This window comes from Rhinopithecus roxellana, chromosome 6 (genome assembly GCF_007565055.1).
Source record: "Rhinopithecus roxellana isolate Shanxi Qingling chromosome 6, ASM756505v1, whole genome shotgun sequence".
Classification (NCBI taxonomy): domain Eukaryota; kingdom Metazoa; phylum Chordata; class Mammalia; order Primates; family Cercopithecidae; genus Rhinopithecus; species Rhinopithecus roxellana.
In genome coordinates, this window is record NC_044554.1 from 133,815,450 (window position 1) to 133,887,538 (window position 72,089).

Below are 72,089 nucleotides of genomic sequence, written 5' to 3' on the forward strand. Positions count from 1 at the left end.
TCTTATCTGTGAGAAGGTGAAGGAGGGAGGAGCTGCTCCTGTCCTGTTCTGTCCTCCTCCATGCTACAAAAATCACAGCCTCAAGGCAGAAGGAGTACAGATGTCTACTGGGGTGAAATCAAGGTATACTCAGAGCCCTGCTGAAGAGAGGACAGGCATAAAATGTATAAGAAAAAATAAAGAGCCAAGAATAGTTAAGGCATTTTCAAAGAAGAAAAACAAAGGACATGTGCTCTACCAGATATTAGAATTTGTTAGGAAGGGGCAATAATTCATCGGTATAGCACTGATACAGGGATAGACAAATTGATCAATAACATAGAACAGAGCACCCAAAAATGGGATTCTTACATATACAGAAATTTGATGGATAATAGAGGTGGCTTTGCAGACCAGTGGGAAGTGTAGCAAATGACTGTTTAATAAGTGGATCTGGGAGGAGTGGTCATCCACATGGAAAAACAAATGAAATATAACCCTTTCTTCACACCATATCAAAAAATCAGTTCACGTAGATTCAGTGCTTAATGTTAAAAGCGAAGTTTTAAACTCAGTAGATAAGGTAAGTAGGTAAGCAGAGAAGACATGGCCTCAAAATAGGAAAGAACACACACAAAAGTACCATGAAGAAATCGACTGATAAATTTGATTATATTAAAATTAGAAATACTCATTTAGCAATATATACCTTCATGAAAGTGAAAATACAAATTACAGACTATATATAAGCAATCTAAAGGCCCATCAACAGGAGAGTAGATACGTAAAGTATGAAATATTCACATAATAGAATATTATATATCTGCCAACATGAATAAACTGTACCAGTAAGCAACAATATGGATGAATCTTAGGAACACAACTGGAGTGAAAAAAGAAAATCCTAGAAAATTAAGTAATTATGTTACCCTTTCCTGGCCTTACAATCTGTGCTCAATTATTTGCAATTTGACAAAAACTCCATTCCAAATATATCTCAATTCCTTCCTGACCCTTTCACTTAAGCCAGTTGAATTAAGTACTTGTAGCACCAGGTTCTTAATAAAGAGGCCTATTTCTCAGTTTCTTGGAAAGTATTGGTGCCACTCATCTGTCTGTTATACTCCCTCCCTTGGGTCCAGGCTTTCTTGCTGGCACAGAAATGGTGGTAGGGACACTTCCTGGGTCATGACAGCATCCCACTTCAAGAGCTTATTTGGAGAAAGCTAAAATGTCAAGACAAACCAAACATCCACCTTTTTCCTGCTCTCTTTGATTTTGCTGCGTCAGAAGTGAACCTCACTTCTCCAGGGCTTTATTTTTGCCTAGGGCTGGTTACTTGTATGAGGACCCCAGGGCTTCATTGATTTAGTGTAGCAAAATGTAGCAAGCTAGAAAACATTCATTTTGGCAGTCAGCAATTATAGGTGAGTACAAAGTGACCTTTGCTTTTACCTTTCCAAAGTGCCTTTAGTACAACAATCCTGCTCAGCCCTTGATCTCTTTCTTTACTTCCCTGTGACTGCACCATGCTCTTCCTGCAGGCTTTGCATTTGCTGTTCCCCTGCCTAAAACAGTCTTCCTCCCTGTTTCCTTGTTACCTGGCCAACTCCTACTTGATTTTCAGTTTTCAGATTAGACATTCCTTTCCTGGGGGAGTCTTTCCTTGACTCCTCACGGCTGAGTTAGGAAACTGCTTGGTGTTCCTCCATACCCTCTACTTATTAACATCCTAACACTGTTCTACAGTTCTGCATCCTCACCTGCATGGCACAGTAGACTGAAAGATCCTTGAGGGCTGGAACTGCCCTCAAGATGTCGCCTTTCTTCACATCACCAATGCCTAGCACAGAGCTGGGTGCAGAGGAGGGACACAGTAAATCTTTGTTGAAAAAAAAATGGTATGAATCCAGTATTACTCACAATATACCGAAGTAGATGCCTGCTGAGTTTAAAGACTTCAGCAATTAAGAATGAAAATAAAATTGGAGAAAGCATATGGAATCTCTGTAGAGAGGAGAAACTCTTCTACATACTGAAAATATTGAAGTTGCCATCAGAGAAAAGATGGATATTTGTATAAATATAAAAAATGAAAACAAAATATGGTAAAATCTATTTAAATAAGTAGAAATGCAACAGAATGGGGGAAATGTGATAAATGTAACTAAGGTTTTGCATTCAGTATACATAATTGGTACATATATGTAAGGCCTTATTCTATAATCAGAAAAGGGAAATACATGCAAAAAAATTGCAAGCTATAAAAAATGCACTGCCTCAGTAACAATTCAAGAATGCACATTTTAAAAGCTTAGAGGTGACATTAAATTCCCGTTAAAAGAAATAAAAATAATAAGCCCCAGTGTTCACCATGCTGTGGAAAAATACAATGATTACTGTTGACATTATAAGTTGCTTCAATCTGGAGAGCAATCCAGCAATATGAAAAAAAGAACCAGGAGATGTTTACACGCAACACTTTACAGTTTTACTTTGGGGGGTACATCATGAGGAGTTAACCTAAAAGACAGCTCAAGGTAAATTGTGTAAAGAAGTTCCTAGCAGGGCTGTTTATAGATTCTGAAAACTGGAAACAATCCGAGTGCCAATTGATAAAATTAGGGGATATAAATGTAATCGGGATCTATCAGGGTCGCATTAATCTGATAAGCTTAGGGACTGTGTAAGGAAAAAAGAAAAGGACAAAATCCGAAACATGTACATACTAGATTGCAGCCTCATAAAGGTCAGAAGGTCATTCAGAGCTATTACATTCTGTTGAGCTTTTCATCTTCCCTGATTCCTTTGTGAATAAAATTTCTTCCCCTTTCGTCCCCCTTTTATAAAGAAAGTTAAAAAAAATCTGACTATACAAGCATTTTAATTGGTATGTAATGTACATACAGTTTATCACTGGCTATTATGATTACAATCGTTACTATTTAATGCACCAAAGCCAAAACTGTTTTATTAAGTAAAAGTCAACTAATTAAAAGAAAGGGCACAAAGTGACTGCAAAAACACACATTTCAGCTTCCGTGTACCAGAAAATTCTCTCCCAGCCACACGGCACACACAGATCCTAGGGGGCGCCCTTCTCCTGCAACCTCCTCTTGCTCTTCATTTCTGCTGCTCGTTTATAATTACCCAAGATTAGTTCAAATTGGTATGGATTATGCCTTGATGTCTTTAAAGATACTTTAAAAGCCTAAAAAGACAAAGCCAAGAATAATTCAGAGTAAGAGGGAGAACTGCACAGACTCACTAAGGAAGCAAAGGGGTATGAGGAAAATGGCTGCCCCAGAGTCTGGTTCACCTCTAGAACCAGCTTAGTCCTAAGGGTTCCTCACCTCAGACAAGCTCCTCAGTCTCTCTGGACTTTAGTTTCCTCGGGTTTCATAATGTCCGGTTGGACTACATGACTTCTCTGGTCTTTTCCTTAAATTTTATCCTTCTCAGAGAATGCGGGAAGTGTGGTCTGTCATTTGCTTGACTCATGGTCAAGGAAACATCATTTCTCTAAACTTTGTTCCTACCTTTTTATCCTTTTTGCAATTCATGAGGTGATTTTTAAACTTGTTGTCTCCATTTCCTCCTGAATCTGTTGATATGACATTATTTTTGGCCATCGTGTTTTCTTTTGTTCGAGTCCTCTGAACCATTTTTTAAAAATAAGCTTTATTTTTAGAATAATTTTAGATTTACAGATTATGAAGCACTTTGTGACAATAGTTATTTTAATACTTATGTCAAACATACAAAATACTCATAGTTTTGACTAAAATAATTACTTTGTAAAAGCTAAAATATTTCTACATTTTCTTTTACTAGAAAAATAATGGAGATAAAACAGCTGCTAATTAGAAATATACCATCTTGATTCATAACCAGTTTCTGGGCATAGTTAAGCAGCTAAAATGTTTCTTTTCTTTTCTTTTCTTTTCTGTTTCAATAGCATTTCTCTCCTTTTATGACACAGGAAAATGGCATAAAATTAAGCTGTTAGAAATCCCATTATGTATAAATTTAATGTCAAATATTTAAATAGAAACAAATATTAAAATGTAAGTGATGAAATTAATTCTTAAAAAAATGTTAACTTCTGTGAAAGAAGAGCAAATTATTCACCAGTCATATTTCTATTAGATGTTCTCATAGGCTCTTGTTGCATTATAGGAATTTCTGGAGCCAGCCATTTTGCATAGATCATATTTCTTAGAACTATTAGGGAGTGACACCTTAAAGAAATAGCTTAAAACTTAGGGACTGACACTGGAGACATAAAGGTAAAAAAAAAAAAAAAAGAAATCAATGACATTTTACATACCTTCAATTAATAACAGTGAGTCTGCATTACTAATTTCCATGTACTATTCCTCACTCACTAAAAACTTTCTTGCTTATTTTTCCTAGCATTTCAATAGGATGTTTATAAATTCATTTTTCTTTGTTGTAGAAATTTGCACAATAATGGGCCTTATGACTCAGAGTTCCTAAATCCTGCTTCTGGGAAATTGCCATGTTCCCAAGGGCCCAGAATAACTTGGCTATTTTATAAGAAAAAAAGTTTTAAATAACCTCTATTCAGCCTACTTGTTGGATATCTCTAAATTCCCTCTTCAACAACGTACATTAACTTCATCTATCATAAGTTCATATCAAAGCATCTACTGCCCCATCTCCCTTCCTTTTACACACAGCTCACCCCTATCTCTCCTCGATGTCTCCTGTGCAATTCCAAGGTCTGTGTCCATTTTTCCTTGACTTATTCCAAGGCTTCACTAAATTAACTTCCACCCCTTCTCTGCTGTCTCCTTTTACCAACTTTTTATATTCCTCAGTTTACTCTTTTTCTAATTATCCCCAATAAGAACATATCAGCTTCCTGCTTGCCTTTCTATCTTCCTGCTTGCCTTTCTATCTTCCTGCTTTTCCTGACTGCCTTTCCAGACACTCCAATCCAAAAGCCATTATGTGAGCCAAGCAAGGCAGGCATCTGAAGCATCTGTGTGGAGGGCAGGGTGTGGCCATAGCCAACCGCAGGTGTTGGAGCCTAAATGGGATGAACGGGGCTCCTCCATTGAGGAGGAAGATGAACGGGTTGGGGGTCTTGAGGTGGTTTGATGAGGAGCACTGGAGCCTGAGCTGAGTAAGGTGGGGGCCCACATGGTGAAGGGGGTCAGTAGCAGCCCAGAGTTGGAGTTTGGAGCAGGAGAAAGGTCAGGACCACATCTGCATGGGGCAAGAGTGGGAGAAAGTGATGTCTACAGGAGATGGAGTACATACCAGGTTGGTTGATCCAACAACGAAATATATTATGGATAAATGGAGCCAAGTTTCTTGTTAAATAACGTGGTTACAAATGTGGTGTTGGATTGGAATTGGAAGTATTAGTATAAATGGATGGGTCTTGGTATGGAGAGATATAGGAACAAATATAGATGTGTGTGCGTGTGTACGTGTGTGTGTCTGTGTGCAGCAATGGGCAGGCCCAGTGTGCACATCTTGTTTTCCAAATACCATTCCCATTAAAAGGAACCAGTGGTACTTGAAGAGATGTCTGATTCCGGGGCTGGGCCAGGAGGCCAGGGAAAGAACAGGATGGGTCTGGAAAATTAAATTATGTCAGAAAGTAAGGAAGAACTCAAAGAATAATGGGTATGTGTCAAAGGGATACAGGAGCCAGATTGAAAGAGCTCCCACTGGCCAACTCTAGAACTGTGTAGAGCACCAAAATAAATAAGTAATATGAGTAGATTACAATTCATTGAATACAAGAGGACCCTGATAAATGAATGAATGAATGAGAAAGCTATTTCTTACAACAATATAATGCCAACTGATAACTGTAGAAATACTGATAGGATTAGAAAATCATTATATGATAATTATCATAGTAATAGTTGAGCCAAGAAACATATTGTTGCTGAAACTGATGAATACAAATTTAATGAGAAACAAGATATTTACATAATTTTAAAATTGCCCTATAATCTTCCAGAGTGTCAAGGTCATGATAGCCAAGAAAGACTAGAAATTGTCCTGGACTGAAGGAGATGAAAGAGACATGACAATTAACACAAAACATGATCTTGGGCTGGATTATTTACTATGAAGGATGCTGTTAGGATAATTGGTGAAACTTCCATAGGTCTGAAGATTCAATGATATTAATGAATCAATATTAATTTCTTGATTTTGATGGTTGTATTATGTCTATGTGGAAAAATGTTCTAGTACATAGCAAATATATGCTAAAATATTCCAAAGTCCTGGTATCAGGTCTGCAACTTACAAATGATTCAAGGGGAAAATGTTCTCCATATGCTTCTTGCAAGATTTCTGTAGGTTTGAAATGACTTCAAAATTAAAAGAGAAAATATGAAGAAGAATATGCTGATTGGGGATCTTTGGTTGAAAGCAAGGAAACTGATAGGGAGCAACTTGAAAAATAAAGAAGTATTTTTACTAGCAGGAGACTGGATAGCCAGAAGGAAGACCTGAATAAAAAGAGAGCCTCGGGAAGGACAGGCAGCAGGCAGCTCTGGGAATCTCAGCCACAGGCAGGCTGGGTCCATCCCATCCTGAGGGCCTCCTCTCAACACCTCCACCTGGGTAGGCTTGAGCTTCAACCTTGGCTTGCCTCCTGAAGTTCAGGTTTGCAAGATGAGAAGTTCCACCGCTCTATTTGCCTCTCCCAGTTCCTGTTTCCCCTTGGTTTCACTATCTTGTCAGCCTTTCCATACTTTCAAGAAGCTTTTGTTTTCAGCAGGAGGGCTTGTCCAAATAATCTAGCTGACTGTATTCGCAAAAAGAGAAATCACTGCTTTCTTCTCCTCACAGCACTACCCACTTTCTAAAAATTCTGTATATTTGTTTCCTTTCTGTCTCCCCCAGTGGACTGACAACTTGCAGCCTCCAAAGACTGACCCAGGTGCTTCCTCTTCACATTTCCCGAGACAGTAAGAATGCATCCATTCTTCCACACATCCCTCTTGAAACCATATTCAAGAACTGGCTTCCCTAGGCTGGGCTCACTGCCCCAGCTACTGCCTTTCAGTTTCCATGCACTTCTATCTCCACCCAATACATGCTGGGAATGGCTCTTCTTTCTTTGGAAAATTCCACTTTATCTTTAATACCCTGGTCAAACATTACCTGGTCTGCGAAGCTTTCCCCATCATCCTTAGCCAAGGCTCTCTACTATTGTATTTAAAGTCTTCATTTATTTTTCTGGTCCCTCACTGTAATGTCATATTCATCATTGTATTCCCAATACATAGAAGACTTGCAAATGTTCACAACATCCTAGAGCTTCAGAGCAGATTGGTGCTCTCTGGGCAACCTCGTCTCGAGTAGTATTGACTCTCAAATTACCTAGGGGATTTACTAAAAATGCAGTTCCTGGCTTTGGCCCCAGGATATTGCAATTAATCCATTTTAAGTGAGGGCCCCAAAACCTGTATGTTGAACAAACATCCCTGGTGATTCTGGAAGAAATTTTGAGACGTGCCATTCTAGACTATTTTAAACCTACAGCCCATTTATCATCCACTCCGGCCTGGGTGGGCCACTCTGCAGGATGTGAGCCTCCGTTAAGCCAGGCAGATGTCCCTCACAGTTTCTCTTTGTTGTACTGATGTTTTGATGCCTGTTGCCACTTTCTTAGTCAGATTTCCACAGCGGCTTACTAGAGGCTTCAATTTTGCTGAACTCAGCTTTAGGTGATTTTACATCCTGAATCAACTCATATTTGCTTTGACTTTTAGTTTCCAAACTTCATGGTTTATATTACCAGGTCCAGATAAATCTGAGACTCCCCACTCTGCCCCCACTCCCCTTTGCGTGTAATTTCCTATCATAACCCATTAGACCTCCTGGGCCCTGCTAGCCACTCTGCCCAAAGTTTCCAAAGGCCCCTACCTAAACTTTTCCTCACATCTACAGTTCTTCCTCCTAAAACACTGTGACAGAAGTCAAGATAAATGGAAAATGGAAACTTTGAAGAAAAATCCACTTCTTTTTCAGTTGTAAAACTGGCTTTTTACATTTCACTGGAAATTTAAATTTCGCTGGTTGAAGGAACTGAAATATCTGAGTTCTCAGGCTTCATTAAGCAGTGTCCCTGTCATGTCCAGGGGAAAATCCTAAGGCTCTTCTGCTTCCTGGGCTGTGACACTTTTTATCTTCATCCCCCCATGAACCCCACTAAATTTGTTTTCTTATCTGCTTTCCTCAGGAACATAAGCAAGCTAGATCTGGTATGGTTAACCAGTATCAAGATAGTGCCAGCAGCACTTCATTCTCAGGCAGTTATTCTCAGGGCCCAGTGAATGTCATAAGTGATATGATCTGATCTAAGTCATCATGTCTGGGCTACAGGATGCTAAGAAATTCTACTGATTATCATATGGGGATAATAAATGAGATTTTCCAACTTGCAAAAACTTGGTTTGTATTGTTCCCAGAAACAAGCTGAAATGTCCCCAGAAGCCAGAAGGATAAGATAAATGTGTGAATTCTGTAGAACTAAGAAAATAAGACTTAGTATGGATTGTGGGGAAATGAGAGTAAATCTCTCCAAAAGGTATTCAGATTAGAGAAAAAACTGTGCTAGAAGTTCCTACAAAATAAAGTCTGCTGACCTGCCATCCTGCCATATTCATCTATATCCTTAAAAAATATATTTGATATGTTTTTAGTTAGGAATTTTAGTTAGATTCTAGGTTAAGCTACAAATGAAAAGACTTTAAAATTCAGTGGGTCAAATATGACAGACATTTATTTTTATAACAGACTAGAAGTAAGTGGACAGTCCAGAGCTGTAGGCAGCTCTGCTCCATGAGTACTCTCAGATATCAAAGCTGGTGGCACAGCTCAACCATCCTCCACACAGGCTTCCACCTCTATCAGGGTTCATTCCAGCTGCCAAAGGCAAGAGAAAGGCATGTCCCAGAAGTTGTACACAATACTTCCACCTAATTACATGGGTTGTACTGGAACACTACTAAAACCCATAGAGGGAGTTGTAATACTAACAGACAGAAAGGAATAACAGATACTAAGGGGTGGCAACAATTTCTGCCATCCTGTTTTTGAGTAAAAGCCAAGTGAATCCCAGGGACTTGCTGGCAAGATGACTGAATAGGAGCAGCTCCCATCTGCAGCACCCAGTGAGATCGACACAGAAGCTCAGGTACCCGGTTCATCTCAATGGGACTGGTTCGACAGTGGATGCAGCCCATAGAAGGCGAACTGAAGCAGGATGGGGTGTCACCTCACCCGGGAAGTGCAAGGGGTCAGGGAATTTCCCGTTCCTAGCCAAGGGAAGCCTTGACAGACTGTACCAGGAAGAACAGTACACTCTGGCCCAGATACCGTGCTTTTCTCATGGTCTTTGCAACCAGCAGACCAGGAAATTCTCTCTGGTCCCTGGCTCGGTGGGTCCCACCCCCATGGAACCCAGCAAGTTAAGATCCACTGGCTTGAAATTCCCCCTGCTGGCACAGCAGTCTGAGATCAACCTGGAATGCTCAAGCTTGGTGTGGGGAGTAGGTGGTTTTACCCTCACAGTGTAAACAAAGTCACCAGGAAGTTCTAACTGAGCAGAGCCCACTGCAGCTCAGCAAGGCTGCTGCGGCCAGACTGCCTCTCTAGGCAGGGCACCTCTGAAAAGAAGGCAGCAGTCCCAGTCAGGAAATTATAGATAAAACCCCCATCTCCCTGGGACAGAGCACCTGGGGGAAGGGGAAGCTGTGGGTGCAGCTTCAGCAGACTTAAATGTCCCTGCCTGACAGCTCTTAAGAGAGCAACAGATCTCCCACACAGTGTTCAAGCTCTGATTAGGGACAGACTGCCTCCTTAAGCAAGTCCCTGATCCCCGTGTATCCTCACTAGGAAATATCTCCCAGTAGGGGCCGACAGACACCTCATACAGGAGAGCTCTGGCCGGCATCTGGTGGGTGCCCTTCCATGACAAAGCTTCCAGAGGAAGGAACAGGCAGCAATCTTTGCTGTTCTGCAGCCTCCGCTGGTGACACCCAGGCAAACAGCATCTGGAATGGACCTCCAGCAAACTCCAGCAGACCTGCAGAACAGTCAGGGACCTGACTGTTAGAAGGAAAACTAACAAACAGAAAGGAATAGCATCAACATCAACAAAAAGGACGTCCACTCAGAGACCCCATCTGAAGGTCACCAACATCAAAGACCAATGGTAGATAAATCCACAAAGATAGGGAGAAAACAGCACAAAAAGGCTGAAAACTCCAAAAACCAAAACACCTCTTCTCCTCCAAAGGATCACAACTCCTTGCCAGCAAGGGAACAAAACTGGATGGAGAATGAGTGTGATGAATTGACAGAAGTAGGCTTCAGAAGTTGGGTAATAACAAACTCCTCCGAGCTAAAGGAGCATGTTCTAACTCAATGCAAGGAAGCTAAGAACCTTGAAAAAAGGTTAGACGAATTGCTAACTAGAATAACCAGTTTAGAGAAGAACATAAATGACCTCATGGAGCTGAAAAACACAAGAACTTCGTGAAGCATACACAAGTATCAATAGCTAAATCCATCAAGCAGAAGAAAGGATATCGGAGATTGAAGATCAACTCAATGAAATAGAGTGAGAAGACAAGATTAGAGAAAAAAGAGTGAAAAGAAACAAACAAAGCCTCCAATAAATACAGGGCTATGTTAAAAGACCAAATCTACATTTGATTGGTGTACCTGAAAGTGACGGGGAGAACGGAACCAAGTTGGAAAACCTAAGTCTATCTCCAGTCTTAAAAATGCATTTATTGCTGGGCGCGGTGGCTCACGCCTGTAATCCCAGCACTTTGGGAGGCCGAGGTGGGTGGATCACGAGGTCAGGAGATCGAGACCATCCTGGCTAACACAGTGAAACCCCATCTCTACTAAAAATACAAAAAAACTAGCCGGGCGAGGTGGCGGGCGCCTGTAGTCCCAGCTACTCGGGAGGCTGAGGCAGGAGAATGGCGTGAACCCGGGAGGTGGAGCTTCCAGTGAGCCGAGATCGTGCCACTGTGCTCCAGCCTGGGGGCAGAGAGAGACTCCGTCTCAAAAAAAAAAAATGCATTTATTGATAAATAAATTCTGAATCAATCAGCTTTTGATTCTTGGCATTTAATTTTAACTCTATGTGAATGAAGAGAACTACTCACAAATTTACCTGAACACCAGGAAAGGCAAGAATAATGTAAGGAAGGCTGGATAGTAATGAGCCTTAAGAGCCTCATTTGATAGGTGTAATAAAAGCAATCAATTACACTTATTACTAGTACATAACACACTGTGACAATAACTGCACAAAAAAAGGGTGCAATTCAAGGCAAATGCAAGAGGCAGAAATCTTATTCTTTATTATTAAAGCACTGTTCTTTTTAACCCATCTTATGATAGAAACCTAATGGATATACTTAAACCACAGAAGGCAACAAATTAGACCTCGATAAGAAATTTTTTAAAACAATGGCATGGTATAATGATATGGAAACAAAAGTGACTCCATCTTGGATGCTGATTCATTATGTTGGCTTCTCATTAGCCCCAGTCCCATGCATGCCTCCTGATTCCTACTTTATTTACTGTCCTTAGTATAAGAACATGTCAACCTTGATGTTACGGCACGAATCATAGTCTATGATGCACACAGCATTCTTGCCTGTTCTGAAGGGTCACCTTTAATTGTCCCTAAGAGAGCACATCCCCCTTTCCCTACAGCATATAAGCCCTGGGTCGGGGGAGTAACAGTACCAGGGTCTACTTGTCTTGCTGCTCATGAACTTCCATCCATAAGTTCCCCAAATAAATAACCCTTTAGTAACAAGCTGGATTTCTCTGCCTTATCCTTTGTTTCTCAGCTCTTTCAGCATTTGGGAGCCACTTTGCCACTTTCACGGAACAGATGGGTCTAAGAATGAACTGGAACAACTTTGATAGTGAGTTTTAGTGGTGGCTGTGGTTTCAATGGTTCCTGTGGTTCCTAGACCACAGGAAAGGTTGATAGGCTACAAAACCACAGCATTCCTAAGATTCTTTTTATTTAATTTCTATTCCCTGGATTTACCTCCCTGGACATGTCTTTCATTTTCACGCACCCATGATTATCCATGCTGTTGTCGCTGCCTGCAGAACCTCTGCTATATCTACTTCCTTCCCATAAGCTTCCATGTCCCAGTCCTGGTAGTTTCTTCTTCTGGGGTTTTCCCAGATTTTCCCTAGCAATTAGTCACATTTTCTTCACTGTTCCCACAGTCATACTTATAGTAGATAGGATCAGAACTTACACTGGATTCCATTGATTTTGTGTTAGTATTCCCTTCAACAGTGTCCACTCATTAAGGGCAAGGCCTGTGTTTCCTTTACTCACCTCAGTGTTTCCCTCTTCCTAGGATAGTGCCCCATCCATAGTAGGTGCTTAACAATGTTACCAAGTTTGCAAACAGAAGTTTACATTTCTAGCTGCCAACGCTACTGAAAAATGTTTCTAGCTGCCCATTCGAACCCATCATCCACTGAACTTCCCATACCTACCCAGGGAGCCAGGTATAAGGAGGTTCACTGCAGCATTGCTTATTGTTGTGAAAAGCTAACAAAACTTAATTTATCTATTACAAAGGTCCTGTTGACATGGACTGTTTAATTCATTCCCTAGAATACTCTATAGCAGTTAAAATGAATAAATTGATCTGCATTTATCAATCAACAAGAATAAATCTCAAAAAAACCATTAAGTTTTAAAAATCAAGTTCTTGAACAATATGTAAGTATGATACCATTTGTGTAAATTACATGCATTATCTTTTCAATAAAACAGGTATTTTTTTTAAAATAAATTTTGAAAATAAGAACATTTCCCTCAATACCATTTTCCCTCCAGCTTCTGTGCTTTTCATAATTCACACCAGTATGAAGTTCAAGAATTGGAAGCAAAATTCCATAAGCAGGAGGGACCAGAGCCCAGGAGGCTCTGTCCCACACAATTCTTAAATTTCTATCAAATAAGGGAGTTTAAATCTTAATCTAGATACCCCCAAGGAATCTCTAATTCTTCTTTGACTACATGTGAGATGAAGAAAAAAAAAATTGAAAAGGATACCAATAGCTTTGGCCTTCAAAGAAAATTTAGAGTGCTCAAAGAAATGAAATTTAAATGTATGGATTTTAAAACCTTGGCCATTAACAAAGGATGCATCCATTGGTGAGTAGGAAAGAATCCCCATGACAGGAAGGAAGACTAGAAAATCTCCACTCCTAAGAGGGAGGGCTCAATGTCTGCTTCCCTTTGGTGCAGGAGGAAATCTGGATTTATAACTATTCTCCATTTGCCCCCACCTCTAAATCCATTCTCTCCTCCGTTCCAAGTTTGGAGAGGCTGGGTTCTATGTACTGTTTCACCCAGTATCCTCCCTGCAGCCTGGCTTCTAGTTGAGTCTGTTCAGTGGATCCTATTAGCAAGAGATGGAGGGTGGAAAGAGAAGTTGGGGTATCTCTTCCTCCTTTTCTACCCACTTTGGTGTCATAGTTCTGGTACTAGCTGTGTCCCTGTGCAGCTAAGGTCAGGCTGGCCTGCTCCTGAGACCTGGAATCTTTTGCTAGGTCTACCTGAAAAATCATACAGGCATTCCTTTCTCAGCACATTGCCAGGAAGAGAGGCACAGGGCCTTACTCCTAAAGGATTCAGACCCCTCTGTTCTCATACACTCCAGGCAGGTAGGACTGTCTTCTGGAGGGAAGAAATCCTTCTCCCTCCATGTTTCTGACCAAGATACATGATCCATGCCCTGAACCTCTCCCCACTTCATGGCTTAGTCTTTGAAAACAAAAGCCAGGATTTTTGCTTTCTGCCTTGCCACATGGCCCCCCACCCCCCACCCCAGTTAATGAGCACAGGGCCAGGCCCCCGCTTGAATGGAGGAAAAAAAGAGGCAGGGGCAGAGAGGGCAGCAAGGACACAGATCACTCACTCAACGCATCAGAGCACTGCCGGTCAGACCCTCCACAGCTTATTTGGACCCTGTCTACCCTGCTCACTTCCACCCACATTTTAGCCAGTCTCAACCTCCCGACCTTGCCTCCACCATTCCACAGCTTTAGCAATGGGTGCATACATGTTCTTTGCACAGGTCACTTAACAAGACAGAAGCACTGTTTACTAAGTTGCATGGCATTTCCAACATGTACCTCATTCCCAACTGGCACTCTGCTGGGCCACAGACACCCCTGTGGGGGCCTCTCTAAGCCTCCTACACAGACCTCTCTTAGACAGGCTGGAGGTGCCCATGGAGGACAGATGGGCAGGGGGTCTTGCACAGAGTTTGGATCAAGAGCATAAGCTTTTCTGCAGGCAAGCCCTGCATCCAAACTCCAACTCTGCCAACCAGGAAAAGTGTGATTTCAGTCCTCTGTGCCCCCAAATATAAAATGTGCATAACAATAGTACTCACACCATAGGATTACTGCCATGATACATGAGAATGTACATAAAGCACCATGCCTGGAACTTGGGAAGGGCTCAGTAGAGGAATCTGTGCCTTCATTATTGTTAAGACTGTCCACTACATACGTCCCAAACTCCCTGGCTTCTTCTGGAGCTCTCCTGCCCACTTTCTGCCCCTGCGGATCTGAAAAGACAGGCAGGTTACTTGTGAAAGGGACAAAGTAGGCAACACGGTTACTGTGGTGCAATCTAAGGAACCATGACCCCCACACTGTGGTCTTCCAGTGGCATATGGGGTGACAGGCCATTGGGCAAACTGGTATTGAGTGCCCAGTACATGCCAGTCATTGCATTAGATGCTAGGGACACAAGGACAGTGGTCTCTCCTCTTGAGGCATTAACATCTCATGGAGAAACAGACCTATGACAAATCCTCCATTAAAAAAATAATGTGGGCACTTCATTAAAGTCAAGGGCAATATGATTGACAGGTCACGGTATTAAACATATTCCCATTTATCATTAAACATATTCCCATTTATCATTAAAATAGATTCTGGGACAAACTCTCCATATATGATGAGACCTTTGACAGAGGTGAGCCCCAAGCACAGACACGACAGAAACATTTCTAACCCCAACCCAGAGGGTCATGGAAGGACCTTAGAAAATGTAACACCTGAGAAGAGTCTGCAAGAAGGAGTTGAAGGTTACCAGGTGGGCTGGGGGTAAGGGAGGAGAGTGGGGAAGATGTGAAACAGTTACAGCTGAGCACAGGAAGTAGCAAGTGAAAATGGAAAAGTGAGTAAAAGTCAGGGCCTAAGAGTCTCTTAGATCACAATAAAACTTTAGACTTTATTCTGAACCTCCTAAAGATGTAAGGAGAGAAGTAAAATGGTTAAATTTTGATTAAAAAAATAATTCTGATGGTAGCGTGAGAAATGGATAGGAAGCAGGAAGCCCAGTGACAGGGAAGACATTCAGGAGGCGATTGCAATAATCCAGGTGAGAGATGAGGATGGCCCAAACTAAGGCAGTGGTGGTAACAAGAGAGGATGCATTAAAATAATTGTTATGATAGTGTTTATAATTCTATATATTATAAACAAAATTGTGGTATGAATGTCAAGATTCCATATATATACCAATATACTTTATAAATTTACAATATACCTATATATTATAAACATATACATTTATAATTTTACGCATTATTGCGAAATTATTATAATTTACAAAAATTATATAAGTATAATCATGTTTATAATTGTTATCGAGTGTTTTCTGTGTACTTGGCATTGTTCTAAGACCTCTATATGGGTTAAGTCTTCTAAACTTCACAACAGTCACTTTGTGGCAGGCACCATTATTATTCCCATCTTCAGATGAGGAAACTGACACAGAATCACATGGAGAGTAAATTTGTAGAACCAAGATTCAGACTCAGACAATTCTCACTCTAAAGTCATAATCACTGCTGTGTGCTTCCAAGAGATTTTTAGAAAAAAAATATCAAATTGGTTATGGGCTTTAGAGGGAGAAATGAAGGATTTCTTCTAGGTGGTTAACGAGTGGGTAGTAGAGGAAAACATGTTCAGAGGATGAGGATGATGAGCTTGTTTTGGACAAGCTGACTCTGGTGCACCCATTGAACACCCAAGGAGAGATGATGTCTAGAGTGCACACTGGCAGCTAGAGAGATACTGTCTTACTCACCTTTGAGATCTCAGCATCTAGCCTCTTAGAGGATTTTTAATAAGTGTGTGTTCAATGGTTGCAAATTTGGAAGTCATCAACAGAAGCTACAAGAGTAGATGTGATCATGCAGGGAAAGAGATTAATGTAAGAAGAGAAGTCAGTCAATGATGGCGTCTTAGAACCAACATATAAAGAGTAGGCAGAGGAAGATCAGCCACAGAGGTGCTAAGTCAGCACACGTTAAGTCCTCCATGGAAGCACTACTTCTCCCTTTTTATGACATGGTGCTGAGGTGGGAAGGGTGATGGACTGCAAAATAGAAAACAATAAACATTGATCAAAGTTAGCAATACCTAGTTATAATATGTATCTAACCTGTTATGAGAAAATGCCCAGCAAGACCTCTAAATAAAAGGATAACATGGACGATGAGGAACGTGGATGAGAGAGAAGGAAATGGTCTGGCTGGCCAATGTAAGCCCCGACCAGGTACTGCTTACCAGACTAGCACGGCTTTCACCTCACCTTTGGAAATGAACAATATTCATGCCAGAAGCTTGTATTGTTCTAAGACATTTACAAAAGTACCCATATGTCTTTCCACCTCTCCATGAGTTCTGTCAGCAATAACTACTGATTATCTTATTTTACTAACGAGGCAAAAAGTCAACCCCTACATCACAGAAAGATACTGCTGTTGGAACCCAGTCACATAGCTCTCCTTGGGGATGAGCTATTTTGCTGTTTAAGAAACCCTCAAGGCTTTCTGTGTCAACTTGTACATCTTCACTGAACATAAAAAGATACATTGAAAAAAGCCTGGCATTTATCCCCTATGTTGGGTGGAGGTATCAGGTGTGAACTAGTTCCCAATGCTTTGAATAGCAAAATGGTTAAAATGACTTTTCTCCTCCATTTTTTAATTTCATATAGTTTCCTCTACTGCCTCTCCTTAAGATTTTACCAGACCTGTGAAGCCAAGTCTCATTCTCAAATATTTTCCAGGATGGTCCCAGTGCCTCAGTTCTTATTGGCTAATCAAACAATTCATCCTTACGCCTGCTGTTGACCATTTGCCAACACTATGTGTACATTAGTGGTAGAATTAAACCTACGTACGATCATAACTTTTCATTCATATAATATAAACATTTCATAATGCACATAGGACAGAAAATTCAAATATGCCAGGTACAGAACAAAGACTCCTAACGCTCTAAAGAAAAAAACAAAAATACATCACTTTATTAAAAATATAAAAGAGAATAAATGGTCATTGACGTTTAAGTTCAGTTTTCTAAGCTCAGACAACAGTTAGGTTGATAACTTTGATACAGATGAAAGAAGAGAACATGTTTTCTCTTCTCCCTGGAGAGGAAAATGCATTATCTTCTCTTCACAGCTTTCATGCACCTGACAGCTAAACTTAGCCTTGGGCCAGTGAACAACTCACTTGTTCAGTTAATGCCATAGCAATGAAGGAATCTTTTGCCATATCAGCTGCAAGTTTTTGTCAAGACATTAGACATTAGACAAGGATCCCAGTTTAGAAATGTCTGTGGACAGTGTCCCTCTCAGGAACACAGCTCCGAGTCCAGCAGCTCTGTAGTGGCTCTCACATATCCTTCTCAGAGAGCATGCAGAGGAGCCAGAGTAAGGCTCCAGGATCCAAAGTTCCTGGGCCAGGCTGGGAAGAGCTCCTCCTGGAAGTGGCTATGGCTCCGCAGAACATTCATGCAAGCGGGAGGGGCTGTGGCATGACCAGAACTGGGGAAGACCAGGGTATAAAACCTTACTTAGGCAGCAACTTTATTAATTACACAGCTTCAATCACATCACTCAGCCTTTCTGAGCCTCCCTTCTTTACCCTCAAGTGGAAATGAGGATTCTGAACCACTGCCTCTCAGCTGTTTTGAGGAGTAAATAATATAATCAAAGAATGTTCAGGACATGAAATGACAGCTGAGATCACCACCCACTAGAACTTTTCAGTGCTGCTTTTCCCCTGCCGTCCTGGTCCTAAGGCCATTTCACATCCAAGCACAGCTTGCTCTAGAAGACTTTTCTCCTAGAAAAATTTCTGGGAACACACTGAGGTCAGGTAAAAGAGGAAGTGAGACATTCAGAATATATATTGATATATGCTAATGTACATACATAGATAAGCGTTTTTGTTTTGCCTTTTTTTCTTTCTTATTGCTTTTATTTTTGTTTTTTACTGATATGACCTTGAGTAGGTGATTTTTCACCCTTTCTGGTTTCTGATTCTATATTTGTAACATAAGGAATGTCTATTTGAATGCCTAATGGGATTCTCAAGCTTAATTGTCTGGAACCAAGTTCCCCAATCCAGCTCCTACCAATGTCAACAGCAATTCCATTCCCTTGTAGCTCAGCCAATCACTTGGAGTCACCCTTGACTCAGCTCTCTTACATTTTACATCCAATACATTAGCAAATTCTGTTGGCTGTACCTCCAAAATGCCTCCAATCCAACCATACCCTGTAGTCTCACAGCCTTCTCTAGGCTGAGCAGCTATCAGCTCTCCCTGGTGAACTGAATCAGGGCTAAATGTTCTTTCTGCTTCCTTCTTGCTCTTCACCCCCATCCCCAGTCTCTTATCTGTCCAGGAGCCAGAGAGATTCTCCTAAAGCCTGTGCATGTCTGCCTAGGGTTCCTGAGGGCAAAGTCCTCATGTCTGACTAGGGCCCACGAGGCAAAGCCTTCTGTATGCACATTTTATTTGAGATTGTGGTTGCAGGGACCAGAAATGAGGTGCAGGCACTGAAACAGGAAAGAGGTGGGGTTGATAGAAGAAAGTGTAACTTAAGCAAGTGATGCTTTGTCCCCAAGGGACCTCTTCATGAGCATTATTAATATGTCTCAGAGACATGCACCTAAGGGAAGAGAAGGGGAGAATTAGCGTCTATCCCCCAATGATCAAGGATTGCTTCAAGAGCCTGTTGTACCTGTGTGAGTCTAAGGGGATGTCTCTTACTACAGGTTCAATCAGAGGAGCTTCCAGAATAAGAGGCTACACCAGTGGCACAAGCCTGCAGTGAAGCACTTGTGAAATTCAAGGTGGAAATGGTTGCAGCAATTGTGACTGGAAAAAGAGGTAGGGCCAAGGCTATGAGGATTATTCCCTACTCCTACTCTGCTCTCAACCACCTCACAGTTTCCCATCCTCCCCATGATAAAATCCAAAGCCTTCACCACTAACCACACCAGTCTCCTCACTGTGCCTTGAAGACCCATCAAACATGCCCCAACTCAAGGTTTCTGCTCTCACTCCCTTCTTGCCCCCACTTAAAATGTTCTGTTCAGATGCCACCTTATCAGTGAGGCCTTCCCTGGCATAATCTTTTATGGAAAATCCTAAGGAATCTATTCAAAAACTATTAAACAAATTCAGGGTACATATATTCATAAATCATTTGTATTTCTATACACTAGCAATGCACCATTAAAAACTAAATTAAAAAATTCTCATGTACAATAATATCAAAACCAGTAACATATTTAAGAATGTTTAACAAAAGAAATGCAAGATCTGTACACTGAAAACTATGAAACATCATTGAAAATATGACAAAATGCTGAAATAAATGGAAAGCTATCCAATATTTATGGAATGGAAGACTTCATATTGTTAATTGATCTAAAGATTTAAGATAATTTTATCAAAATCCCAGTTGCTTTATTGTTTTGCAAACATTGACAAGTTGATCCTAATATTCACATGGAACTGCAAGGGACCCAGAGTAACCAAAATAATCTTAGAAAAAAATGAACAAAATTGGAATACCTGTAATTCCTGATTTCAAAACTTACTACAAGGCTATAGTAATCAAGACAGTCTGATACTAGCATTAGGATAGAGATATAGCTCAATTAAATAGAATTGAGAACCAAAAACAAACTCACTGTACCTACGACCAATTGATTTTTTACAAGATTGCCAAGAAAATTCAATGAGGAAAGAATAGCCTGGCCGGGCGCGGTGGCTCAAGACTGTAATCCCAGCACTTTGGGAGGCTGAGACGGGCAGATCACGAGGTCAGGAGATCGAGACCATCTTGGCTAACCTGGTGAAACCCCGTCTCTACTAAAAAAATACAAAAAAACTAGCCGGGTGTGGTGGCGGGCGCCTGTGGTCCCAGCTACTTGGGAGGCTGAGGCAGGAGAATGGCGTAAACCCAGGAGGCGGAGCTTGCAGTGAGCTGAGATCCGGTCACTGCACTCCAGCCTGGGTGACAGAGCGAGACTCCGCCTCAAAAAAAAAAAAAAAAAGAAAAAGAAAGCATAGCCTTTGCAACAAATGGTGCTGAAACAACTAGATATACACATTTTTTGAAAAATGAAATTGGGCCCCTACATCACACCATATATTAAAAATTAACTCAAAATGTAACAGCAAAACCCTTGAAACCCTTATAAGAAAACATAGAAATAAATCTTTATGATGTACGATTAAGCAATGGTTTCTTAGACAGTACCAAAAGCACTGGCAAAAGAAGAAAATATCAGTAAATCTGAGTTTATGAAAATTAAAAACATCAGTGCTTCCAAGTACACTATCAATAAAATGAAAAAAGAGCTGATAGAATGGGAGACAATATTTGCAAATAATATTTCTGATAAGGAACTTGCATTCTGAATATATAAATAACACTTACAAATCAACAATAGAAAGACATATAACCCAATTTTTAAATGTGCCAAAGATTTAAATTGACATTTCTCCAAGAAGATAGACAAATGAGCAAAAAGCACATGAAACACTGTTCAACATCATTAGTCATTAGGGTAGTCAAATAAAACCACAATGAGATATCAGTTTACACCCACTAGGAGAGCTATACTTTTTAAAAAACAGACAACAGCAAATGCTGGCAAGGGTATAGAGAAACTGAAACCTTCATGCCTTGCTGGTAGAAACACACAAATGATACAGGACTTTAGAATAGTTTAAAACTTCCTCAAAATGCTAACCATAGAGGTACCATATGACCCATCAATTCCACTCCCAGGTACGTACCTAGGAAACACATCCACACAAAAATTTGTGCACACATGTTCTTAAAACTTGTACACAAATGTTTGGCATTATTCGTAATAACCAAAAGTGGAAACAACCGAAGTATCCATCATCAGATGAACTGATAAACAAAATGTGTTATAAACACATAATAGAGTGTTATTCACACTTAAAGAATGAAGTACTGACACAGGCTATGGATGAACCTTGAAAAGATCATGCTAAGTGAAAGAAGCCAGATAAAAAGGCTGTATTGTATAATTCCATTTATAGAAAATATTCAGACTAGAAACATCCATAGGAACAGAAGGATTAGTGGCTGCCCTGGGCTGGAGGGGACAAGGGATGGAAAGTGACTGCTAATGGGTAAAGGTCACTTTTATTTTTTTTTGGAAGTGATGAAACTTCTAATATTAAATAGCAGTAATGCTTGAATGACTCTGTGAATGTACTAAAAACCACTGAATTGTACACTTTAAAAGGGTGAATTTTATACTGCATAAATTGCATTTCAATAAAGCTGTTATTTTTTAAAAATGGCAATAGCAAATACTTGCAAGGGTACACAGAAACTGGGTCTCTCATATATTGCTGATGTGAATGTAAAATGCTACAGCTACCCTGAAAAATAAATGGGTAGTTTCTTTGAAAAATAAACATACTCTTATTATGCCATCCAACAATTACCCACCTAAGCATTTATACCACAGAATGAAAACATATGCCTATACACAGATGCATACGTGACTGTTCACAGCAGCTTTATTTGTAACAACCATAAATCGGAAGCAGCCAAAATGTCCTATAAGGGATGAACAGTTAAACAAACTGTAGTATATACATACCACAAAATACTACTGAACAATAAAAAGGAATGAATTATTGATACACACAACAATTTGAATGAATCTTAATGGCATTATGCTGAGTGAAAGAAAAGAAGCAGTTTCAAAGGGTCATATACTGAATATCCCAATTACCTTGAAGTGATTGTTATATATTGTATGCAAGTATCAAAACATCATATGTATCTCCCAAAAATGCACCACTTTTTTTTTTTTTTTTTTTTTTTTTTGAGACGGAGCCTTGCTCTGTCACCCAGGCTGGAGTGCAGTGGCACGATCTCGGCTCAGCCTCCTGGGTTCATGCCATCCTCCTGCCTCAGCTTCCTGAGTAGCTGGGACTACAGGCGCCAGCCACCACACCAGGCTAATTTTTTGTATTTTTCGTAGAGATGGGGTTTCACCGTGTTAGCCAGGATGGTCTCGATCTTCTGACCTCGTGATTCGCCAGCCTCAGCCTCCCAAAGTGCTGGGATTACTGGAGTGAGCCACTGCACCCGGCCAAAGATGCACCACTATTATACAATTTTTAAATGTAAAAAACTTTATATGCTATATAATACCAATTCTAGTGCATTCCTTTAAAGAAAATTACTATTATATGTTTAGGGAGTACTGTTATATGTTTAGGGAGTTTCTTACGTGCATATATTGTACAGTGGTGAAGTCTGGGTATACAGCACATTCTTGAGATGACAAAATAGTAGAGACAGAGAACAAATTAGTGGTTGCCAGTGGTTATAGACTAGGTGTGTGGGGGCATGTAAGGAGGTGGGTGTGGCAATAAAGGGGTAGCAACAGGAAGAGCTTTGTGGTGATGAGATAGTTCTATATCTTGAATAAGGTGGTTACATAAATCTACACGTGTGATAAATTAACTCAGAATTTTATACACGCATTATACCAATGTCAATTTTCTGGTTACGATATTGTACTGAAGTTATATAAGAAGTAACCATTGGGGGAAACCAGGTGGACCATGGGAACTCTGTACTAGCCTTATAACTTCTTCTGAATCTATAATTATTTCAAAATTAAAGCTTAATAACAAAAATTTACAAAACACTGTTCCGCAGAATCTTTGTAAAGTCCTTTCAAGCTCTATAATTGTTTTGGTGAAAAGAAAACCAATGTCCCATAAAATGAAAAATGGATAAATTGGACTTCAACAAAGTTAAAATCTTCATCTCCACAAAAGATCCTGGTAAGAGATACAGACTAGGAGATAATATTCGCAAACCACGTATCCAACAAAGGATTAATATCTACCACATGTACAAAACTATCAAAATTCAGTAGTAAAGAAACAATCCAATTAGAAAATGGGCAAAAGATATGCAGAAAATTTTCATCAAAGAGGATATACATATGGCAAATAAGCACATGAAAAGATAGTCAACATCATTAGCCATTAGAGAAATGCAAATTAAAACTACAATGACATATCGCTACACACCTATAAGGCTACTGAAATAAAAAGTAGTGATAACACCAAATACTGGCAAGATGTGGAAAAACTGTATTACTCATACACTGCTGGTAGAAATGTAAAATAGTAAAGCCAGGCTGGAAAAGAGTTTGGCAATTTCTGTTCAAAACTAAAGATAGACTTACCATGCAAATCAGAAATTATACTCTTTAGCATATATCCCAGCAAAATCAAAACTTATTTTTTACACAGAAACTCATACATGAACCTTGACATGAGCTTTATTCATAATATCCAAAACATGGAAAGTATTCAATGTCTTTCAATGCATGAGTGATTAAGTACACTGTGGTACATACATACCATGTAAAACAATTCAGCAGTAAAAAGGAACAAACTATTGACAACATGCAGCAATATGAATGAAAGTCAAGAAAATTATGAGTGAAAAAAGACCATTTCAAAAGGATATATAGTGCATAATTACATTTATATAACACTCATGAAATAACATAATTATAGTGAGGGAGTACAGGGGAGTGGTTACCAGGGGTTAGAGTTTCAGGAGGGAGGGTGTGAAGGTAGCTACACAAGGAGATCATAAGTGAGTCTTTTCTTTTCTTTTCTTTTTCTTTTTCTTTCTTTCTTTTTTTTTTTTTTTTTTTTTTTTTTTTTTGAGATGGAGTCTCACTCTGTCACCCAGGCTGGAGTGCAGTGGTGCGATCTTGGCTCACTGCAAGCTCCGAATCCTGGGTTCACGCCATTCTCCTGCCTCACCCTTCCGAGTAGCTGGGACTACAGGCACCCGCTACCATGCCCGGATAATTGTTTTGTATTTTTAGTAGAGACAGGGTTTCACCACGTTAGCCAGGATGGTCTCCATCTCCTGACCTCGTGATCTGCCTGCCTCGGCCTCCCAAAGTGCTGGGATTACAGGCGTGAGCCACTGCGTGCAGCCACAACTGAGTCTTATAATGACAGGACAGTCAATAATCTTGAGTGTGTGGTCAGGAAGATGGCCAACTAGAGTTACCTAGTGCTTGTCCTTCCCACATAAAGGGGCCTATATTTCGACTAAGAGTGACCAAAGAAGTAAAGAGCACCAGGGGAATGGCAAAAGCTCTGTGGAGCACTGAAACCCAGGATAGCACCATAGAGAGAGGAGTGAGGCATCCTCCCTCTGCCACACTCTCTTTTCCTTCAGGATCAGCTTGGATCCAGGGGGAACTTCTTCCTATGAGGAAAAGGTAAGTTAGAGAACCCCAGCAGTCCCCACTGCTACCACAAATGCCAGCAATCCTTACTATAAGAGATCACCACAGTCTTCACAGAATCTCAATTTAGAATGGAGAGTAGCTAGGAGTCCATGCAGCTACATTGCCTTATAGTAACAGCCCACCTTGGCCCACCCCCATGGCCAAAGCTGCTACTGCTCAGTGACATCTTGAAACTGGATCTACTACTAGAATGCATCTTGCCCTTGGGGCCAGTAGCAACTGACTCTCTCCATCTCTGAACCCTTGCCATTATTCCACCACTTTCACACAAGTGCCTGTAGCACTACAAGCCCAACAGCCTAGAGCCTAGACCAGAGAGAATGACTCATGAATCAGTAATAAATAGCCTACCAATCAAATAAAAACCCAGGACCAGATGGATTCACAGCTGAATTCTACCACATGCACAAAGAAGAGCTGGTACCATTCCTGCTGAAACTATTCCAAGAAATTGAGGAGGTGGGACTCCTCTCTAACTCATTCTATGAGGCCATCATCATCCTGATCCCAAACCTGTCAAAGATACAACAAAAAAAAGAAAACTTTAAGCGAATATCCTTGATAAGCATCGATGAAAAATCCTTGACAAAATACTTGGCAAACTGAATCTAGCAGCCATCCAAAAGCTTATCCACCACAATCAAGTAGGCTTTATCCCTGGAATGCAAGATTGTTTTAACATAAGCCAATCAATAAATGTGATTCATCATATAAACAGAATTAAAGACAAAAACCACATGATTATCTCAATAGATGCAGAAAAGACTTTCAATAAAATTTCAATAAAATTCACTAAAATAAAATAAATTTCAATAAAATTTTTTAACACCCTTCATGTTAAAAAAAAAAAAACTCAATAAAGTAGGCATTAAAGAAACATACTTCAAAATAATAAGAGCCATTTTTGACAAACCCACAGCCAACATCATACTGAATGAGCAAAAGCTGGAAGCCTTCCCCTTGTAAACTGGCACAAGACAAGGATGCCTTCTCTCACCACTCCTATTCAACACAGTGTTGGAAGTTTTGGCCAGGGCAATCAGGCAAGAGAAAGAAATAAAAGGCATCCAAATAGGAACAGAGGAAGTCAGACTATCCCTGTTTGCAGATGACATGATCCTACATCTAGAAAACCCCATAGTCTTGGCCCAAAAGCTTCTTAAGCTGATAAACAACTTCAGCAAAGTCTCAGGATACAAAATCAATGTGCAAAAATCATTAGCATTCCTATATACCAACAACAGTCAAGCCAAGAGCCAAATCAGAAAGGCAATCCCATTCACAATTGTTACAAAAAGAATAAAATACCTGGGAATACAGCTAACTAGGGAGGTGAAAGGTCTCTACAAGGAGAACTACAACATACTGCTCAAAGAAATCAGAGATGACAAAAATGAATGGAAAAACATTCTATGCTCATGGATAGGAAGAATCAACATCGTAAAAATGGCCATACTGCCCAAAGCAAGTTATAGATTCAATGCTATTTCTATCAAACTACCATTGAGATTCTTCACAGAACTAGAAAAAACTATTTTAAAACTCATATAGAACCAAAAATGGTCCTGAAGAGTGAAGGCAATCCTAAGAAAAAACAAAGCTGGAAGCATCATGCTACCTGACTTCAAACTATGCTATAGGGCTGCAGTAACCACAACAGCATGGTACTGGTACAAAAACAGACACAGAGACTAATGGAACAAATAAGGCCACACACCTACAACCATCTGATCTTCCACAAACCCGACAAAAACAAGCAATGGGGAAAGGATACCCTATTCAACAAATGGTGCTGGGATAACTGGCTATCCACATGCGGAAGATTAAAACTTGACTCCTTCTTTATACCATATACAAAAATTAACTCAAGATGGATTAAAGACTGAAATATGAAACCCAAAGCTATGAAAACCCTGGAAGACAGCCTAGGCAATACCATTCAGGATCTAGGCATGGGCAAAGATTTCGTGACAAAGACACCAAAAGCAATCACAACAAAAGCAAAAATTGACAAATGGGATCTAATTAAACTAAAGAGCTTTCTGCATACAGCAGAAGAAACTATCAACAGAGTGAGAAGACAACCTAGACAATGGGAGAAAATATTTGCAAACTATGCATCTGACAAAGGTTTAATATCCAGCATCTATAAGCAACTTAAACACATTTATAAGCAAAAAACAACCCCATTAAAAAGTTGGCCAAGGTCATAAACAGACACTTTTCAAAAGAAGTCATACATATGGCCAATAATCATGTGAAATAAAGCTGAATATCACTGATCATTTGAGAAATGCAAATCAAAACCACAATGAGATGCCATCTCTCACCATTCAGAATGGCTATTATTAAAAAATCAAAAAATAACAGATGCTGGCAAAGTTGTGGAGAAAAAAGAATGCTTATACACTGTTAGTGGAAGTGTAAATTAGTTCAACCACTGTGGAAGACAGTGTGGCAATTCCTCAAAGACCTAAAAACAGAACTACCACCTAATCCAGCAATCCCATTACTAGACCCAAAAGATAATAAATCATTCTATTATAAAGACACATGCACACATATGTTCATTGCAGCACTATTCACAAAAGCAAAGATGCAGTGTCAACCTAAATGCCTATTAGTGATAGGCTGCATAAAGAAAATGTAGTACATATCTACCATGGAATACTATGTAGCCATAAAAAAGAATGAGATCATGTCCTTTGCAGGGACATGGATGGAGTCAGAGGCCATTATCCTTAGCAAACTAATGTAGGAACAGAAAACCAAATACCACATGTCCTCACTTACAAGTGGGAGCTAAATGATGAGAACACATTGACACAAAAAGGGGAACAACACACACTGGGGCCTATCGAAGGGTGGAGAGTGGGAGAAAGGAGAGAAGGACCAGGAAAAATAACTAATCAGTACTGGGCTTAATACCTGTGTGATGAAATAATTTGTACAACAAACCCCCATGACACAAGTTTACCTATGTAACAAACCCTCACATGTACCCTTGAACTTAAAATAAAAGTTAAAAAAAGAAAACTCTAAAAATGCCACCAAAAAACAGAACTATAAATGAATTCAGTAAAGCTGAAGGATACAAAGTCAACATACAAAACAGTAGCATTTGTGTATACCAATAGCAAACCATTTGAAAAAGAGATCAAGAAAACAATTTCACAATAAAAACAAGATACTTAGGTATAAACTTAACCAAGAAGGTGAAAACTATAAAATGTTAATGAAAAAAACTGAATAAGAACAAATAAACGAAAGGGTATCATGTATTCCTGAATTAGAAGAACTTATGTTGCTAAAATGGCTATACTACCCAAAGTGATCATCAGATTTAATGCAATCTATATCAAAATACCAACAATGGCCAGGTGCAGTGGCTCACGCCTGTAATCCCAACACTTTGAGAGGCTGAGGCAGCCGGATCACAAGGTCAGGAGATCGAGACTATCCTGGCTAACACGGTAAAACCCAATTTCTACTAAAAATACAAAAAAAAATAGCTGGGCGTGGTGGCAGGTGTCTGTTAGACCCAGCTACTGGGGAGGCTGAGGCAGGAAAATGGCATGAACCCGGGAGGTGGAGCTTGCAGTGGGCCGAGATCATGCCACTGCACTCCAGCCTGGGCGACAGAGCAAGACATCATCAAAAAAAAAAACTGTTAGACAAACTAAAGTTTCTAATAGTTAAAAAAAAAAATTGCGGTGCTGGCAAGATGGCCGAATAGAAACAGCTCCAGTCTCCAACTCGCAGCGCGAGTGACACAGAAGACCAGTGATTTCTGCATTTTCAACTGAGGTACTGGGGTCATCTCACTAGGGAGTGCCAGACAATCGGTGCTGGTCAGCTGCTGCAGCCCGACCAGCGAGAGCTGAAGCAGGGCGAGGCATCGCCTCACCTGGAAGCGCAAGGGGGAAGGGGATCCGTTTTCCTAGCCAGGGGAACTGAGACACACAACACCTGGAAAATCGGGTAACTCCCACCCCAATACTGCGCTTTAAGCAAAAAGACACACCAGGAGATTATATCCCACACCTGGCCAGGAAGGTCCCACGCCCACGGAGCCTCCCTCATTGCTAGCACAGCAGTCTGCGATCTAACCACAAGGCAGCAACGAGGCTGGGGGAGGGGCACCCGCCATTGCTGAGGCTTAAGTAGGTAAACAAAGCTGCTGGGAAGCTCGAACTGGGTGGAGCTCACAGCAGCTCAAGGAAACCTGCCTGTCTCTGTAGACTCCAACTCTGGGGACAGGGCACAGCTAAACAACAACAACAAAAAAAGCAGCAGAAACCTCTGCAGACGCAAACAACTCTGTCTGACAGCTTTGAAGAGAGCAGTGGATCTCCCCACACGGAGGTTGAGATCTGAGAAGGGACAGACTGCCTGCTCAAGTGGGTCCCTGACCCCTGAGTAGCCTAACTGGGAGACATCCCCCACCAGGGGCAGTCTGACACCCCACACCTCACAGGGTGGAGTACACCCCTGAGAGGAAGCTTCCAAAGCAAGAATCAGACAGGTACGCTCGCTGTTCAGCAATATTCTATCTTCTGCAACCTCTGCTGCTGATACCCAGGCAAACAGCGTCTGGAGTGGACCTCAACCAATCTCCAACACACCTGCAGCTGAGGGTCCTGACTGTTAGAAGGAAAACTATCAAACAGGAAGGACACCTATACCAAAACCCCATCACAACGTCACCATCACCAAGACTAGAGGCAGATAAAACCACAAAGATGGGGAAAAAGCAGGGCAGAAAAGCTGGAAATTCAAAAACTAAGAGCGCATCTCCCCCTGCAAAGGAGCGCAGCTCATCGCCAGCAACGGAACGAAGCTGCTCAGAGAATGATGTTGACGAGATGAGAGAAGAAGGCTTCAGTCCATCAAACTTCTCAGAGATAAAGGAGGAATTACGTACCCAGCGCAAAGAAACTAAAAATCTTGAAAAAAGAGTGGAAGAATTGACAGCTAGAATAATTAATGCAGAGAAGGTCATAAACGAAATGACAGACATGAAAACCATGACACGAGAAATATGTGACAAATGCACAAGCTTCAGTAACCGACTTGATCAACTGGAAGAAAGAGTATCAGCAATTGAGGATCAAATGAATGAAACGAAGTGAGAAGAGAAACCAAAAGAAAAAAGAAGAAAAAGAAATGAACAAAGCCCACAAGAAGTATGGGATTATGTAAAAAGACCAAATCTATGTCTGATTGGGGTGCCTGAAAGTGAGGGGGAAAATGGAACCAAGTTGGAAAACACTCTTCAGGATATCATCCAGGAGAACTTCCCCAACCTAGTAGGGCAGGCCAACATTCAAATTCAGGAAATACAGAGAACGCCACAAAGATACTCCTCCAGAAGAGCAACTCCAAGACACATAATTGCCAGATTCACCAAAGTTGAAATGAAGGAAAAAATCTTAAGGGCAGCCAGAGAGAAAGGTCAGGTTACCCACAAAGGGAAGACCATCAGACTAACAGCAGATCTCTCAGCAGAAACTCTACAAGCCAGAAGAGAGTGGGGGCCAATATTCAACGTTCTTAAAGAAAAGAATTTTAAACCCAGAATTTCATATCCAGCCAAACTAAGTTTCATAAGTGAAGGAGAAACAAAATCCTTTACAGATAAGCAAATGCTTAGAGATTTTGTGACCACCAGGCCTGCCTTACAAGAGACCCTGAAGGAAGCCCTAAACATGGAAAGGAACAACCGGTACCAGCCATTGCAAAAACATGCCAAAATGTAAAGACCATCGAGGCTAGGAAGAAACTGCATCAACTAACGAGCAAAATAACCAGTTAATATCATAATGGCAGGATCAAGTTCACACGTAACAATATTAACCTTAAATGTAAACGGACTAAATGCTCCAATGAAAAGACATAGACTGGCAAACTGGATAAAGAGTCAAGACCCATCAGTCTGCCTGTATTCAGGAGACCCATCTCACATGCAGAGACATACATAGGCTCAAAATAAAGGGATGGAGGAAGATCTACCAAGCAAATGGAGAACAAAAAAAAGCAGGGGTTGCAATCCTAGTCTCTGATAAAATAGACTTTAAACCATCAAAGATCAAAAGAGACAAAGAAGGCCATTACATAATGGTAAAGGGATCAATTCAACAGGAAGAGCTAACTATCCTAAATATATATGCACCCAATACAGGAGCACCCAGATTCATAAAGCAAGTCCTTAGAGACTTACAAAGAGACTTAGACTCCCATACAATAATAATGGGAGACTTCAACACTCCACTGTCAACATTAGACAGATCAACGAGACAGAAAGTTAACAAGGATATCCAGGAATTGAACTCATCTCTGCACCAAGCAGACTTAATAGACATCTATAGAACTCTCCACCCCAAATCAACAGAATATACATTCTTCTCAGCACCACATCGCACTTATTCCAAAATTGACCACATAATTGGAAGTAAAGCACTCCTCACCAAATGTAAAAGAACAGGAATTATTACAAACTGTCTCTCAGACCACAGTGCAATCAAACTAGAACTCAGGACTAAGAAACTCAATCAAAACCGCTCAACTACATGGAAACTGAACAACCTGCTCCTGAATGACTACTGGGTACATAACGAAATGAAGGCAGAAATAAAGATGTTCTTTGAAACCAATGAGAACAAAGATACAATATACCAGAATCTCTGGGACACATTTAAAGCAGTGTGTAGAGGGAAATTTATAGCACTAAATGCCCACAAGAGAAAGCAGGAAAGATCTAAAATTGACACTCTAACATCACAATTAAAAGAACTAGAGAGGCAAGAGCAAACACATTCAAAAGCTAGCAGAAGGCAAGAAATAACTAAGATCAGAGCAGAACTGAAGGAGATAGAGACACAAAAAACCCTCCAAAAAAATCAATGAATCTAGGAGTTGGTTTTTTGAAACGATCAACAAAATTGACAGACCACTAGCAAGACTAATAAAGAAGAAAAGAGAGAAGAATCAAATAGATGCAATAAAAAATGATAAAGGGGATATCACCACTGACCCCACAGAAATACAAACTACCATCAGAGAATACTATAAATACCTCTATGCAAATAAACTAGAAAATCTAGAAGAAATGGATAATTTCCTGGACACTTACACTCTTCCAAGACTAAACCAGGAAGAAGTTGAATCCCTAAATAGACCAATAGTAGGCTCTGAAATTCAGGCAATAATTAATAGCCTACCAACCAAAAAAAGTCCAGGACCAGATGGATTCACAGCTAAATTCTACCAGAGGTACAAGGAGGAGCTGGTACCATTCCTTCTGAAACTATTCAATCAATAGAAAAAGAGGGAATCCTCCCTAACTCATTTTATGAGGCCAACATCATCCTGATACCAAAGCCTGGCAGAGACACAACAAAAAAAAAGAATTTTAGACCAATATCCCTGATGAACATCGATGCAAAAATCCTCAATAAAATACTGGCAAACCGGACTCAGCAGCACATCAAAAAGCTTATCCACCATGATCAAGTGGGCTTCATCCCTGGGATGCAAGGCTGGTTCAACATTTGCAAATCAATAAATGTAATCCAGCATATAAACAGAACCAAAGACAAGAACCACATGATTATCTCAATAGATGCAGAAAGGGCTTTTGACAAAATTCAACAGCCCTTCATGCTAAAAACGCTCAATAAATTCGGTATTGATGGAACGTACCTCAAAATAATAAGAGCTATTTATGACAAACCCACAGCCAACATCATACTGAATGGGCAAAAACTGGAAAAATTCCCTTTGAAAACTGGCACAAGACAGGGATGCCCTCTCTCACCACTCCTATTCAACATAGTGTTGGAAGTTCTGGCTAGGGCAATCAGGCAACAGAAAGAAATCAAGGGTATTCAGTTAGGAAAAGAAGAAGTCAAATTGTCCCTGTTTGCAGATGACATGATTGTATATTTAGAAAACCCCATTGTCTCAGCCCAGAATCTCCTTATGCTGATAAGCAACTTCAGCAAAGTCTCAGGATACAAAATTAATGTGCAAAAATCACAAGCATTCTTATACACCAGTAACAGACAAACAGACAGCCAAATCATGAATGAACTTCCATTCACAATTGCTTCAAAGAGAATAAAATATCTAGGAATCCAACTTACAAGGGATGTAAAGGACCTCTTCAAGGAGAACTACAAACCACTGCTCAGTGAAATAAAAGAGGACACAAACAAATGGAAGAACATACCATGCTCATGGATAGGAAGAATCAATATCGTGAAAATGGCCATACTGCCCAAAGTTATTTATAGATTCAATGCCATCCCCATCAAGCTACCAATGAGTTTCTTCACAGAATTGGAAAAAACTGCTTTAAAGTTCATATGGAATCAAAAAAGAGCCTGCATTGCCAAGACAATCCTAAGTCAAAAGAACAAAGCTGGAGGCATCACGCTACCTGACTTCAAACTATACTACAAGGCTACAGTAACCAAAACAGCATGGTGCTGGTACCAAAACAGAGATATAGACCAATGGAACAGAACAGAGTCCTCAGAAATAATACCGCACATCTACAGCCATCTGATCTTTGACAAACCTGAGAGAAACAAGAAATGGGGAAAGGATTCCCTATTTAATAAATGGTGCTGGGAAAATTGGCTAGCCATAAGTAGAAAGCTGAAACTGGATCCTTTCCTTACGCCTTATACGAAAATTAATTCAAGATGGATTAGAGACTTAAATGTTAGACCTAATACCATAAAAACTCTAGAAGAAAATCTAGGTAGTACCATTCAGGACATAGGCATGGGCAAGGACTTCATGTCTAAAACACCAAAAGCAACAGCAGCAAAAGCCAAAATTGACAAATGAGATCTAATTAAACTAAAGAGCTTCTGCACAGCAAAAGAAACTACCATCAGAGTGAACAGGCAACCTACAGAACGGGAGAAAATTTTTGCAATCTACTCATCTGACAAAGGGCTAATATCCAGAACCTACAAAGAACTCAAACAAATTTACAAGAAAAAAACAAACAACCCCATCAAAAAGTGGGCAAAGAATATGAACAGACATTTCTCAAAAGAAGACATTCATACAGCCAACAGACACATGAAAAGATGTTCATCATCACTCGCCATCAGAGAAATGCAAATCAAAACCACAATGAGATACCATCTCACACCAGTTAGAATGGCAATCATTAAAAAGTCAGGAAACAACAGGTGCTGGAGAGGATGTGGAGAAATAGGAACACTTTTACACTGTTGGTGGGACTGTAAACTAGTTCAACCATTATGGAAAACAGTATGGCAATTCCTCAAGGATCTAGAACTAGATGTACCATATGACCCAGCCATCCCACTACTGGGTATATACCCAAAGGATTATAAATCATGCTGCTATAAAGACACATGCACACGTATGTTTATTGCAGCACTATTCACAATAGCAAAGACTTGGAATCAACCCAAATGTCCATCTGTGGCAGACTGGATTAAGAAAATGTGGCACATATACACCATGGAATACTATGCAGCCATAAAGAAGGATGAGTTTGCATCCTTTGTAGGGACATGGATGCAGCTGGAAACCATCATTCTTAGCAAACTATCACAAGAACAGAAAACCAAACACCGCATGTTCTCACTCATAGGTGGGAACTGAACAATGAGATCACTTGGACTCGGGAAGGGGAACATCACACACCGGGGCCTATCATGGGGAGGGGGGAGGGGGAGGGATTGCATTGGGAGTTATACCTGATATAAATGACGAATTGATGGGTGCTGACGAGTTGATGGGTGCAGCACACCAACATGGCACAAGTATACATATGTAACAAACCTGCACGTTATGCACATGTACCCTAGAACTTAAAGTATAATAATAATAAAAAAAAAAAGAAAAGAAAAAAAAATTGCATGGCAATCAACTGCCTCATTAGCTCTGATATTGCATACATTTAAATATATGCATATCATTTCCTAGTTTAATTTAAACCAATTGTCTACAATTCAAATATACTTTCTCTGAATTCAAAAACTCTACAAATGGAAAGACCATTTTCCCCCAATAATACACACAGTGAGTTAGTTAAAATGTCAGAAAAATGTTCTCCTTCCCTTAGCTCAAAGGAATGAAGTATTCACTTGGATTCACCTCCAACTTGGACGATTCAAGAAGAATTACCGAACTACAGATTGCATTATAGATAAAGTCTGGTAGAAAACTCAGAAGGACAAACATGCCAAGATCACAAGGAACTCTTCAAAAGTGGGTACTTAACTCTGAGAGATAGTGAGAAGGATAGGAAAAAAGTCGGAGCAGCAAAGTAACTAAGGATGATGCAATAGAAATGAAGATGTTTAGGTTCCAAGAGTGAATTACAAGCATAAATATAGAATGCTCTAAAAGGGCTATGAAAATGAATTATAAAAACAAGACTACTTGGAAGCATTACTATTTGTAAATATCCCCTGGGTATTCTAATTTCCTTCACATAAACATTAGCATAGATCTTCATAAATCAGGAGTCTGTGTTCTCATTATGTATTCAGCACAATTAATTTCATTCCATCTTCTCAAGCTGTCATTTCCTGATTAAGTTTTCCTATTCTTCTTTGGTTTTGATTCCTTTTCCTTAAACTAAGGGTTTCAAACCACCACCATTATATTCCCTGAGTGGAGAGAAAACCCTTTAACAGGTTTTTAAAGAAAGGCAATTCTCAACACAAACCTAATCACAGGGTCTTTGTACCCCATCTTGTTTCAGTTCAGATGACTGAAGCTCCAGAGACCATAATTTCATAGTACAGCTCCTCGCAAGACAGAGCAAGCCCCAGGAACATCAAACTGGAACTCACTTCCAAATCTTCACCACAAAGGTGAAGAACACAGCCACCTTTCTTCCCCAGGAAATTACCTTTTTTTCCATTAAATTTATTTCAAGAAAGTTAAGGCCCCTCCTCCTGCTCCTGTCTTCTCAGGGAAGTCACTCTTGGTAAATGCTAGGTAAGTTTCTGTTCCTACCTTTACGGTAACAATGAAAGAAATATAGATTAATTTATGACAGCCCCTCTGACCCCCAGTAAAGTTCCCTCAAAGCTTGTATGAAGACCTTCATTTCAAAAATATTCATAGCACTATTTGCCCCCTTATACATGTCATGCAACTTTAGTATCCACCGAGCATCAAAATATACAATGACTATTGGCATACCAGGGACATACCTCAATGTAATAAATGCCATCTATGACAAACCCACAGCCAACATAATACTGGAGTGGGAAAAGTTGAAAGCATTCCCTTTGAGAACTGGAACAAGACAAGGATGCCCACTCTCACCACTCTTCAACACAGTACTGGAAGTCCTAGCCAGAGCAATCAGACAAGAGAAGGAAATAAAGTGCATCCAAGTTGGTAAAGACGAAGTCAAACTGTCACTGTTTGCTGACCACATGATCATTTACCTTGAAAACCCTGAAGACTCCTCCAAAAAGCTCCTAGAACTGACAAAAGAATTCAGCAAAGTTTCTGGATACAAGATTAATGTACATAAATCAGTAGCTCTTCTATACACCAACAGTGATGAAATGGAGAATCAAATCAAGAACTCAATCCCTTTTACAATAGCTGCAAAAAAAAAAAAAATACTTCGGAATATACCTAATCACGGAGTCAAAGACCTCTACAAGGAAAACTACAAAACACTGCTGAAAGAAATCACAGATGACATAAACAAATGGAAACACATCCCATGCTCATGGAAGAGTACAATCAACATTGTGAAAACGACCATACCGCCAAAAGCAATCTATAGATTCAATGCAATCCCCATGAAAATACCACCACCATTCTTCACAGAATTAGAAAAAAAATTCTAAAATTCATATGGAACCAAAAAAGAGCCCACATAGCTAGAACAAGACTAAGGAAAAAAAACATTTGGAGGCATCACACTATGGGAATTCAAACTATACTATAAGGCCATAGTCACCAAAACACTGTGGTACTGGTACAAAGATAGTCCATAGACCAATGGAACAGAATAGAGAATCCAGAAATAAACCCAAATACTTAAAGCCAACTGATCTTAGACAAAGCAAACAAATATGTAAAATGGGGAAAGGACACCCTTTTCAACAAATAGTGCTACAATAATTGGCTAGACACATGTAGGAGAATGAAGCTGGATCCTCATCTCTCACCTTATACAAAACTCAACTCAAGATGGTTTAAGATCTTAAATCTAAGACCTGAAACTATAAAAATTCTAGAAGATAACTTTGGAAAAACTCTTCTAGACATTGGCTTAGGCGAGGATTTCATGACCGAGAACTCAAAAGCAAATGCAATAAAAACAAAGATAAATAGCAGGGACTTAATTAAACTAAAGAGTTTTTGCAAGGCAAAAGGAACAGTCAGCAGAGTAAAAAGACAACCCACAGAGTGGGAGAAAATCTTCAATCTATACATCTGACAAAGGACTAATATTCAGAATCTACAACGAACTCAAAAAATCAGTAAGAAAAAAACAAACCCATCAAAAAGTGGGCTAAGGACATGAATAGACAATTCTCAAAAGAAGATATACAAATGGACAAGAAACATATGAAAAAACACTCAACATCACTAATGATCAGGGAAATGCAAATCAAAACCACCATGCAATACCACCTTACTCCTACAAGAATGGCCATGATCAAAAAATCAAAAAACAGTAGATGTTGGTCTGAATGTGGTGATCAGGGAACACTTCTACACTGCTAGTGGGAATGTAAATTAGTACAGCCGCTATGGAAGACAGTGTGGAGATTCTTTAAGGAGCTAAAAGTAGAACTACCATTTGATCCAGAATTCCACTACTGAGTATCTACCCAGAAGAAAAGAAGTCATTATACAAAAAAGATACTTGCACACACATGTTTATAGCAGCACAGTTCACAACTACAAAATCGTGGAACCAGCCCAATGCCCATCAATCAACAAGTGGATAAAGAAACTTGGTGTGTGTATATATGTGTATGTGTGTGTGTGTGTGTATGTGTGTGTGTGTGTGTGTGTATATATATACATATGTATGATGGAATACTATGCAGCCATAAAAAGGAATGAATTAGTGGCATTCACAGCTACCTGGATGAGATTGGAGACTATTATTCTAAGTAAAGTAACTCAGGAATGGAAAACCAAACATCATATGTTCTCACTCATTAGTGGGAGCTAAGCTATGAGGATGCAAAGGCATAAGAATAACACAATGGACTTTGGTGATTCCGAAGGAAAGGGTGGGAAGGGGGTGAGGGATAAAAGACTATAAATAGGGTGCAGTGCATACTCCTCGGGTGATGGGTGCACCACAATCTCACAAATCACCACAAAAGAACTTACTCATGTAACCAAATACCGCCTGTACCCCAATAACTTATGAAAAAAAATACACAATGACCAAAAAAGGGATTATAAATTCAATATATTTCTAAGTTAATTTGTATTTTATTCACCACAGCAGCACAAAATGCTCATAAAATGCTGGTTAATTCATGCATGCATATTTACTTAGTTCACAGCCAATATGTGGTGTATATATGTGCTGACAGGTGTCTTACAATGATGTTTTATCCCATATCTAAGTTGGAAACCACTGCTCTGAGGAATGTTCCTGAAGGAGTGAGTTGAATACGATTCCCTGTTACAACAGCAATGTAGTCTGGGATTTTATCCATTGGTATAATCATGGATAATGCAAGGAAAATTAAAAATATCATTAAAAGATAAAAGCATGTACAAGTGATTTAGAGGTTTCACTGAGATGCCCTGGGATGTTATTCATGAGAGCCAACCAAACTACTATAGGCAGATAGGTGCACCACACACAGGATTCTTAAGTCAAGGCAAATCTTTTCCAGTTCCTGGGGAGAATCTTATGTTACAGTACCACTTTTAGTCTCACTCTGTTTCTCTGTTTCTGTTTTTTATTTTTTTTTAATGTTTTGTTTCTGAGTGAGTTTGCATTGGCCACCATTTTTTATGATTTTCACTGGAAAACTGGCTTTGGTTATATAGTCCAATAATCTGGTCTCTTGTGGGTGGCAGATGACATACAATCTGGTACCTGTTCAATGGAAGACAAAGAGAAACTGGGTTGTCTCTTTGTGTTTGTTTGTTTGTTTGAGGATTATAACATCTTCTGGCTATCTCCCTGTGGTTTATCTGTTTGTGCACCACTATGAAGAAAGTCAATGAAGAAGAAAAAACAAGTTGGTCCTGCTAGAATGGAGAGTAGATTGTAACTCAAGAAACAGCTAACTAGTGTGTCTTTGACTTGTCGTGTACCCCTGGTCTTCCTGTTACCCAGCTGCAACCAACCAGCAAATTTTGCTAACTTGTGCTGCAGTTGGGAAATGGAAGCTGCTGGTTCTCTTTATATCATTTGTGTAAATAAAAAGACTGTTGCCTTTAGTTCTAATGGAAGATAGTGTTGTGATTCCTTAAGGATCTAGAACCAGAAATTCCACTTGACCCAGTAATCCTATTACTGGGTATATAGCCAAAGGATTATAAATCATTTTACTATAAAGACACATGCACAAGTATGTTTATTGCAGCACTGTTCACAATAGCAAAGACTTGGAACCAACCCAAATGCCCATCAATGATAGACTGGATAAAGAAAATGTGGCACATATACACCACGGAATACTATGCGGCCATAAAAAAGGAATTAGTTCATGTCCTTTGCAGGGACATGGATAAAGCTGGAAACCATCATCCTTATCAAACTAACACAGGAACAGAAAACCAAACACTGCATGTTCTCACTCACAAGTGGGAGTTAAACAATGAGAACACATGGACACAGGGAGGAGAACATCACACACTGGGGCTTGTTGATGGGTAGGGGGCAAGGGGAGGAAGAGCATTAGGAGAATCACCTAATGCATGCAGGGCTTAAAACCTAGATGACAGGCTGACAGGTGCAGCAAACCACCATGCCACACGTATACCTAAGTAACAAACCTGCACATTCTGCACATGCATCCCAGAACTTAAAGTAAAATAATAAATAAATAAATAAAAAGGCCTTTGCCTTGCTCCACAAAAGGAGGGTAACTAGCCTTTTGAAGTTGTTTATGAATAATTGTCTTTCTTTCTATATCTATGTCCATTAACAGTGCTCACTGTCACTCTCTTGCTTTCTCTCTAGCCTGCTCTGTCTCTCAAAAATTTAAAATTAGTTGGTCATAAAAATCTAAAATTTGTGTACATTATAGGATATATAATCCAAGCATAGAGATCTACCATGTAAGGGAGAAAATGCACAAAAAACTTAAATTAATGAAACTGATTTGTATGGCTTTCAACACAGAAATCTGGGACATCTGTAAGAGCTTTGTGTACTTTGAACAATCTTTATAAAAACCATGTGGATGAGCCAGAACCAGGGTTGGAATGGGCAGGGTAAGATGACTGCTGGCTTGTCTGCTGCTTTGTGACCTCCAAAGAAAATGCAAGCGTTCTTTTTCTCTCCTCTATTTAAAGAAACAGACAATTACATAGAATTCAAATGAGCCAAGTCAAGATATAAAGAAAAATGAACCTTAAGTGGAGTCTTTGGTGTCACTCACAATCTGTACAATCACCACAGAAAACAGCATACAATAAAATAAAGAGAAATTCAGCTAAAAACTCCAGCTTGCCCAGGAATTGAGAGTTTCTTCAACTGTGTGACTGTGAAATATTTTCAGAGCAAATGTACTGGTATATCTTGTCTACTTCCAGTGGAAAGTGATAAAGTAGATTATAAATTCTCTAAATTTTAATAGCACTTTGTTTTGATTGTCTTATAAAGACTAATAAGCATATAATATATTTAAAAGAAATCCAGAATTTTCAGAAAAATAAAGAACGATTTGAACTTCTACTGCTTTAAATTGCTAGCCCTTTGAGAAAGCTTCAGATACTTACAGAAGCAATATCTCAGGGAAGTAGGGTGGGGGAAGAGGAAGAGTTTAGTTTTAAATTCTGATAGAGTTTGAATGTTCGTCCAGTCCAAATCTCATGTTGAATTATAATCTCCAGTGCAGGAGGTGGGGCCTGGTGGGAGATGTTTGGATTATGGGACAGATTCCTGATGAATGGCTTGGGCCATCTCCTTGGTGATAAGTGAGCTCTTGCTGTGAGTTCACTAATGATCTGGTCATTTAAAAGTGTGTGGCACCTCCCTTACACACTCTCTCTTGTTTCTGCTCTGGCCATGTAATGTGTCTGCTCCATTTCAACTTTTGCCATAGAGCAAAAGCTTCCTGAGGCCTCCCAAGAAGCAGATGCTGGCACTGTGCTTCCTGTACAGCCTGCAGAACCATGAGCCAATTAAACCACTTTTTTTTTTTATAAATTACCCAGTCTCAGGTATTTCTTTATAGCAATGCAAAAAACGGCCTAATACAGAAATTGGTACTGGGGAGTGGGGTATTATTATAAACATATCTGAAAATGTGGAAGCAGCTTTGGAACTGAGTAATGGGCAGAAATTGGAAGAGTTTGGAGGGCTTAGAATAAGAGAGTAAGAGGAGGGAATGTGGAGCTTCTTAGAGACTGGCTAAATGGTTGGTACCAAAATGTTGACAGTGATATGGACAATGACATCCAAGCTGCTGAGGTTTCACATGGAAATGAAGAACTTATGGGGAAGTGGAGCCAAGGTCATATATGTTATGCCTTAGCAAAACACTTGGCTGCATTTTGCCCCTGGCCTAGGGATCTGTGGAAGTTAGAACTTGAGAGTGACGACCTATAGTATCTGGTAGAAGAAATTTCTTATTTTATTTTATTTTGTTTCTCCATAAGTCATTGGTGTACAGGTGGTATTTGGTTACATGAGTAAGTTCTTTAGTGGTGACTTGTGAGATCCTGGTGTAGCCATCACTCAAGCAGTATATACTGCACCATATATGTTGTCTTTTATCCTTCGCTCCCCTCCTACTCTTCCCGCCGAGTCCCTAAAGTCCATTGTATCATTCATATGCCTTTGTGTCATCATAGCTTAGCTCTCACATATCAGTGAGAGCATATGATGTTTGGTTTTACATTCCTGAGTTACTTCACTTAGAGCAATAGCCTCCAATCTCAACCAGGTCATTGCAAGTGCTGTTAATTCATTCCTTTTTATGGCTGAGTAGTATTTCATCATATATATATATCATATATATATCACACACACACACACACATATATATATATATATCACAGTTTGTTTACCCACTCGTTGATTGATGGGCATTTGGGTTGGTTCCATGATTTTGCAATTGTGAATTGTGGGGCTATAAACATGCATGTGCAAGTATCTTTTTCAAATAATGACTTATTTTGCTCTAGGTAGATACCCAGTAGGATGATTGCTGAATCAAATGGTAGTTCTACTTTTAGTTTTTTAAGGAATCTGGTGGGAGAAATTTCTAAGCAGCAAAGCATTCAAGCTGTGGCCTGGCTGCTTCTAACAGCCTACATTCAGATGCAGGAGCAAAGAAAGGACTTAAAAATGTAATTTATATATAAATAGGAAGTAGAGCATGAAACTTTGGAAATTTTGCAGCCTAGCCATGTGGAAGAGAAAAAGTATGCTTTTTCAGGAGAGAAATTCAAATAGGCTGTGGAGCAATCACTCACTAGAGAGATTTGTATAACTAAAAGGGAGCCAAGTGCTAATATTCAAGACAATGGGGAAAAGGCCTCAAAGGCATTTCAGAGACCTTCACAAGAGCTCTTCCCATCACAAGCCTAGAGGCCTAGGAGGAAAGAATGGTTTCATGGTCCAGCCTCCTCCCCTGTGCAGCTTCAGGACACTGCTCCATGCATCCAGGCTGCTCCAATTCCAACAGTCCTCAAAGGGTCCCAGGTACAGCTCAGGCAGCCACTTTGGAGGATGCAAGCCATAAGCCTTTGTGGCTTTCATGTTGTGTTAAGCCTGCAGGCATGTAGAGTGCAAGAGCAAAAATGCTTGGCAGTCTCCACCTAGATTTCAGAGACTGTGTGAGAAAACTTGCCCCAGGTATAAGCCTACTGCATGAGTGGAGCCCCCACAGAGAACCTCTACTAAGGCAGTGCTGAGGGGAAATATGGGGTTGAAGCCCCCACACAGAGTCCCCACTGGGGCACTGCCTAGTGGACCTGTAAGGAGGGGGCCACTGTCCTGTAGATCACAGAATGGTAAATCCACTGGTAGCTTGCACTTTGTACATGAAAAAGCCACAGGAACTCAATTACCCATGAGAACAGCCATGGGGGCTGAACCCTGCGAAGACACAGGGGGCAGAGCTGCCCAAGGCCTTGGGAGATGTTGGCACTATGCTTCCTGTACAGCCTGCAGAACTGTGAACCAACTAAACCTCTTTCTTTATAAATTATACAGTCTCTGGTATTTCTTTATAGCAATGGAAGAATAGCCTAATACAGTTGCTAAGGTCCAAGATAAAAAGCAAAGGAAGGCAAGTTGTAGGGGGGAAACATTATCTTAAGAGAACTTTAGTACTTGTAAACAAAAGTTAAAGAGTTTTAAAGATACATATGGATATATGTGTATATGTATATGTATATGTGTATTTATGTAATATATGAATGTTATATATATATATATATATGTAAAATGAAGATCAGATAATATTTCTAATCAAGGTAAACTCTCAACAAAATAAACGATTCCCAGTTTTATCACTGCACAAAAAAATGTTGACATAACATTCTACTTTATACAAAACTTGGTTTTAGTTTCTCATAAAAAGTCTTAACTGTTTTAAGCTATCTAAATTTCCTAAAATAATCATGAGTCAAATAAATCATCAATCCCACAAAATATTTAAGATGATCAAAAATGAAAATTGTAAATTCTAAATTAAATTAGGATAAGCAATGTCTTTATTTAAAAAGATGAACAGTTATGAATCTACGTAAAAATTTAAATTTCTTCTGTCTAGTAAACTCACAGTATGAACAGGAATTGTGCTTATCTGTTTTGTGTGAGCCTGAACATAGTTTCTGAAATCCTTAGACATTTTCTAAGGAACATAATTTTCTGAAATCCTCTCAGTTAACTCTGAGAGTTTTGACTAATATTAAGAAAGAAACAATCTTTTAAGTATTAAAATTCATAGAAATAAAGAGAATGCAAAATACACAGCCTAGTTTATGTATATTACCGATGTACATACACACATTCATCCACATATATACATTCAACACGCACATCTATTCATATATATATATACATGCATATATATACACACACACAACACACAAACACACACACAAATACACATACGTATATATTCCCTTACCTCTTTCTATACATTAGAGAGAAGCTAACAGCTTCAGGAGAAGGATGTGAAGATCTATCTGGGGAATGTGAGTCTACCTGTTTACTTTATCTACCTCAAGAAGAGTGAAGAGGAGGTAGGTGACCATGGGTAGATGTATAATATGTGTGCACATGAAGCATAGCAGCCCACAAGGGAGCTCTCCTGCTCTACTTAGACCCTTGTGTTGATAGACTATTTTCAGCAACCTGCTTCCCAGATGCCTCCATACCTGCTGGGGGAAGTAAGTTACTTTGGTTCGAAGTTGAAACCAATGTAAGAGATTAAGACTACACTAGGTACAAGCACTTACAAAGAAGTGCAAATGCATTTATAAAATAAGGGAAATTGCTTGTTGGTTTACATAGAAAAGAGGAGACTAATTTTGGACCCCAGAGACCAATACAAAATTTGTGAATCCTTTAAAGGAAAACGTTACATGTATAGAATACAAAAAGAGTAAAACTAGATTTTAGTTTTCTTCCTGTGAAATGACAAATTGGTCTTTGTGTAACAGTTTGTTAGCAAGAAACAGTACAAACCATTCTATGCCTTTTCTTTACTCAGCAGCATCTTAATTCTTTGTGCTTTCTTTATTCATTCTTGAAACTATGTTAACAAAAGTCCACTCTGAAAAAGCTAGGATTTTGAATAATTAGTTATATGCTTCTGTGGTTATTTTCTTTCTCGTCAGAAGTCATTCATTACTTGTCTTTACACACCTATGACTTCAGCTCATAGCTTGTTTCCTTTGAAAAATATTTTGGATATCACCTTTCCCAATTTAGGCCCCCGTTCAAAATAATTTATTCTTTATAACCTAATCTTTAGGATTTTCCAGATTGAATAATTTCAAAGATTTGTCCCCCATTCCTACATTTTGAAAAAGAAGAATTACTAGATATAGTTGAATATATTTGAAAATCTCCACATTTTTACTTACCTTCGCACTATTTATCAAAGCCTGCAAGAATAAATGAGCTAGTATATCAGAAGAGAAGCATAACCTCCCTAAATTAATGACATACAAGTAAAATGTTATTAATCTGAATATGTTTTAGAATTTAGTATCTCTCAGATTGGAAAGAATACACTAATAGTCCTGTAAGACTGGCATAGTAACTTCCAACAAATGGATTTTTTAATTAAAATTTTGTTTCTAGGTTTAACTACTCTTGCTAATTAAGAACAGTTATAACACATTATGGTTTGAATTAAAAGGTATGTTAGGCCATTCTTGCATTCCTATAAAAAATACATAAGACTGCGTAATTTATAAAGAAAAACGGTTTAACTGGCTTATGGTTCTGCAGGCTGTACAAGAAGTATGGCACCAGCATCTGCTCAGCTTCTGCAGAGGCCACAAGGAGCTTTCGTTCATGACTGAAAGCAAAGCAGGAGCAGGCATCTCACATGATAGCCTGGGAGCAAGAGAGAGTCAGGGCAAGGGGTGCCACACACTTAAAACAACCAGGTCTCACAGGTACACACTCACTATTGCAAGGACAGCATCAAGCCATGAGGGATCCACCCCCATAACCCAACACTTCCTACTAGGCTCCACCTCTAACATTGTGCATTCTAATTCAACATGAGATTTGGGCAGGGACAGCTCATGCCTGTAATCCCAGCACTTTGGGAGGCCAAGGCAGGTGGATCACTTGAGGTCAGGAGTTCAAGACCAGCCTGGCCAACATGGGGAAATCCCACCTCTACTAAAAATGCAAAAATTAGCCAGGCATGGTGGTGGGCACCTGTAATCCCAACTACTCAGAAGGCTGAGGCAGGAGAATAGATTGAACCCAGGAGGTGGAGGTTGCACAGAGCTGAGATCATGCCACTGCACTCCAGCCTGGGCAACAGCTAAACTCTGTCTCAAAATACAAAGATTTGGGTGGGGACAAATACTCAAGACTATATCAAAAGGCTCTGGAAATTTTTCAATATCTACTCCATCCACAATATATTTTTCCTCTATGGTAATTATTGATTAACTCCTTATAAATTTCATAACGTATTATATATCAACAGAGGAATCCACCATCTCTCTTTCTGATATTATTTGTTGTAATAAACTAACCCAAACCATTCAATCTTCTTGAGAGGTGAAGCCAGCTGGGCTTCTGGGTCAGGTGGGGACTTGGAGAACTTTTCTGTCTAGCTAGAGGATTATAAAGGCACCAATCAGCGCTTTGTGTCTAAAGGTTTGTAAATGCACCAATCAGCATTCTGTAAAAATGCACCAATCAGAGCTCTGTGTCTAGCTAAAGGTTTGCAAACACACCAATCAGCACTCTGTAAAAATGGACCAATCAGCACTCTGTAAAATGGACTAATCAGCACTCTGTAAAATGGACCAATCAGCAGGATGTGGGTGGGGCCAAATAAGGGAATAAAAGCTGGGCACCTGAGCCAGCAGCAGCAACCCACTAGGGTGCACGTCCATGCTATGGAAGCTCCGTTCTTTTGCTATTCATAATAAATCTTGCTGCTGCTCACTCTTTGGGTCCGCACTATCCTTATGAGCTGTAACACCCACCTCGAGGGTCTGCGGCTTTTCTCCTGAAGTCAGCAAGACCACAGACTCACTGGGAGGAACAAACAACTCTGGACATGCCACCTTTAAGAGCTGTGACATTCACTGTGAAGGTCTGCAGCTTCACTCCTGAAGTCAGCAAGATCACCAACCCACCGGAATGAAGAAACTCCAGACATATCTGAACATCTGAAGGAACAAACTCAGGACACACCATCTTTAAGAACTGCAACACTCACCACAAGGGTCCGCGGCTTCGTTCTTGAAGTCAGCGAGACCAAGAACCCACCAGAAGGAGCCAATTCCGGAAACATTATCATTGACAGGTTTTTTCAGCTTTTTCTTTAAACTTACCTACAGATTCCTTCCACAAAATGCATATCAGAATGGAATCTTCTGGAAAAAAATACCAGAAGACCCTCAGTAAGTCTCATGTTTTCTTAATTAGGGGTATTAAAGCAATAGACTAAGGGGTGCAGACTTGCCAGGGTAAGCTGACACTGTCATCACCAACAAATGTCTGTCAATCTGTACCAGGGACCCAGGTCAGTAATTCCAGGACTCTCTTAGTCCAGAAACAGATAATTTTTTTTAAGTAGACTGCTAACTAATCTAAGAAAAATAAGAATTATCTAGGAGCAAATGAAATTAACTCAGGTATGAGTAATGATGTATGTTGATGGACATATGAGAAAGCTCTTTTTATTTCTTCTTGATCTGTCTTTAAACTGCAATTTAATAGGCTACACATATATTAAACTAGAATGAAACACTCTCCAACTGGTATCTTCAAACTAATCTCTCAGAATTCAGATAAAAAATTTTATGAAAGATCTTAATATTATAAGCTAATAAATTATCAGAAAAAATCTAAGAAGAATGATTCTATAAAAACTGGCAAATTGAGTGACCTTCTCTATAAAACAACTCAAATAGGAATAATAATGGTTAAGTATTATGAAAAGTGCTTTACTAAAACTTTTACTTTCCATGATCATATTATTTACATAGATTTAATAAGAATATGTCCTGTTTCATCCTTTTCAGCAAATAGTTCTGGGATAATTGACTAGCCACATGTAGGAGAACGAAACTGGATCCTCATTTCTCACCTATACAAAAATCAATTCAAGATGGATTAAGGATTTAAACCTAAGACCTGAAACTATAAAAATTCTAGAAGATAACATTGGAAAAACCCTTCTAGACATTGGCTTAGGCAAGGATTTCATGACCAAGAACTCAAAAGCAAATGCAATAAAAACAAAGATAAATAGCTGGGACTTAATTAAACTGAAGAGCTTTTGCAAGGCAAAAGGAATAATCAGCAGAGTAAAAAGACAACCCACAGAGTGGGAGAAAATCTTCATATCTACACATCTGACAAAGGACTAATATTCAGAATCTACAATGAATTCAAACAAATCAGCAAGAAAACAAGCAATTCCATCAAAAAGTGGGCTAAGGACATGAAAGAAGATATACAAATAGCCAACAAACATATGAAAAAACATTCAGCATCACTAACGATCAGGGAAATGCAAATGAAAACCACAATGTGATACCACCTTACTCCTGCAAAAGTGACCATAAAAAAAAAAAAAAAAAAAAAAAAGTAGATGTTGGCGTGGATGCAGTGAACAGGGAAAACTTCTACACTGCTGGTGGGAATGTAAACTAGTACAGCCACTATGGAAAACAGTGTGCAGATTCCTTAAGGCGCTAAAAGTAGAACTACCATTTGATCCAGCAATCCCACTACTGAGTATCTACCCAGAGGAAAAGAAGCCATTATACAAAAAAGATACTTGTACACGCATATTTACAGCAGCACAATTCGCAATTCCAAAAATGTGGAACCAGCACAAATGCCCATCAATCAATGAGTGGATAAAGAAATTGTGGTAGATATATATGCCTCACAGCCAGAAAGCATTTTATTTATATATATAATATATATACATTTTATATATATATATAGTGTGTGTGTGTATATATACACTATATAATATGTAATATGATGGAATACTATTCAGCCATAAAAGAAATGAATTAAAGGCATTCACAGCTACCTGGATGAGATTGGAGACTATTATTCTAAGTGAAGTAACTCAGGAATGGAAAACCAAACATCGTATGTTCTCACTGATATGTGGGAGCTAAGCTATGAGGATGCAAAGACATAAGAATGACACAGCGGACTTTGGAGATACAGGGGGAAAGGGGATGAGGAATAAAAGACTACAAATAGGGTGCAGTGTATACTCCTCAGATGATGGGTGCACCAAAATCTCACAAATCATCACCAAAGAACTTACTTATGTAACCAACCACCACCTGTTCCCCAATAACCTATGGAAATAAATTTTTTTAAAAAGACTGAACTGGTTTTTGTAAGTTGATATTTGGTTTTATATAAACGCATGTGTGCACATACACACACAGCCCACCAAGATATTTTTCCAATCTATGTTAGGCAGTATAATTTATGTTCATTTAATTGGATAATAATTCCAACTCACACAAACAAGTGAAAATTCAAGGTTAATATTTTGAAAGTTAACATTTAAATGATGCATAAGATTTAGAAGTAAAAAATGAGGAGTTCATATCCCTTGATATTAGACTATTTGAATGAAAAACATCAACCCCCAAAAAGTTTACATACCTTACAAAAGGCCGGTTTCAATTCCTGACAGCCTCATCTGGAATATAAATGAGAAAATAAGAATGATAAGAATGGCGTTCTTAAGGGGAGGAAGTAGGGAAGAGAGGAAAGATAAGTAAAAAAAAATCAGAAAATCATAAACTTAACTGTGGCTTAAGTTTAAGTTAACCATTGTTTAAGAGTAATAAAAAAAGGCCAGGCGCGGTGGCTCAAGCCTGTAATCCCAGCACTTTGGGAGGCTGAGACGGGCGGATCACGAGGTCAGGAGATCGAGACCATCCTGGCTAACACGGTGAAACCCCATCTCTACTAAAAAATACAAAAAACTAGCCGGGCGAGGTGGCAGGCGCCTATAGTCCCAGCTACTTGGGAGGCTGAGGCAGGAGAATGGCGTAAACCCGGGAGGCGGAGCTTGCAGTGAGCTGAGATCCGGCCACTGCACTCCAGCCTGGGCGACAGAGCAAGACTCCATCTCAAAAAAAAAAAAAAAAGAGTAATAAAAAAAAAAACCAACATAATGTCATTTGTGACTGTGTAAAAAGAAAAAGTGTCTGAATTTACTAGATTATTTAAACAAATAAACAACAACAAAAAAAACTACCCATTGGATAGTCATTTAAGTTTTCTCCTGGCAGGGCATTTCACTTAACTAAGAATGAAATAAAAGGACAAATGTGGAAAACCAAAAAAGAATATGACCTGCTTTCTACTGGAATATAATTGGAAAAATCAAATTTATAACCACAGTCATCCCATAAATGTCACATGGAAAAACAAATCTCATTTAATTGGATATGATAAGCCTATGATTAAGGAACAGGAACTGTACGTCATATGTGAAAATGATGCCTATAAATTTTCTACAGAAAAATCTGGCCTGGCACATGCTTTGTAGCTTATGAAATCCTAGCCTTATAGATAATAAAAAATGCCATGTTCTGCCTGGCCAGAAGCGGTTGGAAGCTGTAGGAAGCCCCTACAGTTACAGGTGCTGACGGTAAAACCTGGGAGAGGAGAATTGGACAGGTCTTGCTTCCTGGTTTCAGTAGACAAGTTAATAAGGGCAATAAAAGTACTTCCAGCACATAAAATGAATAAAAATTCAACCCTAAAGGCTTTATAAGCTTTCAGACAGAAACTAGCTCCCAAGCCTTAGTATCCTTTGACTCTAGTTTTATTAACCACATCACAGTAAGGAATTTGTACATTAATCAACATCCCTTTTAATACCTAGGTTAGTAAAACCAGTCAAATAAAAGAAAGCAGCCAATTAATGATATGAATCATAAAACTGCTAAGCAAACTGGTATGATCAAGTCAACACCTTTAGGGGGGATTAAGGACTAGGTGTGTCTGTGAAAACAAAACTGACACCTTGCTGCGCCTCCTTTATGAGTAACTGCAAACCATGCCCCACAGCCAGAAGGCACTTTGTACCTGAGATCAACAATAACAACAAAACAAGAAGCAAAACCAGAATTACCCTGTCTAGCTCTGGTTCTCAAAATAAATGAGAAGTTGAGCCATTAGGTCATGGACTCCCTAAAAAATATCAACAGAAAACTTTATTCCTGACTTCCAAAGTCTTGCTGTCTCCAGATACATGATCGCCTTTTTTAAATTTTATTCATTATTATTATTATTATTATTTTTTTTTTTATTTTTTTATTTTTTTGAGACAGAGTCTTGCTCTGTCGCCCAGGCTGGAGTGCAGTGGTGCGATCTTGGCTCACTGCAAGCTCCACCTCCTGGGTTCACGTCATTCTCCTGCCTCAGCCTCCAGAGTAGCTGGGACTACAGGTGCCCACCACCATGCCTGGCTAATTTTCTTGTATTTTTTAATAGAGACAGGGTTTCACTGTGTTATCCAGGATGATCTCGATCTCCTGACCTTGTGATCCACCTGCCTCGGCCTCCCATGATCACCTTTCAGTATATGATAATCAAGTGAGAAAACTGCTATTTGCATCCCAGGAACATACTACATACAAAGCAGTCTTGGTCATCTTGATTTCTCTTCTTTCAGTAACTAATATATTTTACTTGGAGATTAATCTTTAAAAGCCTGGACTCCCTTGCAAAACCTCTTTGCAAGTAACCCCTTTTTCTTTTCTAAATGCTTTTTGTCTCTATGCCTTCCTACCATGTTTAAAACGCCAACGTTTCAACATGCAGTCCCTGCAAAGCTTTGACAAATTCCTTGTAAACCAGCTACCCTGACCCTGGCTCAGGCCAGGGTGCAGCTAGGAGACAATCGTTCTTTTACAGCCCCTGTGCATGTCTGTCTGGAGGTCCCAAGAGACCTGGAACAGCGCTGAGCCTCCACGATTTGCATCTGGCAGTAACACGCCCACCTCTCTGACACCACCAGGTTATCACCCCTTTTCAACCCCACAAGCTTCATTCCATGGAATGGAAACACAAACGCCACCTTTCCAAGTCTAGAAATGACCTGAGAGGGAGCAAAGAGAAGGCAGACTTGAAGGAGGTCTTTCAAATTAAATCAGTCCAAGCGTAGAGAATCCACAGCGGATTAATCTTCTATTTCCTTCCCTCGATAAGCCTGTACCTATGAATAGGGTTGCCCTGCCTCTCAGCGGTTATCTGCCTCTTCAAAAAGTTAATGCAGCTTCCAATTAGATCTTTTTTCTCTCCTGTTAATCTTGGTTCTGAAACCAGACTACCGTTCTTCCTCTGCTGTCAGCCCTGTAAGCCAAGTCTCAATTAGCCAGCCTGGCGGTGATTATCATCTTGCCGCTTCACCGTTCAGACATTCTTTAATTTCCTGGAGTATGCCAGCCCCCTTCCTCTCCTTTTCCCTCCCTCCAAAGCACTTTTGCTAAAACTGCAGCCCATGACGTCTCAAGCTGCATTATCTCTGCAGGGGATGGGGGAGTTGACAGGTAGGGATGCCGTTTGTGGTAGGTTCAAGCACACTACCCTGGTAGCAATCTTAACAGATGAGGCTTTTCTACTGGTGCTGCCATGAGTCTCTGACTGTCTTAGTGGGATTCTCTCATGAACATACGGGCTAACGAAGTATGCCTGTAACTAGGAAACCCCAAAGCAGACTTTAGTTTTTAAAGTAAAATGGGCCAGGCACAGTGGCTCACGCCTGTAATCTCTGCACTTTGGGAGGCCAAGGCAGGCAGATCACCTGAGGTCAGGAGTTTGAGACCAGCCTGACCAACATGGAGAAACCCTGTCTCTACTAAAACTACAAAAATAACCAGGCGTGGTGGCGCATGCCTGTAATCCCAGCTATTCGGGAGGCTGAGGCAGGAGAATCTCTGGAACCCGGGAGGGAGAGGATGTGGTGAGCCGAGATTGTGCCATTGCATTCAGCCTGGGCAACAACAAGAGTGAAACTCCGCCGCAATAAATTAATTAATTAATTAAATTAAATAAAAAGAAGGATGAAGAGGAGGATTCAGGCCCTTAATCTCAACAATGAAAGGTACTTAGTTGAACCCACTTAGCAATAAATCTCATCTCAGAAGCTAACTCAAAACTTTCAGAGTTCTATTCCAGTTCTGCCAGTAACTGAGTACCCTTGAGTAGAGCCACATCACATTTTGGCCACAGTTTGTTTATAATGTTAAAAGTCTTCGATTCAGCTGCAAGTTAGAGATCTTCCATTTAACTTGTAGTTTAAAATACAAATATATTCTATTTACTCTGAAACCACATTATAATAAGTATGTGAGAGAAGAGACAAGGAAATTAGGGAAGAGCAGACAGGAGTTGTTCACCAAACTTAGAAGCTGGAATATGGACTGAAGAATTAGAAGAGATTTGGAAAGTAAATACCAGGTGGCATCAGAAAGAGATGAAAATGAGAACACAGCCATTTCACACTGCAGAGCCTTAGAAGGACTCATGGACTGGATACTCTAAGAGCCATAAGAGGGTAAGGGGCTGGCATGCTCCAGGAAATTAAGGAATGTCTGACAGTGAAGCAGCAAAATGGTAATCACCGAGGAGGCTGAAAAGGGGTGAGGAGCATTAGAATTTGGCATAAGATTAAACCCCGGCCTCCTTCCTCCAGCCCATCTACCAGACTACCCCCTTCCCCTATCATGGCAGGACATTGGAGGTTTGTTCTGGGGGGAAAATTGAACCAGAGTGGCTCCAGGTCCCAGAGCACTAGGCAAGGCAAAGACATCTACTGAAAAATGAAGATAAATGGATGACTCCTACTGAACCAGGAGACCACCGTCACCCCACTCAACTTGAAGAACAGCCAGCTAAACAGAAGGCAGGAGGACACAAGTGGATTCTCCTCTGGAAAAATCCAGTGGTCCCAGAAAAAAATGACTGTACGGGGAGAAAAATTTCTCTACCCTCTTAGGTTCAGTGACTGGGCCTATGAAGTTAAATTGACAGCAGACAGATTAACAAGAGAAAAACAGAGCTTATTAACACTTGCATCATCCCTACATGTGGAAGAACTCAATGATGTGCAACTCAAAGGGGTGGTGAGAACTTGAGTTTTTTGTGGCTTCTTAACAAAGCAGTGTAAATTTGAGGAAAAGCGACAAGACAAAGGAAAATGGGCTGAGGCTTTTAGGGGCAGGAAGGCAAATGTATGGAAAAAGGTAAAATATATGGGAGAAGCCAATGAAAGATAAGGATTATTTAGCAAGATTTGTTATGTATATTTTTCTCAGTGCTTGATACCTCTGGGCTGATAAGAGTCTAGAGTTGTCTCCTGGTGATTAAGAATTCTGCTCTTCCTGATAAGAGATATGGAGAAATCTTCCCAAATTTATGTCCTGCTGTTAGGCAGCTAACAGGAGAGCAGAGAACTTTTCTTGTGTCTGCTTCCTCCCAATTGCCTTCAACTCCAAATAATCCTTTTTCCAAAATGGCACATCTTGGGATGCCCAACATGATTCACAAAAATTATCCATAAGTTCAGAGTACTTGAGTCTCCCAAAGAAATAGCCAATCATTTTCCATGAGCTCTACCAAATGACAAATTCATCCCCCTCCACACACACACACGTGCACAGAGCTTTAAGTTAACTTTTTAACACCTAAACATGAAAACATCTCAAAGCGTCCTCAGATGTTTGAGGAGAGCCTAACATGAAAGACCAAGAATCAAACATACAAAGAGAAGAAACTCAAAAGAAACAGAGATACAATAGACACTGGCAGAAAACTAAAAATAAATAACAGAACAACACAGACTACAATTAGTATCTTTAGAAGTAGAAGATATTGAATCCCTAAGACAAGATCAGTGCATGGAAGGAAGGGAAAAAGACAGAGAGGAGGTGAGGAAAGGGAGGAGAGGGGAAGGTAAAGAGAGGAAAGGAGAAAATCCAAGAACAAGAAAGAGCTCTGGAAAAACAAACTAAAAATCCCCTGAAATTTTAAAAATTTAAAAGATGAAGTTGAGGAAATTTCTCAGACCCAAAAGACAACAAAAGGGAAAATCAGAAAAAAGGTAAGAAAGTTAGATTATTTCATTACTAAATCTGATTAATAGCTCCTGAAACAGGAAAATCAAGAAAACAAAGAAATGATTGGAAATAATATAAGAAAGAAACTAAAGAATGTGAATTCCCAGTGTGAAAGGGCGCATTGAATGTACAGTGCAATTAATGAAAAAGATACCTCCTTTACTACACATCACTGTGAAATTTCAGAACACCAGCTATAAAAGAAAAGTCTTCTGCTGGGCATGGTGGCTCACATCTGTAATCCCAGCACTTTGGGAGGCCGAGGTGGGTGGATCACCTGAGGTCAGGAGTTTGAGACCAGCCTAGCCAACATGATGAAACCCTGTCTCTACTAAAAATACAATAAATGAATGGGCATGATGGCGTGCGCCTGTAATCCCAGCTATCAGGAGGCTGAGGCAGGAGAATTGCTTGAACCCGAGAGGTGGAGGTTGCAGTGAGTCGAGATCACACCAATGCACTCCAGCCTGAGTGACAAGAGCGAAACTCCACCTCAAAAAAAAAAAAAAAATCTCCATGCACTCTTTCTCAAGAAGCAATTTTATCACTTAGGAATTGTATCAAGAGCCAATTGTAGTCTCTCTCTAGTAAAAGAAGCCTAGAGGTAAGAATTCCAGCCAGTTTGTGACTCCAGAAAATCACCAGGGACATATTTCATTCTACCTTCTGATTTATACTGTAAGTACTTTCATCCTCAAAATCAATATAGCTATGAGAGGACCAGCCATGGCATCCATGTGCCAGGCAGGAAGAAGGGGAAGAAAGAAGAAAGCACACAGGGAAAAGAGTTGTCTCAGAAATCTCATGCACTTAATCTCATTGATCACATCTATCCACAAGGGATCCTAGGGAACATAGCTGTATTAGATGAATGCATTGCTGAACCCATAATGTTAAAATAAGGATTCCACTAAGAAGTAGGAATAGAATAGTGAATATTGATTAGGCAACTAGGAGTGCAATGAAAGATATCCCCCACCAAAGAGAGGGGGCAAGCCAAGAAAAAAAAAAAAGGCAGGAGAATTGAGACACAGATGAGCTAACATAGTGGGGAGCCAGTGGGAAGTCCTACTTGGAAAGCTGTACAGGAAGCTGAGAGGGCACCAGTCTACAGGGAGGCCTCCAGGAGAGAGGTATCTACAACTGATTGGGATGCCTGATATGTTTGACCAGGTGTAAGTAGTTTTAAAGGCACTTAAATTCTGTTGGATAATGTGATGGAAAGCTAAGCAAAGGAAAAAATGTTGTACAAGGAAGGAAATGTGATCATAACATGTGCCTTGGTTCATCAGTGAACAATACTTGCATTTTCATAATAACAGATATAAGAAAGACTAAATAAATACACTCATTCCATTTATTTAATCCATAATTACACTTATATTTGTAGAATGGAAGGAGAAACAGTAGAAGCAATAGGGGTAGGAAGTCTCTTTTATAATAAAAGTTCATTAGATATATCAAAAAGTGATGAATTAAATAATACAAGTATAAGCATACCACTTAAAAGTAATTACCAAAAGCAACAGCTAAATGTTTAGGAGAAAGAGATACACAAGGAGGATAGATGGTCTTCATTTTAAGCCTTATATTACTATTTTAAATCCTAATGTATATATCTTGCTCAGATTAAAATTCAAAAAAAAATTTTATGACCAAAGGACTAAGGAAAACATTCATTAAGTATTTTTCAGGAAAAAACCAGGTTGTTAAACAATATGTGCAGTAAAATCCCAATTTGGGGGGTTTGGATGGGGTAAGCACATGTGCAGAGAATAATGACATGACACACAGGTATTTGTTAATACCTAGGACTATAAATTTTATTTATAGAATAAAGTTTGAATAATGAATGAATAATAAATGAATAATAGAGCTTACCACTAGGCAAGCGACTAGCCTGTAGCTGATGGTAAATGGAGACATGGTGTTTGAATTTTTATGAGAAGAATACACTTATGAGTGAAGAATGTATTTGTGCATTTTTAAATAACAGGCTTCTTAAAGTGAAGTAGGGGGAATGCCTAAATCCTATCCTCAGCTCCAGACTTTCTCCATGATTCTATGACCTTCTCCAACCCAGGTGGGACCCAAATCATGCTTTTCCTTCCTTCTTTGTGTGTATGTGTGTGTGTGTGTGTGCGCGCGCGCGTGTGCCCAGGATTCAGTCCAGTGGTGCAATCAGTCTCCTGAGTAGCTGAGACTGCAGGCACATGCCACCACACCTGGCAAATTTTTCTATTTTTTGCAGACACAGGTGTCTCACTTTATAACCCTAGCTGGCCTCAAGTGATCCTCTCACCTCAGCCTCCCAAAGTCCTGGGATTGCAGGCATGAGCCACCACTCCTGGTCCCTTTTCCTCCCCATAACCCAATCCTGACCTTAGAGCTGAGAGCTCAGGCATATGTTGCCCAATGGCCTCCCTAAAAGCTGTGTGTGTGCAGGGGACAAATACTAGTTTTTAAAGGAGAAACTATTCTCCTATTTCCCCTGTGTTTTGCTGTAGCTTAATCTTGGAAAGGAAATTTCCGCAATACACACCCACAGAACTGCAAGCCCACAGGACAGCACATTCTGCTCCTCCTCTGATTCCCATACTTGTGCGGTTCATCTACCAAAACAAGCCCCACTTCATCTTGTTTGTCCAGCACTGGGTCTGTCCCTTCAAACCATGTGTGAGGCAGGAGACTTGGCCATTCCTCCACTGTACTGTTCCAGTATGAGGGCCTGAATTTTCACTTCATAAGCAAATGCACATGTATATATGTAGACATGCACATGTATATATACATTAAATTTCTAGAACTGAATTCAAATTCTGTGCACCCAATGTACATAATGCAGTATATGGGTGCACAGAATTCTGTGTCTTTTCACCTTCCGCAGCAATGATCTTTGGGGTCATTTTGCCAATTCTGTGTCTTTGCATCTTCTCCAGCAATGATCTTTGGGGTTAATTCATCCACTTGCTTCTGCCAGAGACTGGATCTTCTCTGCCACTCCTGTCTCCGCACTTCCTGGGTTGACTCAAACGCCCTGATGAACCTATGTTGCTGCAGCCCAGTGGACACCTTCTCAACTTTGGTTGGCACACACAGACAGCCTTAGCTGCTGGGCTCTTCTTGGCCTCATTGGTGAGATTCTGCCTGCACCTCAGTAATCTATTGTAGTTGATCTTCAAAGTGGCCCCTGAGTCACCCTTGGCACTACCAGAGACCCCATTCCTGACCGATGTCCTTCCAAACAAACATCTCCACACCCATGAGGAGACAGAAGAAGTGGCTGGATCTGTCTTTAAGATGTGGTAGGGTCTGGGATCCCTCACATGTCTACATGCCCTCCACTTATTTGGCCGTCACCCATGTTTGATTGCACAAATGGGCCCTCCAGTCTTGGAGGGCCCTGTGGGAAGCAGGGCACCAGTGGTCCCTCATTCTCAGATGCCCCAAATGCCAAGGAAGAGGTTCCCCTGAGCCCAGGCCCTTGCTCCCTTTCAACCCCCAAAGGATGGGATAATCAGGAGAGAAAAATCAGAGCACCGCACCTAATTCTTCCTTCTCTTCCACTCCCGAGTCTCCTGCTGCATTCCTCTGGTCTTCAGAGCACACCTACCACCAAATCTCCTGCCCTGTCTGTCCACACTGGTGAGTGAATCCATATTCTCCCACACCAAAGAAAGGAGATCTTGTTTTAACGTAAAAGCTAAAAAATGAAGCGTCTTTGTCTCTCTTACAAACTATCGCTAATGCCAGTTGCCCTCTAACCGAAGGCCACCATGGACTCACACACCTATAGTTGAATAAGTTGAGTTTATTGCTTGTTTAATGAAGGAAAAGACACACAGTGAGCTGTGGTGCATCTCAGAGACTGGAAAGAACGTACAGGATTTTGGCCTGTGTTCAGCTATTTGGGGGAGGGTTTAAGGTAGTGGGATATTCCTCTGAATTGGATGCTGCAGGAAATGAGGATGGGGTAATTCTATCCTTAGGTATCTTTTTTTTTTTTTTTTTGAGATGGAGTCTCACTCTGTCACCCAGGCTAGAATGCAGTGGCATGATCTCGGCTCACTGCAACTTCTGCCTTCCAGGTTCAAGCGATTCTCCTGCCTCAGCCTCCTGAGTAGCTGGGATTACAGGCACGCACCACCATGCCTGGCTAATTTTTGTATTTTTAGTAGAGACAGGGTTTCAACAGGCTAGCCACTCTGGTCTCGAACTCTTGACCTCGTGATTTGCCTGCCTTGGCCTCCCAAAGTGCTAGGATTACAGGCGTGAGCCACTGCCTCCAGCCTGGGTATCTTAATAAATCTTATTTAGAAGGTGGGAAGACAGCACCAAGGCTAAAGCTATACTTGGTAAACAACAGCAGTCACTCACATTAGCCAAAAAAGGGATGTTTGATATTTTGTGGTTTGGACAACATTCATGTTTTCTGTAGCCTCAGGCATAGTCCTGTTTTGTCTTTGTGTAGATTTTTGCATATAAATGTATGTGGTACAAGTGTAATTTTGTTACATGCATATGCATAAATTGCACTGTGGTAAAGTCAAGGGCTTTGATATAACCATCATCAGAATAATGTACATTGTACCCGTTAAGTAATTGCTCATCATGCACCCCCCTCACAATCTCCCACTTCCTGAATCTCCAAGTCAATTATTTTACACTCTATGTCCATGTGTACACACTGTTTAGCTCCCACTTATAAGTGAGAATATGTTGTATCTATCTTTCTGTGTCTCACTTGTTTCACTTAAGATAATGGCCTGCAGTTCCATTCATATTGCTGCAAAAGACACGATTTCATTTTCTATGACTGAATAGTATTCCAATGTGTATATATACCATGCTTTCTTTATCCAGTCATCCACTGATGGACACCTAGGTTGATTCTATATCTTGGCTATTGTGAATAGTGTGGAAATAAACATATGAGTGCAGGTATCTTTTTGATATAAATATTTCTTTTTCTTTGGGTAGATACCCAGTAGCAGGATTGCTTGGTCAAAGGGTAGTTCTATTTTTAGTTCCTGATGTTCTGCAACATTGTTCATGTTCAATGGGAGAACACAGGCCTCACTAGTAGACCCAGGCCAGCTCCCAGATGCCAGGAGCTGCTTTTCTTTCTCTCACTTATCAGTTGCAAAGTGGGAGTGGTCTGCATCTGTACCTTGTCAAGCAGGAAATGGCACATCAGTTATGAACTTGACGGGATCTGCCACAGTAGGCCAACGCTGGTGCTGCAGGTTGTCCCTGATTTGGCCTCTTTTGTCTGATCTCAATTGGTCAAAACTGAAAGGGGAGGAGGCCTGCAACTGGCAGCTGCAGCACCCCATGTATCAAGGAAACCTTGTAAGCAAACACAACAACCAGCATTGGAGGTACACCATGCCAAGGCCACAGCAGCCGGCTGGAGTGCATATGGGCCTTGGGCCAGTGTCAGGACAGCAGCTCAGTGTGGCTCTAGGTAGTCTGGGCTTAGCCAAGCAGATATTGCATCCCCGGAGAGGGAGTCTCTTCATGCCAGAGAAGGCTCCCCCCAGAACAGGAGAAGCTTCAGTAGGTGGGCCTTTTAGCTACAGGTGTAGGGAATAATTTTTGCAATGAGGGCCTGTTTTCTTACTTTTAAATGTATTTTAGCCAGGACTGCTGGCAAGGATTATAAACTGCAAAGAGAATCTAAGTTCCCCACACACCACGAAACATTAACACATGAATCCAATCTTTCAGCCCTTGGTGCTGGGCATCAATATGAGGCACTAGACCAGTGGCCCCAAACTATGTTCCTGTATTTTAGATCCTCAAGACCTAGATATGAAATGCAGAGAGATGAACTTCTGGGAAACCAGAGTCACCTCCACCTGTTCCAAAGGTCACCCACATGAAGCCACCATGAGGATAGACTTTAGGGCCCTAAGTTGCAGATTCCATCACAAGAAGCAGCAGCTTTCATCAGTGGGCAAGCACAGAGGAACTGAGTGGCCAGCAAAAGAAAGGTGGGGTTGTTTATCACAGAGGAAATAAATTGTCTTCTTAGAATGAAAAGCAGGAAAAAAAAAAAAAAAAAAAAAACCATGGAATTTATTTCAAGCCCAGAGTCTTAGAAGCGAATTAAAAAGACTTCAGCAAGAACATGCTATATCTACAAATAAGGTTTACTTGGTGACTCAAGGGAAAATCGGATCAGCTTAAGAAACAAGTTTTAGTCTTTCAGTCAGAACACTGGCTGTGGGAAAAGAAGATAAAAAGTAAAAATAAAAGACATACAATTGAACTCCAGGGAGGAAAAACTTGCCTTAGGAGAAAAGTAGGAGATCTCAAAGGCCAAGCTAAACAGATGTGAAAGGAAAAGAAGCTGTACTCCAAACTAACTGCTCACTAAGCTGTGATGAGGGATGCCCCAGACATTTTAATTATTACCACATCAGAGCGGGTGATGAGCCAATGTGATCCAATGGAAGAAGGCAGGGGAGACCACAGAGAGCTGAGGGAACGATGGCTTGGGGACACCATCAAAAAAACATCAGGAACTATCAACAGCCAGTCTCTCCAAGCAGCAGGTGGCAAATAGCAATGGGGCGGGACGCAGTGGTTCACGCCTGCAATCCCAGCACTTTGGGAGGCCGAGGCGGGCGGATCACCTGAGGTCAGGAGTTTGAGACCAGCCTGGCCAACATGGTGAAACCCCGTCTCTACTAAAAGTACAAAAATTAGCTGGGCACAGTAGCGGATGCTTGTAATCCCAGCTACTCAGGAAGCTGAGGCAGGAGAATCTCTTGCGGGAGGTGGAGGTTGCAGTGAGCCAAGATTGCGCCACTGCATTCCAGCTGGGGTGACAAAAGTGAGACTCTGTCTCAAAAATAAAAAATTTAAAAAAAGAGCAATGGGGAAACCATACCTTGAATGGCAGGGACACTTACAGGAGATACATAGGACAGTTGCACTGACTTAAAAGGGGCAGGTCCCAAAAGCTAGCATGAAATACTTCAGGAATTAGTAAGTGAATTTCAACGTCTAGAGGCAGGTACAGCCTACACTGTGAGAAAATGGGCCTGAGAAAAACACAGGATGAGGTGTGGGGAAGGGGAAGATGACAGGACAAATGCAGGCTGGCAGGAAAATGCCAGAATACATGTGCAGGACGTGCAGGTTTGTTCCACAGGTAAATGTGTGCCATGGTGGTTTGCTGCACCTATCAACCCATCACCTAGGTATTAAGCCCCGCATGCATTAACTACTTATCCTGATGCTCTCCCTCCCCCAACTCCCACCCAATAGGCCCCAGTTTGTGTTTTTCCCCTCCCTGTGTCTATATGTTCTCATTGTTCAGCTCCCACTTATAAGTGAGAACATGCGTTGTTTGGTTTTCTGTTCCTGTGTTAGTTTGCTGAAGATAATGGCTTTGAGATCCATCCATGTCCCTGCAAAGGACATGATCTCATTCCTTTTTATGGCTGCATAGTGCTCCATGGTGTATATGTACCACATTTTCTTTATCCAGTCTATCACTGATGGGCATTTGGGTTGATTCCATGTCTTTGCTACTGTGAATAGTGCTGCAATGATACATGTGCCTGTATCTTTATAACAGAATGATTTCCATTCCTTTGGGTATATACCCAGTAATGGGATTGCTGAGTCAAATGATATTTCTGGTTCTAGGTCTTTGAGGAATCACCACACTGTTTTCCACAATGGTTGAACTAATTTACATTCCCACCAACAGTATAAAAGTGTTCCTATTTCTCCACAGCCTCTCCAGCATCTGTTTCTTGACTTTTTAATAATCACCATTCTGACTGTTGTGAGATGGTATCTCAATGTAGTTTTGATTTGCATTTCTCTAATTATCAGTGATGTTCAGCTTTTTTTTCCATGTTTGTTGGGCACATAAATGTCCTTCTTTTGAGAAGTGTCTGTTCATGTCCTTTGCCCACTTTTTAATGGTTTTTTTTTTTGTTTTATTCTTGTAAATTTGTTTATGTTCCTTGTAGATTCTGGATATCAGGCCTTTTTCAGATGGGTAGATTGCAAAAATCTTCTCCCATTCTCTAGGTTGTCTGTTCACTCTGATGATAGTTTCTTTTGCTGTGCAGAAGCTCTTTCATTTAATTAGGTCCCATTTGTCAATTTTTGCTTTTGTTGCAATTGCTTTTGACATTTTCATCATGAAATCTTTGCCCATGCCTATGTCCTGAATGGTATTGCCTAGATTTTCTTCTAGGGATTTTATAATTTTGGGTTTTACATTTAAGTCTTTAATCCACCTGAGTTGTTGTTGTTGTTTTTTTTTTTTTTTTTTTTTTTTTTTTTTGAGACAGAGTCTTGCTCTGTTGCCCAGGCTGGAGTGCAGTGGCACAATCTCAGCTCATTGCAAGCTCCGCCTCCCAGGTTCATGCCTTTCTCCTGACTCAGCCTCCCGAGTAGCTGGGACTACAGGTGCCCACCACCACGCCTGGCTAATTTTTTGTATTTTTAGTATAGACGGGGTTTCACTGTGTTAGTCAGGATGGCCTCAATCTCCTGACTTCGAGATCCGCCCACCTCAGCCTCCCAAAGTGCTGGGATTACAGGCGTGAGCCACCATGTCCAGCCGAGTTAATTTTTCTATAAGATATGAGGAAAAGGTCCAGTTTCAGTTTTCTGTATATGGCTAGCCAGTTCTCCCATCACCATTTATTAAATAGAGAAACATTTCCCTATTACTTGTTTTTGTCAGGTTTGTTGAAGATCAGATGGTTGTAGATGTGTGGTCTTATTTCTGAGATCTCTATTCTGTTCCATTGGTCTGTGTGTCTGTTTTGGTACCAGTATTGTGCTGTTTTGGTTACTATAACCTTGTAGTGTAGTTTGATGTCAGGTAGCATGATGCCTCCATCTTTGTTCTTTTTGCTTATGATTGTCTTGGCTATACCAGCTCTTTTTTGGTTCCATATGAATTTTAAAGCAGTTTTCTCTAATTCTGTGAAGAATGTCAATGGTAGTTTAATGGGAATAGCATTGAATCTACAAATTACTTTGGGCAGTATGGCCATTTTGACAATATTGATTCTTCTTATCCATGAACATAGAATGTTTTTCCATTTGTTTGTGTCCTCTCTGATTTCCTTGAGCAGAGGTTTGTAGTTCTCCTAAAGAGGTCCTTCACTTCCCTTGTTAGCTTATTCTTAGGTATTCTATTCTCTTTGTAACAATTGCCAATGGGAGCTCATTCATGATTTGGCTCTCTGCTTGTCTATTGTTGTTGTATAGGAATGCTTGTGATTTTTACACATTGATTTTATAGTCTGAGACTTTGTTGAAGTTGCTTATCAGCTTAAGAAGCTTTTGGGCTGACCAGGCGCAGTGGCTCACGCCTGTAATCCCAGCACTTAGGGAGGCTGAGGCAGGTAGATCATGAGGTCAGGAGATAGAGACCATCCCGGCTAACACTGTGAAAACCCCGTCTCTACTAAAACTACAAAAAATTAGCCAGGCATAGGGGCAGGTGCCTGTAGTCCCAGCTACCCCGGAGACTGAGGCAGGAGAATGGCATGAACCCAGAAGGCAGAGCTTGCAGTGAGCCAAGATCATGCCACTGCACTCTAGCCTGGGCGACACAGCAAGACTCCATCTCAAAAAAAAAAAAAAAAAAAAGAATATTTTGGGCTGAGACAATGGGGTTTTACTTCTCCTTCACTTATGAAGCTTAGTTTGATCAGATATGAAATTCTGGGTTGGAAATTATTTTCTTTAAGAATGTTGAATATTGGCCCCCAATCTCTTCTGGCTTGTAGAGTTTTGGCTGAGAGGTCTGCTGCTAGACTGATGGGCTTTCTTTTTAGGTCACCTGGCCTTTCTCTCTGGCTGCCCTTAACATTTTTTCCTTCATTTTGACTTTGGAGAATCTGATTATTATGTGTCTTGGGGTTGATCTTCTCATGGAGTATCTTACTGGGGTTCTCTGGATTTCTTGAATTTGAATGTTGGCCTGTCTTTCTAGGTTGGGGAAGTTCTCCTGGATGATACCCTGAGGTATGTTTTCCAATTTGGTTCCATTCTCCCTGTCTCTTTCACGTACCCCAATCAGTCATAGGTTTGCTCTTTTTACATAATCCCATAGTTCTCAGAGGTTTTACTCATTCCTTTTCATCCTTTTTTCTCTAATCTTGTCTGACTGTCTTATTTCAGCAAGATAATCTTCACACTCTGAAATTCTTTCCTCAACTTGTGGTTGCATTGTGAAGCTCTCATGTTGTGTTTTTCCGCTCCATCAGGTCATTTATATTCCTTTCTAAACTGATTATTTTGGTTAACAGCTCCTGTAATGTTTTATCATGGTTCTCAACTTCTTTGCATTGAGTCAGAACATGCTCCTTTAGCTCAGTGGAGTTTGTTATCACCTACCTTCTGAAGCCTACTACTGTCAATTCATCTATCTCAGCCTCCGCCAAGTTCTGAGCCCTTGCTGGAGAGGTGCTGTGATCATTTGGAGGAGAAAAGGCACTCTGGCTTTTTTAGTTTTCAGCATTTTTGTGTTGATTCTTTCTCATCTTTGTGGGTTTATCTAGCTTTGATCTTTGAGGCTGCTGACCTTTGGATGGGGTTTTTGTGGGGACGTTTTTGTTGATGCTGTTGTTGTTGCTTTCTGTTTGTTTGCTTTTCTTTTAACAGTCATGCTCCTCTTTCATAGGGCTGCTGCAGTTTGCTGGGGGTCCAGTCCAGGCCCTATTTTCCTAGGCCCCTCCTGCACCTGGAGGTATCACCAGTGGAGGCTGCAGAACAGCAAAGATGGTTCCCTGCTCCTTCCTCTGGGAGCTCCATCCCAGAGGGGCACCAACCTGGTGCCAGCAGAAATGCTCCTATATAAGATGTCTGGCAACCTCTGTTGGGGGTGTCTCACACAGTCAGGAGGCATGAGATCAAAGACCTGCTTAACAAAGCACTCTGTCTGTCCCTTGGTAGAGCGGGTGTGCTATGCTGAGGGGAATCCCACTGGGCCCGACTGCCCAGATTCCAGAGCCGGCGGGGGGAAAGACTAAGTCTGCTGATCTGCGGAGACCATGGCCACCCTTCCCCACAGAGGCTCAGTCTCAGGGAGATCAGAGTTCTGTCCCTAAAACTCTGACTGGAGTTGCTGAAATTCCCACAGGGAGGCCCTACCAGTGAGGAGGGATGGGTCAGGGTCCAGCCTAAAGAGGCAGTCTGGCCACAATCTGCCACAGCGGCTGTGCTGTGCTGTGGGGAATACCTTCTGGGTGCACACACTGCCCCAGCCTCCCCAACTCTGTCAGGGGAAAAATGGTGGAACTGCAGTGATGACAGCCGTCTCTCCCCCTGGGAACTCAGTAGTCCTAGGCTGTCTCCAGCAGAGTGGCGCAGAGAATCTGCATAGCTCTGTGCTTGGGACCCAAAACCATGGTGGCGTGGGCTCATGAGGGAGATCTCCTGATCTACAGGTTGCACAGATTGGTGCAAAAAGCATGGTTTCCCAGGCAGGGTAGCACAATCACTCACTGCCTCCCTTGGCTGGCAGTGGGAGTTCCCCTTGCCCCATGTGGCTCCTGGGTGGGCTGTTGCACCACCCTGCGTTTCCTCACCCTCCATAGGTCACACCAACCACCTAGTAAGTCCCAGTGAGAGAACCTGGATACCTCAGTTGCTGGTGCAGGACTCAATCACCATTTTCATTCACTTGGCAGAAGCCTCTGACCACAGCTGTTTCTAGTCAGCCGTCTTGGCCCCTCCCCCTAGTATTTCAGTTCTTACATTTTTTAAGTGTTAGGGAAAAACAAAGAATATGTACTAGAAACCACATGTGACCCCCAAAGCCTAAAGTATTTATTATCTGGCCTTTTACAGAAAAATTGCTGACCTGAGAGAAAACATTTTCCTTCTCTCCACACCTCCACCTCAGCCCACCAGCACTACCCCTCTCTTTGAGAAGTGCTTGGGAGAGGGCTTCAACCTCTTTCTCTCTCCTTTTGCTGGGAAAGGAATGGCTAAGGATTGGTGAGAAGCACCGTATGTTAGGTCCTGTCCCACATAATGAGAATTGGCATTACTTTGCCTCAAAAGAAGGTTCAGCCACTCTCCCTCTGTCTGCCTCATGCTATGCCTGATGTGTGGGTTTACGAAGCTCCTGCTGGACCCTATTCTACAGAGTCAGCTCTCTCCATTGCTCAGGTCCCCAGTCCAGACTCCTAGGGAAGGTAGAGGAGCATAAAGAACCACAGTTTTGCCCCAGTCTGAATTCTCCATGCAAGTCTTACCCAGGAGCCCCCGGGGTACCTCCTAGCCCATGAATAAAGGTGATTTCAGGACTCTGAGCTGGGGACTGATGGCTTCCTTCACATGACAAGAACTTGGCTTGGTGGGCAGACTCCCTTCTCCAGTGGTTTTGTTTATGTTCAAGGGCCTTTGAAGCCCTTGTATAAATTAGAGGGAAAATTGAGGAAACTCCTTTCAGGAAGGCCTTATCTTTCTCTGAGAGATTCACACCTTGCTACAAAGAACATGGTGATTAAGTAGTTAGGGCTCTAGAGTCAGACAAACTTGGGCTCAAGTGCCAGTTTAGTCATTTACTATCCATGCCAACCTTCAGCAGATTCCTTTAACCCCTTCATGATCCAGTTTCTTCTTCTGTTAAATGGTGTTAATCATAGTACTTTGATAGACAGCATGCTTTTGGCTGTAATTTACAAAAAAAAAACTCAAACATGGTATAAATGATGAATAATGTATGGAGTCACGTATCTAGTAGTCCAGATTTTAGGCAGACTTCAGGGGCTGTTGATTCAGCAGTGCCATCAAAGACCTCTATTATTTTCATTTTTCTGCTCCACCATCAATAATGTTGATGACTTCCTAGAGCTCATTCCCTTTTGTAGTTGAAAAACAGTAATTGGTAGCAAATATTGCTGCTACTTCATCTTCCTTCATCGTCCTATAGACATGGAGGTCCGTTCTAGAAACTCTGATAGGGAATAGGTACATCTGAATGGACATAAATGAGAACCTTGGCCCCAGATGCTCCTGAACCCTCTGGGCTGCAAAGGTGGTGCGCAATCCCTTGCTGGAGGATAGCAGCTTCCCCTTGCCAAAAGAATGTGCAGAGGCTATACCTGAGGCAGATACCTTGTAAGATACTTGCCCTCCTCAAGACTGTCTTCCCTCATGCTCCTAGGCTAGTAGCTGGGGTCAAAGATCATCAAGACCGGAAGAGGAATGTAAAAGAGCTGTAACACCTAGCTAACTTACACCCTCAGAGGCCTGGAGAGCATGCCTGGGGATGAATCTTGAGGATCACGGACAAGGGCTGGAGGCAGTTCCAAATATAAGGCTGGATAAAGGAAGTTTATACTTTGGGCTCACACCTTTGGCTGCATGGAGATTCTCCACAACTAGCTGATGGAAGATGAAAAAAAATCTAGATGTGGTTCACAAATGGGATGGTTCCATTGTTAGTGCTGCTCTCACACTACAGCCCTGCCTTTCAGGTGACCCTGAAAGACAGATGGGGAAAATTTTCACAGTACAACTGGTCTTTAACTTAGTGTGAAGAGGCATAAGGTTAAAATAGATGTGAACTCCTAGGGGTGGCAAATGGCACTGCTGATTGGTCATGGACCTGGAGGGAAAAAGATCTGAGACAAAGAGTTCTAAGAAGAAGCACGTGGGTGGACATATGGGAGTCAGCCCAACAAAGTGTGTATCTTTGTATCTCCTGTCAATGCCTACCAGCAAGCACTCACAATTAAGGAGGCTCTGAACAACCGGGTGAACAGAGTGGCTTTTCCAGTGAAGGTCAGCCAGCTTCTGACTTCAGTCCCCCTGTGCTTATACAATAAACCCATAAATGGAGTAGCCATGGAGGCAGGGACGAAGGCTATGCATGAGTCCAATAGACCAGGTACTCCTTGCCAGGGTGATCTAGCTAATGCTGCCACTGAATGTCCTACCTGTCAGCAACAGAGACACTGAGCTCTCCATATGGCATCATCCTTCAAAGAGACCCACCAGCAACCTGGGGCTAGGTGATTACACTGGAGCCCTCCTATCTGGAGGGGAAGTTATATGTCCTTCCTGGGCTGATATGCCTTCAAAGTATTCATTTTCTTGCCAACACCATCATCTAAGAATGTATCCAGTATCTAATTTACTGACATACAATACTACCTAACATCACGTCAAACCAAGGGACTCACATTGTGGCAAAGGAGGTGTGAAAATGGGCCCATGATCATAGGATCCTACCATATATTGAATCACTCAGAAGCAGCCAGTCTAACAGTATGTTGGAATGGTCTCTTACAGATACAGCTATGGCACCAACTAAGAAGTGATACCTAAGGTTTGAAGTTCTATCCTTCAAAATGTGGTACATATTTTGAACTAAGAGCATATCTATGGTTCTTGGTAGTTGTGAGGTAAAATAATTGGATCCAAAAACTAAGGAGAAAAAGTAAGAGCAGCCCCTCTCACCACCATTCCAAATGACCCATTTGAGAAATGTGTGCTGCCACTTTAGATTCTCCTAGACTAGAGGTTATGGCTCCAAGGAGCGGGATCCTTCCACTAGGGGACACAGGATTCTACTAAACATACAGCAGCCACTTGGTCATTTAGGACTTCCATTCCAGCAGTTCAACAGGCAAGATTAATGTATCAGTTTGAGCAATTGACCCTGATTATCTGAAGAGTTGGGGCTGCTGCTGCACAATAGGGGCTGGAAGTTATGGCCTCCTTTGCTACAGTGGGTTACCCCTTGAAGCTTGCTAGTGATTCCAGTAAATAGGCAACTACAGCAACCACAGCCCAACAAGGGCAAAATGACCAGAGGTTCTGATCCCTCAGAGATGAAGGTCTGGGTTACCCCACTGGACATATACCATAGACCAGCTAGCCAAGGTGATAGAGAATGCAGAATGGACAATAGAGGAGGGAGATGATAAATATAGTTGCAGTCTCTGGACTGCTACAGCAAAGGGGAGGGATGTAGATTGGCCTATGAATATTCATGTGGCAAGTCTATTTTTTTCAATTGTCACTAACTGCCACCTTGAAGCATCAATGATAGAATAAAGTAAATTTACTGTGGGGCACTTAGCAGGGAAAAGGGTGGGCTGTAGCAGTCTCTGTCAGCACCTCACCCACATCCCCTCTTAGTACATCAGGGGTCAGTGGCCCAACTTCCCTCTGCCAGCACATGCACTTCTTTGCCCAGAAGCTTTCTCTGGCCTCCAGGCCCCATATCAGGACAGAAGAGGTAGGGCTTTGCACATCCATCAGCCTAGCTCCCTCAAAAGAGATAACACGGAAGCATTCTATACTAGCCCTTAGAGTGTCCCAGGCAGCTTTAACACCATTACCCTCTGTGCTGGCTGGGTCGGTAACATGCTCTGGTTGGGCTGTCTTCCCTTCCTGGTCTTACTTCTCCACTCCCCTTGTTGGCGTTTCCTGCACCTTCACATCCCTGTTTCCAAGCCTGATTTTGCCAGAACCATCCCTAAGATAGTCATCTTCAGAGGCTGCTAGGAAACCAACTTGTTACTTTTAAAAGCTAGAAACAGGGAAAAAGAAACAAGTACTTATCCTGCCTCATCTACATGAAATTGTCTTACCAAATATTTGACAAGAAAAAAAAAATATCCTTCATGGAAGTTCTCCAGCTAATAAGTAAAGGAAAAATGGTAGAATAAAATAACATCATTTGCAACTACCAAATAATTATTGAATCTAGGCAATAATTATCGACTTCAAATCTTGAAGCAAAGGGACAACTGAACATCATGACATATCTCTTGCTGCAAGCACACAGCACCACCTGTGAGATAGTCTGGTCCCCCAGAATTCAATACTGAATCTGAATCGAACATCCAGACCAAACTATCAATTTACAAAAAATGTAAGAAACAATGTTAAACCCTCCTCCAGGATTATCAGCAAAATCCAAATTGTGAGAGCTGTATAGAGCAAACCAACCAGTTTCTTCTACTAAAAATAACTGCAAGAAAGAAAAAGGAGAGGAAAATCAATAAGCTTAAGAGACGTATTAGCTGATTGCAATGATGAACCTTTTGGACCATCCATAAAGGTGAGAGGTGAGAGGAATTGGGAAAAAAAGGAGAGGGGAGCAGAACAGAGGGAGAGAGACAAGATCTGTGTCCTGTTTTCAAAAAGCGTGTCTTTTAGAGAAAAAGCTGTGTATTCAATGAGGTTTACCTACTAATTAATTAGATGCTTAGCAAGACTTTCTTCTCATTAGAGAGGGGAAAAAATAGATAAGAAGCCTCAGTGGAGTGGGAGACAGCTTTGAAAATGAGAACGTAAACTTAAAGAGCATTTGGTATTCTGTTTTTAAGTATGTCGAACTTGATTCTAGAACCCCTGGAGCTTATAAAAGTTGGGAGGGGAAAGGAGAAGCGGTGTTTAAATCCTTCATTATTAAAACCTTCTTGTCTTTGCCCTTTCCTCCGCTTTCCTACTTCCTTCCTTCTTACAGAGAAAAGAGACAATTTATCCCATTTTCTGTGACTAAGCACTCATTCATCTCTGCAGAAACAGCACCTGTGCCCCACTGAACCTCATGGAGTTGAGACTTGAGGACCTCTTTTGACATCAGAGAGCTTGAATGGAAAGGTTTTCAGCATGCTTATTTGAGGAGCAGCTTATCTAAGTTGCAGGCTTGTTTTTGAAAGCAAGAAAGGAGACTCAATTAGTTAGCATAAATACTTGCTTCAGCATTTCACCCATTTATTCTACCTGAGCAGGTGCATAGTCCTTTAATCGTAACTGTCAAGAAAGGAAAGCTTGCAATTTCCATCATTTAAAAAGAAAGAAAGATGAAATAGAGGAGAGGGGAGAATGTGACAAATCAACGTATACACTGAAAGACTGGGGTCAGGGAGGGGTGGGCGGAGGGGAGAGAGAAGGAAAAGAATGAACACGCAAAGTTATATTTTTCTCTGGGCTTTTTGTGAATAACATATAACTCTTTGATTATAGAAAGATGGTTTTAGAAGATTTGTCTTAGAGGCAGAGTGGGAAGTTAAGGACCTTTTATAATGTTCAAAAAATGTCAAGGAAAAATGTTGAGAAGAAAAGAATTAAATAAAATCACAAATTATTTACAATCCTCCCTCCTTACCTTCTGAAGAAGGTGGAAATTGTACCATCTCTCTAAGACTCTTTTGAGGGCGTGTGGAGGCTCAGCACACATAGAGATGCATATTGCAGATGCCCAGGGAGGGTTAAGCTGCTTTTACACAAGAAAAAGATAGTGAGATAGAAGCATCTAGAGAGGAAGACTTAGAATGAGTTACCTGGAGGAGTACAGGAAGATGTGGAGAAGGTGTGGGAGAGGAA